At 44.1% G+C, this 71,825-nt stretch overlaps 1 protein-coding gene and 15 non-coding genes across 16 annotated transcripts in view; all 16 read right to left on the bottom strand.

Moving 5' to 3' along the window:
- ushbp1 (Usher syndrome 1C binding protein 1) overlaps positions 1 to 4,487 on the bottom strand; it is a 19,324-nt gene extending 14,837 nt beyond the window's left edge. The window contains exons 1-3 of the mRNA XM_073825551.1: positions 4,306 to 4,487; positions 528 to 646; positions 253 to 424 (exon numbers count right to left, since the gene is read on the bottom strand). Coding sequence (XP_073681652.1) covers positions 253 to 424; positions 528 to 646; positions 4,306 to 4,311 — 297 coding nt within the window. The 5' untranslated portion in view covers positions 4,312 to 4,487. The remainder of the gene's footprint in view (positions 1 to 252; positions 425 to 527; positions 647 to 4,305) is intronic.
- Positions 4,488 to 20,578: 16,091 nt separating this feature from the next.
- On the bottom strand, positions 20,579 to 20,650 carry trnaq-uug (transfer RNA glutamine (anticodon UUG)). Its single transcript has one exon. It is a non-coding gene; the product is annotated as a tRNA-Gln (tRNA).
- A 136-nt stretch (positions 20,651 to 20,786) lies between these two features.
- Positions 20,787 to 20,859, bottom strand: trnaf-gaa (transfer RNA phenylalanine (anticodon GAA)). The gene has a single exon. It is a non-coding gene; the product is annotated as a tRNA-Phe (tRNA).
- Positions 20,860 to 20,955: 96 nt separating this feature from the next.
- trnai-aau (transfer RNA isoleucine (anticodon AAU)) lies at positions 20,956 to 21,029 on the bottom strand. Its single transcript has one exon. It is a non-coding gene; the product is annotated as a tRNA-Ile (tRNA).
- A 97-nt stretch (positions 21,030 to 21,126) lies between these two features.
- Positions 21,127 to 21,198, bottom strand: trnap-ugg (transfer RNA proline (anticodon UGG)). Its single transcript has one exon. It is a non-coding gene; the product is annotated as a tRNA-Pro (tRNA).
- A 10,252-nt stretch (positions 21,199 to 31,450) lies between these two features.
- Positions 31,451 to 31,522, bottom strand: trnaq-cug (transfer RNA glutamine (anticodon CUG)). Its single transcript has one exon. It is a non-coding gene; the product is annotated as a tRNA-Gln (tRNA).
- A 114-nt stretch (positions 31,523 to 31,636) lies between these two features.
- Positions 31,637 to 31,708, bottom strand: trnaq-uug (transfer RNA glutamine (anticodon UUG)). The gene has a single exon. It is a non-coding gene; the product is annotated as a tRNA-Gln (tRNA).
- A 136-nt stretch (positions 31,709 to 31,844) lies between these two features.
- Positions 31,845 to 31,917, bottom strand: trnaf-gaa (transfer RNA phenylalanine (anticodon GAA)). The gene has a single exon. It is a non-coding gene; the product is annotated as a tRNA-Phe (tRNA).
- A 96-nt stretch (positions 31,918 to 32,013) lies between these two features.
- On the bottom strand, positions 32,014 to 32,087 carry trnai-aau (transfer RNA isoleucine (anticodon AAU)). The gene has a single exon. It is a non-coding gene; the product is annotated as a tRNA-Ile (tRNA).
- A 97-nt stretch (positions 32,088 to 32,184) lies between these two features.
- Positions 32,185 to 32,256, bottom strand: trnap-ugg (transfer RNA proline (anticodon UGG)). Its single transcript has one exon. It is a non-coding gene; the product is annotated as a tRNA-Pro (tRNA).
- A 10,271-nt stretch (positions 32,257 to 42,527) lies between these two features.
- On the bottom strand, positions 42,528 to 42,599 carry trnaq-cug (transfer RNA glutamine (anticodon CUG)). The gene has a single exon. It is a non-coding gene; the product is annotated as a tRNA-Gln (tRNA).
- A 114-nt stretch (positions 42,600 to 42,713) lies between these two features.
- Positions 42,714 to 42,785, bottom strand: trnaq-uug (transfer RNA glutamine (anticodon UUG)). The gene has a single exon. It is a non-coding gene; the product is annotated as a tRNA-Gln (tRNA).
- Positions 42,786 to 42,921: 136 nt separating this feature from the next.
- trnaf-gaa (transfer RNA phenylalanine (anticodon GAA)) lies at positions 42,922 to 42,994 on the bottom strand. Its single transcript has one exon. It is a non-coding gene; the product is annotated as a tRNA-Phe (tRNA).
- A 96-nt stretch (positions 42,995 to 43,090) lies between these two features.
- On the bottom strand, positions 43,091 to 43,164 carry trnai-aau (transfer RNA isoleucine (anticodon AAU)). Its single transcript has one exon. It is a non-coding gene; the product is annotated as a tRNA-Ile (tRNA).
- Positions 43,165 to 43,261: 97 nt separating this feature from the next.
- trnap-ugg (transfer RNA proline (anticodon UGG)) lies at positions 43,262 to 43,333 on the bottom strand. The gene has a single exon. It is a non-coding gene; the product is annotated as a tRNA-Pro (tRNA).
- Positions 43,334 to 53,682: 10,349 nt separating this feature from the next.
- trnaq-cug (transfer RNA glutamine (anticodon CUG)) lies at positions 53,683 to 53,751 on the bottom strand. Its single transcript has one exon. It is a non-coding gene; the product is annotated as a tRNA-Gln (tRNA).
- Between the last annotated feature and the right edge of the window lie 18,074 nt (positions 53,752 to 71,825).

Here is a 71,825-nt window from a genome sequence, read left to right as displayed (position 1 = left end):
ATATATATATATATATATATATTAGGGAAAGTGTAGTTTGCACAGTTGTTTTCCTTCAGACTAAAAAATTCATTAAATTTATCAGGAATCCTAATTTAGAAAAAAATTGCTTTCATGTGTAGGAAACATAAAATGTTCCCAGAGAAAATAATTTTAAAGTTTAATAAGTAGCTTTGCATTTGGAAAACAAAAGTCTGGCAGAACCAAATAGCGCAGTAAATAGCAGGCTGTCTGTTCTGACACAGCATTTACTGTGATTGACGATGAGGCATTGTATAAACACCACATGCCTTCTGAGTCCCTGCAGATGTTCTTGGTCTTGGACTCCACTGATGCTGTGCCAGCGTCCACCACCGTGAGGCTCGAGCCCTGCTGCGGGACGCACCCACTGACCCGAACTGGACTCTCAGGCGTTTTTATCTCTCTGTGAGAACACAGACATTTTCACATAGTGTACAGTATATATATATATATATATATATATATATATATATATATAGTTTGCAATTGTTTAAAGCGGGGATTACCGTGGTATTTGTAGGGAGTCCATCTTCTTGTTGAGGTCAGAAATGATCTTCAGTAAAGTGTTGACCTCCGTCTCACACTGCGCCAGTTCGGAGTCCGCTGACACCAGACTGTCCGATCTCTGCTGGAACATGTCACTTATGTGAAATATTGCAAGAAACTGTGCAAAACCAGCCTTCACTTGGAATAACACTCTACAGTGGCCTAAAAATGTATTTCAACATTTAATTAGATACAAAAGGCCCATCCAAAGGACTATTCACACTTGAAATAATTAACCCTGAGTCATTCTAAACTAGGGATGCACCGATACGAATCGGCCGATCATGCTTGCGCGTTTTGTCAGTAAAGCCGGTTCTGTAATCAGCGGTAAATGCCATCAGGTGCGTGATTTCACGTTGAGCCGTATATACTACACACAGCCGTTGTTCACCGACGAGCTGCGCAAATCAATGTTCATTATCAGTGTGAATGTGCGCAGCTCGTCAGTGAACAACGGCTGTGTGTAGTATATACGGCTCAACGTGAAATCACGCACCTGATGGCATTTACCGCTGATTACAGAATAGAGGATGGATATCCGAGCCGAGCCCGACGGTACCCGACGGAACCCGACGGGTCGGGCCGGGTTCGGACAGATATTTAGAAAGGATGCTCGGGTTCGGGTCGGGCTCGGTCACCTCAGCGCGATAGTGCGCCCGTGTTATAACGGCACTTTTTGCCCAGTGTGCACTGACGCTCTCATCTGTTGACATTTCCGAACGCTTTTTTTACAGTTGCTTAATAAAAGCGGGCTTTCCACACAAAAAAAGTGCATGTGTCATTAGTATGAGTGAAAAAAGAGATTTTAACTGTGTCGGGCTGGGATCGGGCTCGGACATAAATATCTGAATGCTTGTCGGGCTCGGGTCGGGTTCGGTTACTGCTCTGTCGGACTCGGGCCGGGCTCGGACAGAAAAATGCGGCCCGATCCGCACTCTATTACAGAACCGGCTTTACTGACAAAACGCGCAAGTGATCGGATGTGTTAAATTGATATAGAAAATTAAATTTCTATTTTGAATAGTGGTGGGCCGTTATCGGCGTTAACGTGCTGCGTTAACGTGAAACTCTTATCGCGCGATAAAAAAAATATCGCCGTTAATCTATTCTCAAATTTGGGTTGGGAGCTGGGTCTAAACTACGCAAGCTATGATGACTTTCACCTTGATAGTTTAACGCGGATGTATACCGAAGACTGTAGTAGAATATGGTCGCGCGTTTAAGTCTCCTCCGCCAAAACACAGACGGGATCGCGTCGTCCTCCATTCATAAAAACCGAATCTACTATAGCGAAATGCCACGTAAATTCGTCGTTTTTTGGATTCATAAATCAAATGTTGGTCAGTCACTTAATTCAAATCGCGATATGGACTAGTGTATGTGAAAACTGAAATGCAAAAAGACCGTTTTAATATGAATCCGATATGTTCCGTTTACCTAGCTGTATGTATGCATTGCGGAGACGCGCTTTTACTACACTCATACTGAAACACTCGTGACGCTCCCGGTAATTTTTGGCATTTGCATGCATCTCACATGAACAGATAAACTCAATCTCCCAAACTGCTGTGAGTGTCACTTTTACCGTTTCATTTGAGAAAACTAGCATCATATCATACTGTATGACACAGAAACTTCTCGGCAACCTGTCAAAATAAAAGTACGGTGTAACATGTAATGGGCTGGGTAGGTGTTGACGTTAAAAAAAACACAATCTAATAGGTAGAAAAAATAATTTCATTGTTAGTTAGTTAGTAACAAGTACATCTAATTGAACATAATTTATTTTCATCAACAAATTATCATAGAACAGCTTCATGAGCTTTATGATCCATTCTCAAAGACTTTAAGTCATTATTTGGGTAGCACACATATTCTGAATGCCTTCAGCAGAATTCAAATTAGCCATTTTAATCTAGATTAATCTAGATTAATTCCAAAATTTAATCTAGATTAATCTAGATTAAAAAAATTAATCTATGCCCACCCCTAATTTTGAATAAAAGCTGTTCTTTGCAATTTTCTATTCATCAAAAAGTATCACAGGTTCAAAAAATATTTTGCAGCACAACTGTTTCCAACATTGATAATAAATCAGCATATTAGAATGATTGAGGGGTCATGAGTCACTGAAGACTGAAGTAATCGCTAATGAAAATTCAGCTTTGCATCAAATAAATTATATTTTAAAGGGGTCATCGGATGCAAAACTAACTTTTACATGTTGTTTGAACATTAATGTGTGTTGGCAGTTTGGATGCAAAACTAACTTTTACATGTTGTTTGAACATTAATGTGTGTTGGCAGTTTGGATGCAAAACTAACTTTTACATGTTGTTTTGAACATTAATGTGTGTTGGCAGTTTGTTTGCACAACCACCATACAATGAGAAAAATCCACCCAGTGGTATTTTTTTAATCTTTAAAAGTAATATCCCCTTTTTAAAATCAGGTCATCCTCAGCTTCTTGTCGGTGTGACGAAACACAGTTGATTGACATGAGCATCTCACCTTAGATCCGCCCTCACCGAGCTGAAACAGTCCGAATACGATCACCATTGTGTGACTCAGGTGCAGAGGAAGACTCTAATTGAGCGATTGAGGTGTTCTGTTGTTGGATGTAATAATGAACATAGCAGTAGTCATTTACTCCTGACATCTGAGCCGCTGAAGATGCAGAGGACAACGTTACTTTCGTTTTTAAAAGGAAAGCGCCGATCCCAATCTACATATGCATCTATGTTTGTGTGAATCATTCGTGATGCAGCTTCACCCACAGCAGAAGTGAGTATAAGGGTTTTTATGCATCTTTGCAAATGGCCTTTCTTAATAATGTGCTTGTTGGCAAGTTTCGCTGATAAACGCGGCTAAATGCGGCTAAAGTAAACATTACAGCTTGTAATCCCTCAGCAGAGAGGGGCGGGGCAAGCAGAGCTCATTTGCATTTAAAGGGCCCATGCGATAAAATGAGCTGATTTTGACAAGGTAAAAGGGTGTTTTTTTTACACTACTATTGAGAATTTTTAACCAAAGTATATTAGAGACTTTTCATTAAGACCCTAAAGAATCATATGAACTTGTGGAAAATGGGCACCCGATGACCTCTTTAAAGTAAAACGCTTAAGTGACATATACAAACAAATGATGCTAGGGCTTTCTCAGAACTAAATGTATTTTTTGCAATGACATTTAAATGCCACATGATTTTTATGACATGTATGGACATGAATAAACACTTAACATGTTCCACTAACAACTACAAAGAAGCCAAATAGTATTTTGTCTTCATTTTGAACGTTGTTGAAGATGCCATTTAAAACAATGTGGGTGTTGTTGTTTTCTACATCACCCTTTTGTTCTGAGGGGAGGAAAAGGAGGAAACAGGCACATCCTGTAACTGCACTTCCTGCTGCATGATGTCGCTCAATGTGAGAAAAGAAACTCTTACTTGTTGTTCTCAGGATTCAGCTATAAAGTCATTTAACTACATGCTTTCAGGACCTTGCTTACTGTAGATGTGCTAGGAGCTGAGGTTGGTTTGAAAATGGTGACTGTTATAAATTCTCAGCACTGTTACAAATCACATTTGTGACTACATCTCTCTTGATTTCTGTTGAAATATCCTACTGAATATGTTCAGTTCTGTTAAACTGGTTTACACTATATAAAGTTTGTGTTTAAAACAAAGCTTAATTTTACTTTTTCTGCTTTAGATTCAGTATAAATCGCATCACTCACCTCCATGGTTCATCTGATCCTGGTTCAGGTATTGTCCTCCTCAGCAGATGAATGACAGTGCTTTGTAAGAGCGTTTCTAGTGCGATCCAGTGAGCTGTCAGAGAGTTTGTGTGTCTCCTCCTCTGTTGACTGGGCATGTGAAGGCAGTGCTGGGAGCTTCAGCACATCCAGATCAAACACTGGTCTTCTCCACGTTACTGCTAAACCTGCTCTCTGCTAAACACATCTCTTGATTGTCATCTCCACCCACTGTGTCTTCTTAGATCTTTTCCTGTTTGGTTTATTTTTTGGCTCTCTATTACTGAGGGCGATTGTTTGGTAAACATTACTGTTTATAAATAAATTATTTATAAATATTGCAATTTTAATGACCATTATGGTTTTAGAAAATATTCTTACAAACATAAAAATATGCTGTATTAAAATCATTTGTATCTACTTTGGAGAAGCTGTAGGTGAAAGTTAATGAAAAGTTATTCTGGATAAAATAAACAGTTCAGAGATGTTTTTCATATGATGAAGTACATATTAATATATAGAAAGTAAATTGTGTCATCAACACACACACACACACACACACACACACACACACAAAACACAATCATGGTAATACATACAATACTAAAATAATGCAATAAACATTCATTTAAGAACATATGTTAACATAGAACCAGAGGTTGCGTTAGACTTTAACATTGCCCGTCATTTTGATGGACAGGGTCGTAAAAATTCCGTCATAATCCAATATTACCTGTCATTTTAATTTTCATATTTTAATTTTAATACCACATTTAATTGCATTTATGTTTGTTCACATTTTCAGGACAATATAGTTTTATAATATAGGCATTCATTTTGAAGAGAACAGATAAACAGATGAGACTGCTTAACTTTTCATGTTCAACACTACACCCTGTCTCAAGTCTCAAATTTCAAATTATGTCGATTTCATTAGGAAATTCAAGCAATAAATACCGTTGCGGCGCTCTTTAATGTCAAAGTCCTTTTAAGACAAGTCATGTCACTCGGCGGCCATCTTTGAAACGCCTCTTGGGCATTCAAGTGCAGCTCCTATCTGTTTGAATGGGGAAATATCAAATTCTCCAAAACTGTTCACCAAACTTACGATTAAATTTCATATTTGAAATCTCCAAAGAAATCCAACAAGAACGGCCTCATAAATATAGTTCCTTGTGCTTTAATAGCGTTAAAACACCGCTTATTTTTCCGGCTAGATGAGCCAGTGCGCATGCGCAGTACTGAGAGCGCCGTCTTAACGGTGTGTTCACACTGGCACGTAGCGAGCGGGGCGAAGCGAGCGTTTTCAATTCATTCATGTGGAAGTTGAGCGTAAACGGTCGCGTGGTGCATTTTGGGATTGGAAGCGGCGCGGAGAAAGCGTTGAGAGCAGCTGACAGCGTCAAAAGGTTGGGCATTCCTCAACTTTATGCAAATTTCGAGCGCAAAACGCCGGCGACAACCAATCGGTGTGAGAAGTTGGCAAGGAAAGACTATGACGCGTGTTTCCGAAACTGGTGGATTACTGAGCTGAAATCACATATTATTGAAAAAGTCAAGCAAAAGTAAATGTACTTTGCATGTTTTCATTATATGCTACAGTTTAGTTTTCGAATCGCCGTTAAAAGAAGACAATGGAACATAAATAGGGTGTGAACATTGTTTTTCAGAGGTGTGCTCAGCCCTAAATTAGACACTTCCCAAAGCAGTGGCGTTGTAGCGTTGCTAGCGGCACTGAGCGTGGATTTTGCCGCTGTAGTGTGAACGCACCGTAAGGCCCTTTCACACGGGACGCGGCAGTCGCGAGTGTCTAGTTCATTTTCAATGGAAGACATGCGGCAAGCGGCAAACCGCGGGCTGTTGCGCTGGCGTCGCGGAGGCGGAGCGCAAGCGGTGCTCGTGCACCCAAAATCCTGCTGCTTCCACGGGCACGGCGCTTCGCGGCAAGCGCCGCCAAAGATAAAAATATTTTATCTTTTTGTGAGCGGCAGCGGCAGCCGCGTCGGCTTTAACCAATAAGTGAACAGATTATTAATAACCAATCATAAAATATTTAACTGAACTTATAATAGAGGAGAACTGTATGAATCATCTAAAATCTCATACTTTGGGTGAGCACACGAGTTAGTTTGCCAGGTAAAAATACAAATATGTACAAAGTGTCCAAACAATACATTTTTATGCGTGGTGTTATAATAAACTATGTCTTTCAAAAGTTTGAATAATATTAATGACAATAATTAATGACAGGATGACACAAACACAATTTTCCGTTTTATTTAGACTTTTAAGCAACTGTAACTATGGCAACATCTGCCCCCAGACCGCGTCGCGAACACCGCCTCAACTGCACAAAACGCTTCCACTACAAGAGAAGGCGGCAGCCGCGCGGCGATTTCACCGCTTGCCGCGTCCCGTGTGAAAGGGCCTTTAGACAAAGACTATAGAATACCCAAGACATGTCACTCGTGTAGTTTTGAATGGGGAAAAATGCAACGCTCGTTATGGCCGCGAAGCCCCGCATTCTTAGTGAAAGAGCCAATCGTTGATTAGAAAAGTCAGTGCGTCACTGCAGCTGCCGTTAGAAGTCCCGGTTGCTATAGAAACAATCGGCGCTCTAAGACGTGCACTCAGTACTGCGCATGCGCACTGGCTCATCTAGCCGGAAAAATAAGCGTTTTTTCACGCTATTGGAGCACAAGGAACCATATTTATGAGGCAGTTCTTGTTGGATTTCTTTGGAGATTTAAAATATGAAATTTAATCGTAAGCTTGGTGAACAGTTTTGGAGAATTTAATGTTTCCCCATTCAAACAGATAGGAGCTGCACTTGTATGCCCGAGAGGCGTTTCAAAGATGGCCGCCGAGTGACATGACTTGCCTTAAAGGGACTTTCCTTTAGAGCGCCGACTGTTTCTATAGCAACCGGACTTCTAACGGCAGCTGCAGTGACGCGCTGACTTTACTAATCAACGATTGGCTCTTTCACTAAGAAGGCGGAGCTTCACAGCCATGATGACCATTGCATTTTTCCCCATTCAAAACTACACGAGTGACATGTCTTTGGTATTCTATAGTCTTTGTTAATGTGGCGTGATAGATCGTTCTGTCAAACGGCTCTGGCTTCTGTGTAGTCGCCTGTATATAATCAAACTCATAGCAAAAGATTCGTGAGAGTTTCTTTTTTGTTCTGGATTCAGTGCTCTGCTGCCACACTGGAGCGCACTCGCCACCAACTGGACAGGAGTGGGAATTACAGCTACAAATTACAATAGATCATCCTCAATGTAATCTGTCAAAGTGACGGACGGGCTTCAGATTTTTCCGTCATTGCTAAAAAAAATACCGTCAATGACGGACAATTTTTGGTTAATGTGACCTCTGCATAGAACCCATAATATTGGCGTCACTGAACATAATGCCACTGAACCAAACTAAAATCACATATTTTGCTTACTATTGCTGCTGAAAATGATCAATTGTTGTCATGTTTTTGGCTGTACTAATCAGTCAGACTAGGAAAAACGTTTGGAGTACTACAGACTGCCAAAAGTTACAACAAATCAAGGAGAAGAGTGCTGTCTGAGGAACAAAAGGCATTTGTAGTTGGCCAAACTGAACCAGGATTTCCAGAGCAAGAATCTTGATAACAAGTGTTTGTTCTTATCAGTTCTGGTCAGATAGGTGAAATATTAGGCTAATATCTTAATTAATACTGCTTGTATGTATTTTTACCACCTATACTTCAGTTTGTCAAAATATTGTGTCCTTTCCTACTTACCTACTTTCCGTCCTTTGCCATATGATTTTGCTGCTTCCATGCATTTTTTTTCCATGGTTTAGACATAAATTAACACAACGTATTCAGTAGCACATTAACCATGCAATTCATACTGTTGTTTATGTGGCATAAGGGGTCAGGTTTACAGGGCTTACCAATAGAAAACCAATTTAACCATTGTCGACTACGCCACCCGTCACACACCGGGAATAACAACCCTATGCAAGGGCACACATGTTCGTTGCCAAAGACAGGGTGAGCATTGAGAAGTAAACAAATATAAACACAAATCACTTTATTTAACATACAATAAAAAAAGAGAATACAAATGTCACACAAGGTCTCAACTCAGATCACAAACACAATACCAGTAACATACAAATAGTACAATAGTACAAGAGTAAATTAAAGAAAGAGAGGTAGCTGAAAGAGACCTAAGATTTCTACCCCACACTCAACCATAACACACTTGTGAAAACCCAAACAAAAAAAAGTTAAACAGCACTCAATGTGGACACACCGGTACAGGTTACCATAGCCAACTCCTCTCACATTAAAGACCTACGTCCCACACAAAACCGATACAGAAATCAACTCGATAACAATTTACATAAAACAACAATACACAAACACAGCCACTGGCATCAAGGAGGGAAACATGGCCGAAAAGAGCCAGGGTACAGAACCTTAGCCTACCAGCTAACTTGTGCACAGACAGCGCAATCCTGGGCCAGTGCTTCAAACACAAAATAAAAACAAAATAATAATAAAATGGACCAAGTTGAGTTCCAGACAACACTTTTAAAACTGACAATAAGGACAAACAGAGCAGCAGTTCAGTCACGTTGCTTGATGTTTGTTAGACTTCAATTGAGATCATTGGAAACCCCTGGACGTGCAATCAAACCGAGAAAACTGTGAAATGCTGCAATGCACATGGTCGCTCACCACACCGGATTACAGCTAATTGCACATCCATGACTGAAAACTAGCCAACGGCTGGTGCACAACATTCAGGTGGATGACCCAACTGCTAGCCCTCAAAGCACCACATGTCACAAAGGGGCGGTACCCAGGACGATGCATCCCGAGCAGCCAAAAACTTCCCTCTTTTATATTCACAACATGGGCACCAATTGGTTCATGAAACGTACACAAATGACCAATCAAAATGAAATACAACCACTGATTGGTTAACTAATTTGAGTAACACCAGCCAATCATTCTGGGGCTATACCTCACTCTACTACATTTACATCCGAGTATCACGAGAATGGCCACGCATCTGGGTAAGTGACCAAATCGTGACATAAGTGCAAACCTATATACCAATAACATAAAGAAATATTTTTTTAAACAAAATACAATCAAATGTGAAGTGTCAGCTTAATGTTTTACTGTAAATTTAATAATGACGTGTTCAGTTTCTGTTCTGCCCATAGCATGGTCATGGTGTGTGGCTGACACCTACAGGCCATTTGTAGCATTGCGGTTATATAATTTTTCCATATATACGCAGTGTTTAATTTAGTTCGGCAACACGCAACGTGCAGCAACGGTTTCTGTTCAGCCCACAAACGGTCATTGCCTTGGAGAAACATATGCTTGTAAGTTATTGACTATTTTTAGTCAGTTTGTAAGAGAGTTATGTGCTAAGACAATGTATGTATATAATTGTATATAATGGTGGGAGCAAGTTTTTCTTCACATGTGCACATTTGTATGTATATCGAACAGATTAATGCACAATTTGTAATTTCATTTCTTGCTTATTGTATTTCAGTTTTACAAGTAAAAAGAAACGAGCACAGAAGTAAACATTCTGGAAAGAATCAACTGCTTCATGCGTATTTGTTAACTAGCTGTCTAGCTTCTTCAAAGCAACGTAGTTGCGAGGACAGTATAGTAAAAAAGCATCGAAGCAACAAGCAAGATTGCAAGAGCTGCATTCACAACCACACGCTGCACTAACCAGTGATCAAAATTTGAAGAATTCAGTTTGCCTGAAAGCAAGATGGATCCAGTCAAGGATGCTGAAACTTCCCAACAAGGGTTTGAGACGCGATCGCACGTATCCGGCTCCAGATATTCTTCACGCTCGAGTAGATCATCCGCCAGTTCAACAGCTATTCGTGCTAGAGCAAAAGCCGAAGCGGCACGTGCAGAGGTGTCTTATGCTGAAGAAGAGGCAAAAATGATGAAAGAGAAAGCAGAATTAGAAGCCGAAGCAGCGAGACGCAAAGCAGAATTAGAAGCTAATTTGCATGTGTTGCAAAAACAAAGGGCAGCAGTTGCAGCTTCGGCTGAAGCAGCAGTTTATGAAGCCGCAGTACAAACGGAGGAACTGCTTAAAGACTTACCAGAATTAGCTATTCAAGATGCAGCGCAAAGAACCAGTGAGTATGTAGAGACTCATTCTCTGATTCAAGATAACCAGGAACAGGTACACATGCAAGCTAAGTCTCAAGCATCACAGCAGCTTCCAGATTCTACATGGCCACAGTCCACTCTGGGAGTTTCTAGGTTTGTTCCTCTCCATCAAAGTAACACAGTTCAAGTCTCAACACCAAAGATGAGCGTGAGAGACAGCGGAGGTTATAGTGCTCCACAGCATCCCACGCACTATGCAAACTATCCTGAATCCTCTCTCAGAGACTATCCGATGAGACCTTTAGAGACTACTGACTTAACAAAACATCTGATACGAAGGGAGTTAGTGAGTAACGGATTACTGACGTTTGACGACTGCCCAGAAAATTATTGGGCGTGGAAGACCTCATTCCGAAGTGTGATAAGGGACTTCAATCTAACAGCTAGGGAGGAGATGGACCTGCTTGTAAAATGGCTCGGGCCAGAATCTTCACAACAGGCCAAGAGAATCAGGTCAGTGCATGTTCATAATCCAGCACTAGGTGTTCAGATGACATGGCAGAGGTTGGAAGAATGCTATGGTAGCTCTGAGGTCATTGAGGATGCTCTGTTGAGGAAGTTAGAGAACTTTCCTAAAATCTCTAACAAAGACAAGGTGAAGTTGAGAGAGCTAGGAGACCTTTTGTAGGAGATGGATGCAGCAAAGTCAGGAGGCCACTTGCCAGGATTGGCCTATTTAGATACTGCTCGTGGAGTTAAATCAATCATTGAAAAGCTGCCATACAATTTGCAAGATAAGTGGATTGCTCAAGGCTCCAAATACAAGGAAGATTATCATGTTTCCTTTCCGCCATTCAGTTTCTTCACCAGATTCATTGTCAGTCAAGCCAAGATCAAGAATGATCCAAGTTTCACATTCTCAATAAGCAATACCCAATCTTCTGCAAAGTCAGAACTGTGTGCAGCAAAGTACAGCAACCGATCATCTGTATCGGTCAGAAAGACAGACGTGTCAACTGCACGTACAGTCTTTCAAGGAAAAAGCCCTGAAAAGGAACCGATCGAACCAGATAGTCAGTGTCCAATTCATGACAAACCTCATCCGTTGACAAAGTGTCGTGAGTTCAGAAGTAGACACATCGATGATCGCAAAAGATACCTGAAAGAAAAGGACATTTGTTTTAGATGTTGTTCATCTACTCAGCATTTTGCCAATGACTGTAAAGTCAACATAAAGTGCAAAGAATGCAACAGTGAGAAACACACCACAGCACTGCATCTGGGTCCAGCTCCCTGGGTTACAGAACCGCCTGCAGGAGTGAGTCAGCAGGGCGGGGAGAAGAAAGATACTACGTTGACAGCTATTATATCCAAGTGCACAGAAATCTGTGGAAGCATGTTGAAGCCTAGGTCATGTTCTAAAATCTGCTTGGTGTCAGTATATCCTGTGGCAAACCTGCAAGTGCTGTGAAGATGTACGCAGTATTAGATGATCAAAGCAATCGATCATTAGCCAAATCGAAGTTCTTTGATGCCTTTGGCATCACGGGAGAGTCATTCTCATATACCTTTAAAACATGCTCAGGCACTATGGAGAAAACAGGAGGCAGAGCATCTGGCTTCACAGTTCAGTCCATCGATGGGAAAACTCAGGTAGAACTTCCTACACTCATTGAATGTGATATGATGCCTGATGACAGATCTGAAATTCCAACACCTGATGTCACACAATACTACCCTCATCTGAAATCTGTAGCAGACAAGATTCCAGAACACAATCCTGATGCATCAATACTTCTGCTGTTGGGTAGAGATATCTTGAGTGTTCATAAGGTACGTGAACAAATCAATGGGCCTCTTAACACGCCCTACGCCCAGAGACTGGATTTAGGTTGGGTTATAGTCGGAGAGGTGTGCTTAGGGGGAGTTCATAAGCCTATGGATGTAAGCACTTTCAAAACGAACGTGCTAATAAATGGACGACCATCTCTGTTCAGCCCTTGCACCAACTACATGAAGATAAAAGACACTCACAGCGCTCCTAAGCAAGAACATTGTATAGCTTCACTGTGTTACTTGGGCGTTCCTACGGAGGAAACAGAGAGTGTGTTCGCTAAAACTCCGAATGATGACAAACCTGCGCCGTCTATCGAAGATTGTGAGTTTCTTCAAATAATGGAAGAAGGTATGTATGTTGACGAAACGAACCACTGGGTGGCACCACTGCCATTTCGCTCAACCCGACGTCGACTACCAAATAACAGAGAGCTGGCACAAAAACGTCTCCTTTCTTTACAACGCTCCTTTCAGAAAAGTCCTGAAATGAAGAATCACTTTATTCAATTCATGCAAAAGATCTTTGATAATGATCAAGCAGAACCAGCACCTCCATTAAACCAAGATGAGGAGTGTTGGTATCTGCCGACCTTTGGCGTTTACCACCCACAAAAACCAGGGCAAATCAGAGTGGTTTTTGATTCAAGTGCGCCTTATCAAGGCATCTCTTTGAACGGTGTGCTGCTTAGCGGTCCTGATCTGAATAACACACTTTTGGGTGTGTTACTACGTTCCCTTCCGGGAACTCGAGCCGCGTCAGGAACGCTATGGGGAACGCCATTGGCGGGCCGCACTCTGAACTGTGACTAACAAACAATGAAATGACGGGAGTGATGTCACAGGCACGGTGACGTCATCGACCGGGAAGTATAAAGCACGTGCGTTTGAAACCCGCGGCAGCTTTTGTCATTCAGCGAGAGCGCTCTGTGTCTGTCTGTCTTTAAACATATTGCTGTTTTTTGTGCCAGTTTGCACACCTTTATTTTGAGCAATATGTCAACCATGGGGGAAAGAAAGTTAAGAAACTAAGGCGGTACAAGCAGCCACATAGATAGTGTGTTCCTCCCTGCCAATGCTTCATTGCTGGTGGGGATACACACAGTCTATGTGTAGTCTGCTTGAGTGTAGAGCACGCACAGTCAGCCCTCGAAAAGGCTGACTGTCCACAATGTGAGCGTAAAATCTCCACTGCGGGTGCTCCACGGAAGGCTCTCTTCGAGGAGGGAGCCTTCGCCAGCGTTTCTCGCGGGTCTGGCCCCGCTTCCGCCGAGGCGGAGCGGTAGCTGCACTCGTTGGGATCGCGGCTCGATCTATTAGAGGGACGGGAGACGGGTGTTTAAAAATACCCTATCTCCTCTCCTATCTGGTGGATCGGTAAACCTTTTTTCTGGATAAGGAAGCCTGCAATGCAGTTACTTCCCTCCAGGGAAGGTTTTCAACGCTTCCCATGTCTTCCTCCGAGGAGGTTGATGTGAAGAGCGTTGTCAAAAGTATTTAACCGCCCCCCCCCTGATCACCTCAGTATGATGAGCTGGTGGTTGTGCTGATTAATGCATTAGCTAAATAAGAATATGAGCCGCAGAAAAGCAAAAGCTATGCTTTATGCGGACTAAATCAGCACTTCCTAAACGGAGCTTTCTGCCCTTCCCCGATCTGCACAAAGAAATGTCTAGATCAAAGGGAAAGCTAGTAAGAAAGATGATGCCGCTGGTTGAACAGACGCTAGCCAGCTATCTGTCGCCCAGTCTGGCATCATCCTTGAAAGCTCCGTCTTTGCTCTCCAGGCCTAAATAAAACTTCAGGCTTGATGAGCAATGTACATGTGTCGGGGTTCCTGACGGGAAAAATGAACCCCAGCCGTGCACCAGCTCCTCACATAAGAGGCTCATAATAGGAGCAGTGCAGCCCGTTTCCCTCCGGTGATACCTAGAGGGCGGGACTAGCAACACTCCTGACCGGGGGCTTCAAAGACCAAGCCCGATCCGAGGGTCGTGCTTTGGTTTAAGAGGTCCTTGGCTAAACAGCCCCTCTCGAGGGGGCTTGCATTGTCAAGCCTTCTCGGGCTTTCAGGAGATCTGTCAGCTAACCCTGCCAGTGTTACAGGGCGCGGCAATCTCCCACGAACATCCTCTAGCTGTTCCGCCCAGAAACGTAGCGGCCCTGGAGAGTTCGCAACCCCTGCAGGGGTCCTCAGAGGAGCTAGCTCAGGAATGTCCTGCCAGTTCGCTGTTACAGGCCTCCGAGTTAGTTCCTCGGGGAAATCCAGACACCAGTCTCGAGAGGCTGGTACCCTTAGTAAACTTTCTGGCAGCGTGGAAACTACTGCCAAATGTTTCAAATGGGGTCCTGCGTACTGTAGAGAAAGGTTATGCTATTCAGTTCGGCGCCACGCCGCCACCTTTCAGCGGGGTATTTCCAACTCTAGTGAGCCCCGAGCAGGGTCTGGTAATGGAACAGGAAGTAGAAACTCTTCTGAGGAAGGAGGCCATCGAGGTGGTCCCTCCTCAAGACAGGGAATCCGGGTTCTACAGCCGATACTTCATTGTTCCGAAGAAGGATGGGGGGCTTCGGCCCATCTTAGATCTCAGGCTTCTAAACCGCTCAGTCAGAAAACTGAAGTTCAGAATGCTTACTGTCAAGCAGGTCGTGTCACAAATCAGGTCCGAGGACTGGTTTGTCACAATAGATCTAAAAGACGCATATTTTCACGTCTCCATCCTTCTTCAACACAGGAAGTTTCTCAGGTTCGCTTTCAGGGGCGAAGCTTACCAATACAGAGTACTTCCTTTTGGCCTAGCTAGCCAGCTCGGAGCAGTTAGTGGTTCAGCATCGAGGTGTTGTTCTCGCTCACATGAAAGAGTTGGGGTTGAGACTCAACGCCAAGAAAAGTGTGCTCTCTCCACTACAGAGGACCACTTACTTAGGCGTGGTGTGGGATTCGACTACCATGCAGCAATACGTGCTGGTCCGTACAGACAGCACCGCGGTAGTTTATTACATAAACCGTCCAGGAGATGTCCGCTCACGCCCCTTATTCAAGCTGGCGTACCGGATCCTCCTGTGGTCTTAAGGAAAACTCCTCTCCCTGAGAGCAGTCCACATTTTTGGACATCCGAATGTGGGAGCAGACGTCCTGTCGAGGCAGGGGCCGAGGCCCGGGGAATGGATACTTCACCCAGAGGGGGTGAAGCAGATCTGGAGAGTGTTCTGACCAGGCTCAGGTGGACCTTTCGCGACTCAAAAGACATCGCAATGTCCCCTCTGGTACTCTCTAGTGCCTCCAGCTCCTGCGGGACTGGATGCTATGGTACGGACGTGGCCGAGGCCTCGTCTGTACGCCCTTCCCCGATCGCTCTGCTCCCGGGAGTTCTGGAATAACTGTGACCCCTGAGGGGGCACATCTCATAGAGGCCAGTCTCTCAACTAAGGTTGCTGAGACCATCCCTCACTCTAGAGCTCCCCCTATGAGGAAACTCTATGACCTAAGAGGAAGTGGTCTACTGCATGGTGTACCAACACCAGGTCGACCCAGTTCACTGCCCGTTCGGTACAGTACTGGAGTCCCTGCAGTTTCACCATCCGTGGGGCTAACCCACTCCACCCTAAAGGTCTGCTAGTGGGTAGAGCCCCCTTGGTCATACGTTTTCTCCACGGTCGGGAAATCATGCTTCATCTGGAGTGATGAAGCGAGGAGAGTTCTTTTGGACCTCTTGCGACTCGAGAGACATCGCAATGTTCCCTCTGGCTCTCCTTAGTGCCTCCAGGTCCGCTCGGGCTGGACGCCATAGCACAGATGTGGCCGAGGCTTCGTCTGTGCGCATTTTCCCGATCGCTTTGCGCCAGGAGTTCTGGAAAGAGCACGCCGGTATCACCTGCGTACTGGCTGGTCCGAGTATGGTTCTTGGACTTCCCCTCTCACGTTGGGGGCGCGACCTGCTACCCCCACATGGAGAGGTGGAAAGTTATGGGTATGGCCCCTGGGGGGGGCGCAACTCATAGACTCTGGTCTCTCAACCAAGGTTGTTGAGACCCTGCTCCAATCCAGAGCTCCCTCTACGAGGAAACCTTAAGTGGAATCGGTCTGCTTCAGGGTGTCACGAACACCGTCTAGACCTAGTTACTGCCCGGTTGGTACAGTACTAGAGTCTCTGCAGACTTACCTCTCCACACGACCAGCTCACTCCACCCTGAGGGTGTTCGTGGCGGCTTACTGGCCTACCACGCCCCTTGTGGTGGCTCGTCGGTTTGGTTTCCTCAGTGGTGCACTCAGGTTGGGACCCCGAGGGGTCTCAAGCCTCTATTACCTCCATTCGTGGAGTGCGACCAATGGGAAGTATATCTGTCCAGTGTGAGCGCTGGGCACGTACGGCCACAAAAGGAAGCATGTGACACGATCACAGCTTCAGTAGATGGATCACGGATGCCATTTCTACTACTTCCAAGTCCTCTGGTCTCCCAGCTCCATGGGGAGTCAAGACTTTCCTACTGAGGCTGTCTGCCTCTAAAAAGCTCTGATGGCAGGTGTCTTTAGAAACCAGGACATCTGCAGTGCTGCGGGTTGGTCCTCGCCCCTGACGTTTGTCAGGTACTATGAATTCGACCTCAGAGCCGCTCCAGGCTCGGCTGTACTCTCGGCCTAGTGCGCTAGGCCTAGAGGGTTAGCCACCTCCCTAGCCAGGAGGAGACTTCTCAAGGCGCATTCTTTCTGCGGAAAGAAGAGAAGTCGTTATTCGCCACGACGCTCCTCGTGTGCCTGAGGGCCGAGGAGTGTCCCTGCATCCTCGTGAGCCCGAGGGCCGAGGATCAGACTGCCCTACTCTGTTCTCGGGTGCCCAAGGGCCGAGAACCATACAGCCCTCTTGTCCGCGGAATGCTATACAATGGCTTCATTCTCCTCGTGTTCTGGCGCGGATGCTACCAGACCGAGTGTATTTCGGTCCCTCTGGTTTCTGGCCCTTCCCAGACCAAGGACTAAGACTCCTCGTCTGCCTTCGAATAAGGCCGAGGAGTGCCTCATGCACTGGCTGGGCAACCAGGCAGAGGCCCACTACTATCCTCGTGCGCCTGAGGGCCGAGGATCTTACAGCCCTCTTGTCCGCGGAATGCTAGACAATGGCTTAATTCTCCTCGTGTTCTGGCGCAGGATGCTACCAGACCGAGTTATAACAGTGTCTTAGCAGGTAAGTATTCTAGACGCTGTCTCCTTCATGGTCTGGCAGGAAACCAGACGAAGGACTAGACTCCTCGTGTGCCCGAGGGCCGAGGGGTGCCTCTTGCACTGGCTGGCGAACCAGGCAAGAGGTCCACTGTTCTCATGTGCCTGAGGGCCGAGAACCATATACAGCCCTCTTGTCCGTGGAATGCTAGACAATGGCTTCATTCTCCTCGTGTTCTGGCGCGGATGCTACCAGACCGAGTGTATTTCGGTCCCTCTGGTTTCTGGCCCTTCCCAGACCAAGGACTAAGACTCCTCGTCTGCCTTCGAATAAGGCCGAGGAGTGCCTCATGCGCTGGTTGGCTACCAGGCAGAGGCCCCTACTGTCTTCCCCGTGAGTCCGAGGGCCGGGGATTGCAGTGCCCTCTTGTCCGCGTAATGCTAGACAATGGCTTATTCCCTCGCGTCCTGGCAGAGCTCCAGGCCGAGCCTTGGATCCCTCTTGTTCTGGCTGAACCCCCAGACAAAGGATCACCCCCTCCTCGTGTGCCTGCGGGCCGAGGAGCCTCCTGAGGTCGAGTTCACTGTCCCCGTGGGTCTACGGACCGAGGACTACCTACACCATCTGTCCGCCGAGTGCTAGACAGTGGTCATTCGGTCCCTCTTGTTCTGGCTAACTCCCAGACAAAGGACTAAGACTCTGCGTGTGCCTGAGGGCCGCAGAGTACCTCTCGCTCTGGCTGGCGACCAGACAGAGGAAGACTACCTTTCCTCGTGTGCCCGAGGGCCGAGGACTACGGGGCCTTCTTGTCCGCGGAATGCTAGACAAGGGCTCTCTCTTTCCGCCCTGGTTGAGCAGACACTCGCAGGGCTCGGAAATTATGGGGGCGTTGGTAGTCTCGTTCCCCATAGCGTTCCTGACGCGGCTCGAGTTCCCGGAAGGGAACGTCTCGGGTTACTATTGTAACCTTAGTTCCCTGAGGGAACGAGACGCCGCGTCTCGGACCATAATTCCCGCCCCTGCGGCGCTCGCTTCATTCCTAAAGAGCTGCCGCGGGTTTCAAACGCACGTGCTTTATACTTCCCGGTCGATGACGTCACCGCGCCTGTGACATCACTCCCGTCATTTCATTGGTTGTTAGACACAGTTCAGAGTGCGGCCCGCCAATGGTGTTCCCCATAGCGTTCCTGACGCGGCGTCTCGTTCCCTCAGGGAACTAAGGTTACAATAGTAACCCGAGACGTTTTCGCAAAGAACAGGTTGCGATTAGTGCTGATATACAGCAAATGTTTTATTCTTTTATAGTAAGAGAGGACCACCGAAACTACTTAAAATTTCTCTGGTACAAAGACAATGACACCAGCAAGGACGTTATGGAGTTCAGAATGAAAGTACACGTTTTCGGAAACAGTCCGTCTCCAGCAATAGCTATCTACGGCTTGAAATGAACAGCAGATCAAGGAGAGAAGGAGTATGGAGAAGACGCAAAACAGTTTGTCATTAGAAACTTTTATGTTGACGATGGACTCACCTCAGTGCCTTCTGAAGCTGAAGCAGTCAGTCTCTTGCAGAGGACTAGAGAAATGCTAGCGGAATCAAACCTCAAACTACATAAACTAGCATCAAACAGAAGTTCAGTTATGGAGGCATTTCCCGCAAAGGACAGAGCTAACAATCTAAAGGATCTAGTTCTAGGTGTTGACCCTTTACCCCTTCAGAGGAGTTTAGGAGTAAGCTGGAATCTACAGTCTGACAGTTTCACTTTCCAAGTGTCAAAAGAAGTGAGACCATTCACACGAAGAGGAATCTTAGCTATGGTGAACAGTCTGTATGATCCGCTAGGATTTGCAGCCCCCATAACCATACAAGGAAAAGCACTAATGCGAGAGATTTCTGTAGACCAATGTGATTGGGACGCCCCACTTTCAGCACACAGAGAAACTCAGTGGAGAGTATGGACTGATGATTTAGTTAATCTTGAAACACTTAGTGTTCCCCGACCTTATGTACCAGTGTCACTGACTTCTACTGTTCAGAAAGAGGTATGTGTGTTCTCTGATGCTTCTACTGTAGCAATAGCTGCTGTAGCATACCTCAGAGTTGTAGAGGATAATGGCCATTGTCATGTAGGCTTTATTATGGGCAAATCAAAGCTGGCTCCAAAACCAGCCCATACAGTACCGCGTTTGGAGTTATGCGCAGCTGTTTTAGCAGTCGAGCTAGCAGAATTGATAACCAGCGAAATTGACATTGATCTGCATTCAGTGAAATACTACACTGATAGCAAAATTGTACTGGGATACATTAACAATGCTTCTCGCAGGTTTTATGTTTATGTGTCCAACAGAGTTGTACGGATTCGAAAATCATCTACCCCGGAACAGTGGCATTACATTGCTACCAGTCAGAACCCAGCAGACAACGCTACCAGACCAGTGCCAGCTGCTGAACTACAGAACACAAACTGGTTCACAGGTCCAGCGTTTCTGCACCAAACTTGTGTAAGGGAAAACAACGGAACATGAAGATTTCAGTTTAATTGACCCAGAATCTGACAGTGAAATTCGGCCTGAAATAACAACCTTCACGACAAAGATCAATAAACGTCAGCTGGGATCCCACAGATTCAGTAGATTTTCCAATTGGAAATCCCTTGTGAGAGGGATAGCTGTTCTAACTCACATTGCGAAAGCGTATACCAGCAGCACACAAAAAAGTTCATGTACAGGATGGCATCGCTGCAAAATGGCACACTGTACAGTGAATTTTGCACAAGCAGAAACAACTATAATCAAATGTATCCAACAAGAGATCTTCCAAGCAGAGTTAAAGTCTTTGTACAATGGCGAAAAGATCTCTAGCCAAAGTTCTATAAGGAGTCTGAATCCCATCCTTGATGAGCAAGGGCTAATTAGAGTGGGAGGACGCTTGTCAAACGCAGAGATGACAAACGATGAGAAACATCCTCTGATCATCCCAGCTAATCATCACATAAGCACTCTCTTGATCAAACACTACCATGAGGAAAGCAAAGAGGAAGTCTCTTACGGCTCACCAGCAATACAAACAAAGTTGAGCCTTTTTTGTTTTTATCTGCCGCAAGAAGGCACGCAGGTTCCACCGAGATTTGAACTCGGATCGCTGGATTCAAAGTCCAGAGTGCTAACCGTTACACCATGGAACCACGAGCGCCTCTTTGACAGCTGACCTGGAGGTAGATAGTGTTGCGGCTATGGGGAACCAGTCAGAGCGAGGGGTTGTATCCCAGTGAGTTTTGGTCACTGGCCACCCTCGACCAAAAGACAAAAGAAAGCTGCATCTGCCGAAACCCGGGATTGAACCAGGGACCTTTAGATCTTCAGTCTAACGCTCTCCCAACTGAGCTATTTCGGCCACATCCCCCTAAGCTTTGGTCTGCAGGGGTTTACGTGACACCACCCGTCGCTTTGAGAGAAGAGCAGAGACGAGCTAACAGAGAACAAAAGACGCTGGCCCGTACGGGGATCGAACCCGCAACCTTGGCGTTATTAGCACCACGCTCTAACCAACTGAGCTAACCGGCCTGGCTCCGGCCAGACGTCTGCCCAATTTCCCCAAAATTTGCTGACTGCTCGAGGGCCCCTTAGCAGGCAGAAAAGCTTCAGGACCAAGCCTGACCACGGGCTCGTCCGGGATTTGAACCCGGGACCTCTCGCACCCAAAGCAAGAATCATACCCCTAGACCAACGAGCCACGCTCACGCAGCTGGCGCACCGCCGCCTGCCCTCGAGCGTCGCTCTTCACGTGGCTTTGAATGCAGGGAGCATCCGGAAGTCTGCGCTTGTGGCAAAAAGCACCTCGATTTCTGAGAAACTTGTTTCTGCCCTGCTCTACTCACCCTGTTACGGTCCTCAGGGGTGCAGACTTACTTGACCGCAACAGTCACTTCTGATACAGGATCACAATCTTGTGAAAGCCAAGTGGATCGTTTGTAATAAAGCAATAACAACAAGAAAGCCCAAAAAACAACATTAAAAACACTGAATGAAACAAGCAAGCATTAGAAGAAATGAGTCTAAAAACAAACAAGTTGGCGGCGATCATAATTACCAAAAGCAAAGAAGACAAATAGCAACAACAAAAGAAAGAAAAAATTAACTGCAATGGAAGAAATGACACACCTCGAGACAAGGTCAAAGGCAAAGGAATGAAAGTGGGCCTTTGAATGGATTCAGTAATGGTGGTGGACCTAACAGGGAGAAGATTCTGCCTTCTGCGGCCAGGGGAATTAGCTCAAATGTTAGAGCGCTCACTGCGCAAAAGAAGGAGCCCAATCTTTGAGCCCCCCCTCGCAAGCGAAAAAGACGCGAAAACGCAAGTGTGCCGACAAGTTTCCCCTGCAACAATATTCGGGCTATATTCCTGTGCGGTATGGATGAGTTTTAGTTACATGTGAAATACGTCACCCTCGGCGGGCTGGATTCGAACCCGCGGTCTGCGCGACTGAGTCGAAGTCCCGTTCTGAATCAAATGATTCGCGAATCGCGAAACTTGATCCGGTTGGACTGATTCGAAACAGTGAATCATCACGTTGACGCTTTACGTCGTATTAAAAACACGCCCCATCCCACCTTGTTTTAATTTTTATTTTATTTTTTACAAATCTCGCCCTAGACATAACATTATATTGATTGATATTTATTAATTTGTGTATGTTATTTTTAAAAGGCATATTACATGTTTATGTTTATGGTTAAATACGCGATCCGATTGGAGCGAATCGTCACGTTGACAGTTTCCGTCGTATTAAAACACGCCCCCATCCTCACCTGCTTTTTCCACAAATCGCGCCCTAGACATATCAATATGTTGATTGATATTTATTATTTTGTGAAAATAATTGTTTGGTAAATATGTATAAACATAAATGTATATGATATATGTTTATGGTTAAATAAAACGAATTAAAATGTTGATATGTTAAGTAGTTGATTTTATGTTTTATGTTAATTATGTTTATAATATTTTTAAAAGGCATATTACTTGTTTATGTTTAAATTAATGAATAAAATGTTTTCTCAAAGATTATTATTTTTTTTTTTTTGTATATGTGGGACATGATTTGATGGATATCATTTATCAGATTTAATTTATCTGATCAAAAGACACTTTAAATGTTCAAATGTAAAATATTTAATTTAAATGAACATAATATACATACACATAATGTATACAGAAAAGATATAATTTATTGAGGAGGATACAGTATTGAGGGGTATACAGGACAATATGAAAAAGTGGGCCCATGTAATATATATAAATATATACAAAAAAAAGACATTTATTATATTTATTGAGGGGTATACAGGACAATATGAAGGAGTGGGCCCATGTAATAAAAACAAAATATATACAGGAACGATATTATTTATTGAGGAACATACCAGAAAATATGAAAGAATGGGCCCATGTAATATAAACAAAATATATACAGTAAAAGATATTTATTAAGGAAGATACCGGAAAATGTGAAAGAGTGGGCCCGTGTACAATACAAAATATATACAGAAAATAAATTATTTATTGAGGAGGATACCGAACAGTATGAAAGAGTGGGCACATGTAAACAAAATATATTCAGAAAAGATTGTCTTTATTGAGGAGGTTTATGTAGCTGCCGCTGTTCTGCCAACCATTCATCGAAAGATTTTCCATTTGAGGCACTCGGGCAAAATGTGGCATTGCCATACCGACTATGGCCAAACTCTTTCGTTTTGGGCTGCCCACATTTGCTGCATTTGTTAAAAGTAACCCCTCGCACATACTTTCTCTTGTGTACTCCACTTTCCTCCTCCAGGGCCCGTCGACGCCTGTTCCTCTGGGTGTAACGGGACACAGGAGCATCAGACGCAGGAGCAGGTGGAGCTGGGCCTGCACTCAATGTTGAAGGACCAGAAGAGGGGATCACCACTGACACAGTCATGTCCGGGTTAAGGACTAGTGTGCCTAACAATGACCCAGGTGCTGAAATGGGCTGCACTACTTCTGATGCTGTGGGGGCAGGTGCAATGGGGCACTGTGTGGTGGTGGTAGCAGCGGGCCGTCGACCTGGCCGCAGGATCGGAGCCTGTCCTTCCCGATTTGGCAGAAGGATAAATGGATGTTTTGGCCCTGATGTTGATGGCGCTTCATCCAATTTTTCCCTCGGCAGAGGAAGCTGCGCATCGGCCACAGCAATTGGGTCAGGTGAAGTCAGTCCCTGAGCGAGGACACTCATTTCCTGATTCTTCTGCCGACGCTGAAACCTGACAATAAATTACTTGTATTATAAATATGTTTTAAGAAGTATTCATTTAATTTGAAGCAAATAATGTGCCTTGCTTACCACTGAATGAGTGTATTCTGGTTTAGCTCAAACAGCTGGATCATGGTTTCATCCATCAGCCTTGGACTGTTAAGCACCAGCTCTCGGATGTGGTGGTAATCGGTGAGGATTTTAGACCACCTGGGGGTGCAAACTCCAGCCTTCTTGGTCGGCGACTTGTGTAAAGCACACAGCTTTGTACAAATTGCCTCAACCAAGCGACTGGTGTTGGGCCACTGTGCTGGACCCCCAGGATGTCCAATCAGACACCGTTTAACACTCTCCACACCCGGTGTGACTCCGGTCCGCTTCGGTGCTTTAAAGCGCCCATGTGTCAGCTGAGGCTGATGTCGAGGCTGATAGTTGACCCGCTGTTTGTCAGAGTCAGGGAGAGCTGTCCACAGCTGGATGACCTCTGTCACCTGCAGGTCAGTGAGGTAAGGAGCCTCACGAAGACCCACTAGGTAACCAGCCAGGTCCTGGACCTTGTCCCACCCAGCGATGCCATCGGGTCCAATGACTGCTCCCTAGTAAATGCAGATTAAAATTAATATAAGTGGAATAAAATGGTATTGAAATTAAATAAAGCCCTTTTTTACCTGAAATAAAGTGTTTTACCTGAGCCTCGTTGGAGAGACTACTTCCAGTGTCGGATGGCTGTGACAGCACTGAAGGGGCAGGGGCAAGATGCTGTCCTTCTCCGCCGGATGATGTGGACGGCTCAGCCGGTGATGCCGGGGACTGAGGCAGAGGCAAAGATGAGGGGCTGTTTTTAAGATCACGGCAGGGGTCATCCTCATACAGCACTGGAACTGTGATGTCCTCCGTGATCTCTTCGTCAAACCCCTCATCTTGCAGGTCCTGGTCATCAACTGCCTCCACCAGCCTGTCTTCCTCCTCTGGGTTCTGGAGCACTGGAGTCAGTGTTTTGCCAGTCTGGCTGTAAAGGTACTCCATTCCCAGCAATTCACCTACAAGAATAAAATGGGAAAAAAGAAAGTGTTCTTAACATTTTGTCTAATACATTAAAGGCTAAATAGATAAAATAGTACAATATATGAATGTGATCTCCCTGTTCATCTATGAATTTTTTTGTTTTGCAAAAATAATTCAAATGATCTATAAAAAAACAAAAACATGAATTAATGAATTTCTTGCCTGTATATGCTCCAGGAGGGCGATAGCGCTCATCCCAGGGCTTCCCGAAGACAGCTTGGCTAAGCCGGTCCACAGCCTCCCTCATGGCACAGCCATATGTCCGGATGGAGGATGCTCCTTTTATGGCGTCTTCCATCCGGTCATCATTCCAACGCATCAAGCCCTCAAGGAGATACGCTTGAAAATGCGCATCACTGGCACTGGTTCCTAAAAATTAAATAAACAAAAAAGTTTTGTACTACACATGAGGTGCTATGAGGTAACTGGTTACATGTAATAGAGTTACATAATTACAATACAAACACATGCATGCATATATTTAAGAAAAATATATGTATATATATTAAATATATTTATATATAATATAAATTATATGAATAATAAATATATACATGTAATTATTTTCAAATGTGTGTCTTTATTTATACATAATAAATACATATATTACACATATATTATATAAACAACTTTTGAATGTGAGTAATCGCAATTTAAATTACATTAAAAATTATAGTTACTAGTGACTTGTCAGGCAATACAGCTTTGTTAATGCTTATGACATCAGAAAAGAACTGTAGTATTACTGTAGAGTGTGACATTTATTCATGTGACATTACTTTAAAGTAATGGAAGCAGTTATAGTGCTTATATTTTTGACAAAAAAAATTGTAATCCGTATGTATGTAATACCTGGAATAAAACGGTTTAGGTGGAGGTGGAAAGACTCCAAGGAGGTAGAGCCACGGGCACACCTGTAGCAGCACAGCTCCACACCGCCCTTCTTCAGTGTCCCCTTCTTCATGTACAGCGGAAAGTTCTCTGGGTCTTGGATACACGGAACGTGCTTCCGCTGTTCCTTCCATATCTGCTGGATCCGTTCGTGATTCAGCAGAGGAACTCCCAGAGTGTCCTTCCCGTCCGCACTGTCGAACAGATCAATCAGTGACCCGATCAATCTGGTGGTCTCCTCCACCCCCCTGGTCCTCCTCCGGCAGTGCAGTGCCAACTCTCTCCGGGTAATGCGAGCACTGACCGCCCTTTCTGAGATGTGGCCAGTCTTCTTTGCCGCCAGCTCACCCTCCTTTGCACTGCGAAGTGCAGCCACATCCTCTGGATCCCACTGAAAGATGCACGTGGACAGACGGGCCATGAAGATCCCGTAGAGTGGATGAGCCTCTGTCGTGACACCTGCAGCAAATCGCCGCATGAAATGCCAGATGTCGAGGCGCACTTCAAGCTCGACCCACTCCGAGAACATCATCTTCACCTGACACTGGCCATGCTGACTGCAGCAATCTCTGTCCACGTACATCACTTTTGGGGCTGCCTCTCCTGCGTCCCGGTAGCGCTTCATCAGGCCAGCTGCCATGTGGTCCAGTCCATGTCCCTCGGCGGCTGTAAGCACAGAGACGAGGACTTGGCCGTGTTCATTCCCCACATTTGTGCACCAGGCAGCTGTACCTGAAGCAGCACCTGCGAGTTTCTTTGTGACCTATTGGGAAAAATAAAAGGGTGACAAAACTGTATTCATTGTGTATGCACATATATCCATATCTGGCAAAATTCTGGATATAAACAGGACTGTAATACCTTTTTAGTGGAGTCCATCTTGAGAACAGAGCCGCGGACAGATGTTATTTTGGCTTTGACCTCATGCAGTCGCCACAGAACATCTCTGGCGTACACGGCTAAGAGCCACTTAGGCTTAGGCAGGGCAGGTAAAAGGGGAGGCTCAGCAAATACAGGAGGCTGCACAAGGGAGGACCTTGTGAACGGTTCGCAGGCAGTCAGGTACTGCAGAACACGCTGTGTCCATGCCTCACTGTGCTGTTCCGTCAGCTTCTTGTACAGCTGAGTCACACTGTTGCCCAGTGTCCTCTCCCTCATCATCCTCAGCACCCGGTTGTCACATGAGTATCTAAGGAAACAACAATATAATCATGCAAATGCTTTGGTTGTAGAAAAAAACACACAAGATAAAAGAGCCTAATAATGAATGATTGTCATTATGAATTACCTGTATGTCAGCAAAGCTGGAAACTGACTGCGGTGGCCCATATCCAGCTGCCCTAAGATGTCCTCGGACCAGGCAGGATACTTCTTTTTGCAGCCTTTGCACTCCAGATACTCAGTGGCAAGGTCATACCACCCGTCGATGTCCAAAACCTTGCGCACGGTGCGGTAAAGTCCTGCTGCTGTTAGCCTGTGCTTACCACAGTCTGGGCGAACACAGACAAGAGGAAATAACCACATCTTCAGCGGCATCCACAAGAAAAGGGGCCGACAGAAGAAGAGGTCTGGTGAGGCGGGTGGCTGACTGTTAATTAAAGGGGGCTGAGGAGGATACCACCAAAGCTTCAGCTGGGACACTAGTTCTGGCTTGCCGGTTCGTGGGTTGGCCTTAAATAGTGTGTTCCGGATCCACTCATGCTGGAAATGTGGAAGATGATCTTTCCAGTGGCCTGGGAGCTCAGCTGGTGGCTGATGATGTGGAGGATCTGGTGTTTTTGCTGTTTCCGCCAATGGAGACGGACCGGCACAGGACTCTGAGTAAACAGTAACAAAAACAATATAAGTATGACCGTTGGATTTGATAGTAATACGCCAGAAAAGCAGCCCACAAGCAGCCTACGAAGCAGTAATTTTGGAGGAGTGTTAATAATCGTTATGCTTATATTTAGGCATAACAGTGAAGAAAATGGTACTAGTGTTAAGAAGCAAAGAACACAGTGTACACTTTATTGATGTAAGAAAAATGGAATTAGTAAAGTTCTTTGAGAATGAGGATCAGATGTGATTGAGTAAGGAAAATGAGGTGTGATGAATTCAGTAATGGTGCGCACAGACATGAAGCATGCACACATATACAATAAGGAAAAACCGTCCTTATCATTAGATTAGAACAATGACTCTCCACCATCCTGTCTGCTCAGGGGGAGCTAAAGAGTGAGTGAGCGAGAAGAGCAAGCAGTGTGAGAAAGTTATCTAGTGATTGTTTAACAACGGGTAAGTTTAGAAACGCAAATAAATACACTGACACCTTTGGACATCCTTAACCTTTTGAAGAAGTGCACTCAAATCCCGCTTGAGGCATGATGTGACATAATTCTGTATTGTAAACAAAAAATATTTACAAATGTTGATTTTAGTTTTTTTAAATAATGGTTCACATTGTGTTTTCACAAAACATTCTTATAGCATTTGTATTGGTGTCATATGCCACACCTGTATTCAGCTGTGCTTCACATTGTGATGCAGCAAATACCAGCTCCTCATCATCATCTTCAGCAGTGGAAACGGAAGTGCCTGGAGCACAAATGTTAGAACTATTACTGTGAACAATACAGAGACAAGTGTATGTAAGGTGGTGCTTACTTACCTGTAGCGAAAAGCTGTCTTCGGGCCAAAGTTTCTGCTGCTGGAGAAGGTAAAGTAGACTGCACTAATGGATCTGGAAACAGCAAGTGGACAGGTTTGCCATAACAATAAATGAATACGTGTACAATTTCTGTAGGGAAAACGTAATATTCACACTCCTACTCACAGTGTTTAACTGGTGACACGAGTTTTTTCGCCAGCTGTGAAGGAGACAAATGTTTGCCATGCGCCAACAGCGCTTTCACAGTGGCGGTCCGCTGTACACCAGTTCGGATGGCTGCAGGTGGAGGTGCAGAGGCACTGGAGGCTGCGGCTGGAGGTACAGAGGCACTGGAGGTTGCAGGTGGACGTGCAGGACGTACACTGGTGCCCACAGCAGAAGCCTGCCTTTTCAGGACATATGTCTTGAAAATGGCCATGTTGGTGTTTGGCCTGGCATCGGCCTTAACCAGGTACCTGATGAGGGCTTGGGCCTCCTTGCTTTGGTCCTCATAAACTTCCTTCATGGACCGGCCCTGGAAGTCACCAAACTCCACCATCAAGCAGCCCTGGTCTCCAGATGCTCGGGCTTCTGCTTGCATTTCCTGCTTCCTCTCATACTTCTCCACTTCTTCAGCCATCTCTCTGATATGAGAAGTGTACTGTAGGAAGAGCTGTTTATTTTCGGACAGGGGGGTTGTCTGCGCTGTCTCCTTGGAAATGCTGAGCACCAAATACACTGCGTACCCCAGAGAGTTTTCCAGGAGCCATCTAAATCTCTGGCCCTGGTACTTCCCAAACTGAAGTTTGCAGTGAGCCAGTACTAAAAACTGGTCACTGGGGTCTCCACCGTTTGTGCTGACAAAAGAACGGGCCTCTGCCAGCACCTGCTCCTTGGGTTTGGCCCTTCCCGACTCCATATTTTCAAGGCGCTTCGCCTCCTCCGATGGCGCCATGAGGAGCCGGCACGATGTTGCCGATTGGCGGCGAAAAAAGGGGTAAGCGTACATTTTCTGTAATGAAGATCAGAAAGAGACTATTACCTCTAGCAAACTAAAAGATACCTGTATGTTAAGTGTGTAATGATAATTTAACAAGCTACATGTAAACCATATCACTGTGGTAATAAACATGGACAGGAATCTGATATATGTACAAACATATGTAAAGTCAAATATGAAGTCTGAAATTTCCTTCTAGTAATAATTCTAGGCTCGGAGGAGGTCACTAGTATTATTACCAAATATAAGTAATATATATAAGCAGAGCTGGGTAGTAACTGATTACATGTTATTTCATCTGAATTACATAATCAGAATCCAAAAATTAAGTACCTGTATTTAGATTAAAAAATATATATATTTTAAAATATTCCGAATCAGACTAAAGTTACTTTTTTTATGCATTATATGATTTTATTTTAATTTAAATTTAATTCTTTTTTTACACAATGACATTAAATTATTCCTAACTGATATATACTTCCTAATTCCTCTTTTTGATCTTTAAAATTTCTTTTCTAAAACAGCCTACTGCTTATATTCATAAAAAAAAGTCTTCCAGTTTTGTGGACACTCACACAAAGACCAGTCACTAGTCAGGTGGAGATACAGCATTTGACCACTGATTTACAAAAATCATTTCAGGTTTGCATAAAGTGTTTCAACATTGCATCAACTACTGATAAACACATTCATTTTTATTTGAAAGATCACACTGTAGATATTTTTAACCACCTTCAACAAAGGCTTTTGTCTTTCAAACACATTATCATGCACACATTTTAACTAATATATTTAATTAACATACTTAAATTGAATATTTTAATAATTATCACATTTTCATGTTCATTGGTCCTCTGATGAGGTTATGGTCACAAGACATGCAGGTAAACAAAAAGAATATATATCATTTTTGTGCATTTTTAATTGATTTTAAAATGATTTACTTTAATTTATTATTTTTATGGTTTAATTAATTAGTAGTTTTTTATTTAACTCCCTGCACTTATTTCACAAACATGTGTTAAATGCACTTAGTGTTGTTAATAACAACAAATACAATCTATTTTCTTATTCTTTTTTTCAAGATTACCCTGTTTAAATCAATGTGATAAACAAGTTAGGTCAAAAGTAATCTAAAAGTAACGTAAAAGTAGTCTGACTAACTTATATTACCTAAAATGTGTAATGTAACTGTTAATGGTTTAAATAACTAACTACAATTTGTCTTGTAACTTAATTAGTAACGAATTAACTTACAGTCATTACAGTTAACGTACAGTAAGTAAGTTACCCAGCTCTCTGCCTATCTACATATATAAGTAAATAAATATTTTAATATTAGTATTCTTTTCTTCGCACACAATACACACATAGTAATGTAGGCTAATTAGGACTGTCAATGATTTTAACCTATCTGATCAGTAGCGACATGTTTTGTTCTGTATTTATCATTTAAAAAGTTACAGGTTCGCAAATACTTCATAAAACGTGTGCTATACATGCATTGGCACGTTCTATTTTCCAAAAATACACACTACTTATGAACAAATAACGATATTAAATTATATTTAAAAATGAAGTACACCTTAGCCTTACCTATTGCAAAGATCGATGACAATAATAAACGGTCGCAGCGATTGGTCAAAAGTGAGCCACGGGAGAGTAACGCGATTGGTCAAAAGTGAGCCACGGGAGAGAAACGCGATTGATCAAAAGTAAGCCCCAGAGAGAAACGCGATTGGTCAAAAGTAAGCCCAGGAGAGAAACTTGATTGGTCAAAAGTAAGCCCAGGAGAGAAACGTGATTGGTCAAAAGTAAGCCCAGGAGAGAAACGTGATTGGTCAAAAGTAAGCCCAGGAAAGAAACGCGATTGGCTCATGTGGGCTTACTTTGGGCTTACTTTGGCTCAATCGGTGGGATGCAGTAGGCGCAAGCGAGAGGTAGCGGGATCGATGCCCGCATTCTCCAAAGGGCTCCTGCCCTTTTACGCGCACGTCCCCAAGGAGACAGACTGCGCTTTTTGCGGTGGGAAACGTACCCTCGCAGTTGCGTGAGCCTTTGGGGCCCACTGCTGTCAAAAGAATTTCTCAGAACGGGCCCTGCGCACATTCGTGGCAAAAGCAGGTCCCACCGAGATTCAAACTCGGATCGCTGGATTCAGAGTCCAGAGTGCTAACCATTACACCATGGAACCTTGACGAGAGAGGCCGCTGCTCAGAGGAAAGCAAAGAAGAAGTGGCTTACGGCTCACCAGCAACAAAAATAAAGTTGAGCCTTTTTTGTTTTTATCTGCCGCAAGAAGGCACGTAGGTTCCACCGAGATTTGAACTCGGATCGCTGGATTCAAAGTCCAGAGTGCTAACCGTTACACCATGGAACCACGAGCGCCTCTTCGACAGCTGACCTGGAGGTAGATAGTGTTGCGGCTAGGGGGAACCAGTCAGAGCGAGGGGTTGTATCCCAGTGAGTTTTGGTCACTGGCCACCCTCGACCAAAAGACAAAAGAAAGCTGCATCTGCCGAAACCAGGGATTGAACCAGGGACCTTTAGATCTTCAGTCTAACGCTCTCCCAACTGAGCTATTTCGGCCACATCCCCCAAGGGTTTGGTCTGCAGGGGTTTACGTGACACCACCCGTCGCTTTGAGAGAAGAGCAGAGACGAGCTAACAGAGAACAAAAGACGTTGGCCCGTACGGGGATCGAACCCGCGACCTTGGCGTTATTAGCACCACGCTCTAACCAACTGAGCTAACCGGCCTGGCTCCGGCTAGATGTCTGCCCAATTTCCCCAAAGTTTGCTGACTGCTCGTGGGCCCCTTAGCAGGCTGAAAAGCTTCAGGACCAAGCCTGACCATGGGCTCGTCCGGGATTTGAACCCGGGACCTCACGCACCCAAAGCGAGAATCATACCCCTAGACCAACGAGCCACGCTCACGCAGCTGGCGCACCGCCAACTGCCTTCGAGCGACGCTCTTCACGTGGCTTTGAATGCAGGGAGCATCCGGAAGTCTGCGCTTGTGGCAAAAAGCACCTCGATTTCTGAGAAACTTGTTTCTGCCCTGCTCTACTCACCCTGTTACGGTCCTCAGGGGTGCAGACTTACTTGACCGCAACAGTCACTTCTGATACAGGATCACAATCTTGTGAAAGCCAAGTGGATCGTTTGTAATAAAGCAACAACAACAAGAAAGCCCAAAAAACAACATTAAAAACACTGAATGAAACAAGCAAGCATTAGAAGAAATGAGTCTAAAAACAAACAAGTTGGCGGCGATCATAATAACCAAAAGCAAAGAAGACAAATAGCAACAACAAAAGAAAGAAAAAATTAACTGCAATGGAAGAAATGACACACCTCGAGACAAGGTCAAAGGCAAAGGAATGAAAGTGGGCCTTTGAATGGATTCAATAATGGTGGTGGACCTAACAGGGAGAAGATTCTGCCTTCTGCGGCCAGGGGAATTAGCTCAAATGGTAGAGCGCTCGCTGCGCAAAAGAAGGAGCCCAATCTTTGAGCCCCCCCTCGCAAGCGAAAAAGACGCGAAAACGCAAGTGTGCCGACAAGTTTCCCCTGCAACAATATTCGGGCTATATTCCTGTGCGGTATGGATGAGTTTTAGTTACATGTGAAATACGTCACCCTCGGCGGGCTGGATTCGAACCCGCGGTCTGCGCGACTGAGTCGAAGTCCCGTTCTGAATCAAATGATTCGCGAATCGCGAAACTTGATCCGGTTGGACTGATTCGAAACAGTGAATCATCACGTTGACGCTTTACGTCGTATTAAAAACACGCCCCATCCCACCTTGTTTTTATTTTTATTTTATTTTTTACAAATCTCGCCCTAGACATAACATTATATTGATTGATATTTATTAATTTGTGTATGTTATTTTTAAAAGGCATATTACATGTTTATGTTTATGGTTAAATACGCGATCCGATTGGAGCGAATCGTCACGTTGACCGTTTCCGTCGTATTAAAACACGCCCCCATCCTCACCTGCTTTTTCCACAAATCGCGCCCTAGACATATCAATATGTTGATTGATATTTATTATTTTGTGAAAATAATTGTTTGGTAAATATGTATAAACATAAATGTATATGATATATGTTTATGGTTAAATAAAACGAATTAAAATGTTGATATGTTAAGTAGTTGATTTTATGTTTTATGTTAATTATGTTTATAATATTTTTAAAAGGCATATTACTTGTTTATGTTTAAATTAATGAATAAAATGTTTTCTCAAAGATTATTATTATTTTTTTTGTATATGTGGGACATGATTTGATGGATATCATTTATCAGATTTAATTTATCTGATCAAAAGACACTTTAAATGTTCAAATGTAAAATGTTGAATTTAAATGAACATAATATACATACACATAATATATACAGAAAAGATATAATTTATTGAGGAGGATACAGTATTGAGGGGTATACAGGACAATATGAAAAAGTGGGCCCGTGTAATATATATAAATACAAAAAAAAAGACATTTATTATATTTATTGAGGGGTATACAGGACAATATGAAGGAGTGGGCCCATGTAATAAAAACAAAATATATACAGGAACGATATTATTTATTGAGGAACATACCAGAAAATATGAAAGAATGGGCCCATGTAATATAAATAAAATATATACAGTAAAATATATTTATTAAGGAAGATACCGGATAATGTGAAAGAGTGGGCCCGTGTAAAATACAAAATATATACAGAAAATAAATTATTTATTGAGGAGGATACCGAACAGTATGAAAGAGTGGGCACATGTAAACAAAATATATACAGAAAAAATTGTCTTTATTGAGGAGGTTTATGTAGCTGGCGCTGTTCTGCCAACCAGTCATCGAAAGACTTTCCATTTGAGGCACTCGGGCAAAATGTGGCATTGCCATATCGACTATGGCCGAACTCTTTCGTTTTGGGCTGCCCACATTTGCTGCATCTGTTAAAAGTAACCCCTCGCACATACTTTCTCTTTTGGACGCCGCTTTCCTCCTCCAGGGCCCGTCGGCGCCTGTTCCTCTGGGTGTAACGGGACACAGGAGCATCAGACGCAGGAGCAGGTGGAGCTGGGCCTGCACTCGATGTTGAAGCACCAGAAGAGGGGATCACCACTGACACAGTCATGTCCGGGTTAAGGACTAGTGTGCCTAACAATGACCCAGGTGCTGAAATGGGCTGCACAACTCCTGATGCTGTGGGGGCAGGTGCAATGGGGCACTGTGTGGTGGTGGTAGCAGCGGGCCGTCGACCTGGTCGCAGGATCGGAGCCTGTCCTTCCCGATTTGGCGGAAGGATAAATGGATGTTTTGGCCCTGATGTCGATGGTGCTTCATCCAATTTTTCCCTCGGCAGAGGAAGCTGCGTATCGGCCACAGCAATTGGGTCAGGTGAAGTCAGTCCCTGAGCGAGGACACTCATTTCCTGATTCTTCTGCCGACGCTGAAACCTGACAATAAATTACTTGTATTATAAATATGTTTTAAGAAGTATTCATTTAATTTGAAGCAAATAATGTGCCTTGCTTACCACTGAATGAGTGTCTTCTGGTTTAGCTCAAACAGCTGGATCATGGTTTCATCCATCAGCCTTCGACAGTTAAGCACCAGCTCTCGGATGTGGTGGTAATCGGTGAGGATTTTAGACCACCTGGGGGTGCAAACTCCAGCCTTCTTGGTCGGCGACTTGTGTAAAGCACACAGCTTGATACAAATTGCCTCAACCAAGCGACTGGTGTTGGGCCACTGTGCTGGACCCCCAGGATGTCCAATCAGACACCGTTTAACACTCTCCACACCCGGTGTGACTCCGGTCCGCTTCGGTGCTTTAAAGCGCCCATGTGTCAGCTGAGGCTGATGTCGAGGCTGATAGTTGACCCGCTGTTTGTCAGAGTCAGGGAGAGCTGTCCACAGCTGGATGACCTCTGTCACCTGCAGGTCAGTGAGGTAAGTAGCCTCACGAAGACCCACCAGGTAACCAGCCAGGTCCTGGACCTTGTCCCACCCAGCGATGCCATCGGGTCCAATGACTGCTCCCTAGTAAATGCAGATTAATATTAATATAAGTGAAATAAAATGGTATTGAAATTAAATAAAGCCCTTTTTTACCTGAAATAAAGTGTTTTACCTGAGCCTCGTTGGAGAGACTACTTCCAGTGTCAGATGGCTGTGACAGCACTGAAGGGGCAGGGGCAAGATGCTGTCCTTCTCCGCCAGATGATGTGGACGGCTCAGCCGGTGATGCCGGGGACTGAGGCAGAGGCAAAGATGAGGGGCTGTTTTTAAGATCACGGCAGGGGTCATCCTCATACAGCACTGGAACTGTGATGTCCTCCGTGATCTCTTCGTCAAACCCCTCATCTTGCAGGTCCTGGTCATCAACTGCCTCCACCAGCCTGTCTTCCTCCTCTGGGTTCTGGAGCACTGGAGTCAGTGTTTTGCCAGTCTGGCTGTAAAGGTACTCCATTCCCAGCAATTCACCTACAAGAATAAAATGGGAAAAAAGAAAGTGTTCTTAACATTTTGTCTAATACATTAAAGGCTAAATAGATAAAATAGTACAATATATGAATGTGATCTCCCTGTTCATCTATGAATTTTTTTGTTTTGCAAAAATAATTCAAATGATCTATAAAAAAACAAAAACATGAATTAATGAATTTCTTGCCTGTATATGCTCCAGGAGGGCGATAGCGCTCATCCCAGGGCTTCCCGAAGACAGCTTGGCTAAGCCGGTCCACAGCCTCCCTCATGGCACAGCCATATGTCCGGATGGAGGATGCTCCTTTTATGGCGTCTTCCATCCGGTCATCATTCCAACGCATCAAGCCCTCAAGGAGATACGCTTGAAAATGCGCATCACTGGCACTGGTTCCTAAAAATTAAATAAACAAAAAAGTTTTGTACTTCACATGAGGTGCTATGAGGTAACTGGTTACATGTAATAGAGTTACATAATTACAATACAATTACACAACACATGCATGTATATATTTAAGAAAAATATATGTATATATATTAAATATAATTATATATAATATAAATTATATGAATAATAAATATATACATGTAATTATTTTCAAAATATATACTGTATGTGTGTGTTTTTATTTATACATAATAAATACATATATTACACATATATTATATAAACAACTTTTGAATGTGAGTAATCGCAATTTAAATTACATTAAAAATTATAGCTACTAGTGACTTGTCAGGCAATACAGCTTTGTTAATGCTTATGACATCAGAAAAGAACTGTAGTATTACTGTAGAGTGTGACATTTATTCATGTGACATTACTTTAAAGTAATGGAAGCAGTTATAGTGCTTATATTTTATATTTTATTAACCTCCTCAATAAAGACAATCTTTTCTTTAAAAAAAATTGTAATCCGTATGTATGTAATACCTGGAATAAAACGGTTTAGGTGGAGGTGGAAAGACTCCAAGGAGGTAGAGCCACGGGCACACCTGTAGCAGCACAGCTCCACACCGCCCTTCTTCAGTGTCCCCTTCTTCATGTACAGCGGAAAGTTCTCTGGGTCTTGGATACACGGAACGTGCTTCCGCTGTTCCTTCCATATCTGCTGGATCCGTTCGTGATTCAGCAGAGGAACTCCCAGAGTGTCCTTCCCGTCCGCACTGTCGAACAGATCAATCAGTGACCCGATCAATCTGGTGGTCTCCTCCACCCCCCTGGTCCTCCTCCGGCAGTGCAGTGCCAACTCTCTCCGGGTAATGCGAGCACTGACCGCCCTTTCTGAGATGTGGCCAGTCTTCTTTGCCGCCAGCTCACCCTCCTTTGCACTGCGAAGTGCAGCCACATCCTCTGGATCCCACTGAAAGATGCACGTGGACAGACGGGCCATGAAGATCCCGTAGAGTGGATGAGCCTCTGTCGTGACACCTGCAGCAAATCGCCGCATGAAATGCCAGATGTCGAGGCGCACTTCAAGCTCGACCCACTCCGAGAACATCATCTTCACCTGACACTGGCCATGCTGACTGCAGCAATCTCTGTCCACGTACATCACTTTTGGGGCTGCCTCTCCTGCGTCCCGGTAGCGCTTCATCAGGCCAGCTGCCATGTGGTCCAGTCCATGTCCCTCGGCGGCTGTAAGCACAGAGACGAGGACTTGGCCGTGTTCATTCCCCACATTTGTACACCAGGCAGCTGTACCTGAAGCAGCACCTGCGAGTTTCTTTGTGACCTATTGGGAAAAATAAAAGGGTGACAAAACTGTATTCATTGTGAATGCACATATATCCATATCTGGCAAATTTCTGGATATAAACAGGACTGTGATACCTTTTTAGTGGAGTCCATCTTGAGAACAGAGCCAAAGACGGATGTTATTTTGGCTTTGACCTCATGCAGTCGCCACAGAACATCTCTGGCGTACACGGCTAAGAGCCACTTAGGCTTAGGTAGGGCAGGTAAAAGGGGAGGCTCAGCAAATACAGGAGGCTGCACAAGGGAGGACCTTGTGAACGGTTCGCAGGCAGTCAGGTACTGCAGAACACGCTGTGTCCATGCCTCACTGTGCTGTTCCGTCAGCTTCTTGTACAGCTGAGTCACACTGTTGCCCAGTGTCCTCTCCCTCATCATCCTCAGCACCCGGTTGTCACATGAGTATCTAAGGAAACAACAATATAATCATGCAAATGCTTTGGTTGTAGAAAAAAACACACAAGATAAAAGTGCCTAATAATGAATGATTGTCATTATGAATTACCTGTATGTCAGCAAAGCTGGAAACTGACTGCGGTGGCCCATATCCAGCTGCCCTAAGATGTCCTCGGACCAGGCAGGATACTTCTTTTTGCAGCCTTTGCACTCCAGATACTCAGTGGCAAGGTCATACCACCCGTCGATGTCCAAAACCTTGCGCACGGTGCGGTAAAGTCCTGCTGCTGTTAGCCTGTGCTTACCACAGTCTGGGCGAACACAGACAAGAGGAAATAACCACATCTTCAGCGGCATCCACAAGAAAAGGGGCCGACAGAAGAAGAGGTCTGGTGAGGCGGGTGGCTGACTGTTAATTAAAGGGGGCTGAGGAGGATACCACCAAAGCTTCAGCTGGGACACTAGTTCTGGCTTGCCGGTTCGTGGGTTGGCCTTAAATAGTGTGTTCCGGATCCACTCATGCTGGAAAGGTGGAAGATGATCTTTCCAGTGGCCTGGGAGCTCAGCTGGTGGCTGATGATGTGGAGGATCTGGTGTTTTTGCTGTTTCCGCCAATGGAGACGGACCGGCACAGGACTCTGAGTAAACAGTAACAAAAACAATATAAGTATGACCGTTGGATTTGATAGTACTACGCCAGAAAAGCAGCCCACAAGCAGCCTACGAAGCAGTAATTTTGGAGGAGTGTTAATAATCGTTATGCTTATATTTAGGCATAACAGTGAAGAAAATGGTACTAGTGTTAAGAAGCAAAGAACACAGTGTACACTTTATTGATGTAAGAAAAATGGAATTAGTAAAGTTCTTTGAGAATGAGGATCAGATGTGATTGAGTAAGGAAAATGAGGTGTGATGAATTCAGTAATGATGCGCACAGACATGAAGCATGCACACATATACAATAAGGAAAAACCGTCCTTATCATTAGATTAGAACAATGACTCTCCACCATCCTGTCTGCTCAGGGGGAGCTAAAGAGTGAGTGAGCGAGAAGAGCAAGCAGTGTGAGAAAGTTATCTAGTGATTGTTTAACAACGGGTAAGTTTAGAAACGCAAATAAATACACTGACACCTTTGGACATCCTTAACCTTTTGAAGAAATCCCACTTGAGGCATGATGTGACATAATTCTGTATTGTAAACAAAAATATTAAAAAAATTTTATTTTTATTTTTAATGCTTCCCATTGTATTTTCACAAAACATTCTTATAACATTTGTATTGGTGTCATATGCCACACCTGTATTCAGCTGTGCTTCACATTGTGATGCAGCAAATACCAGCTCCTCATCATCATCTTCAGCAGTGGAAACGGAAGTGCCTGGAGCACAAATGTTACAACTATTACTGTGACCAATACACAGAGACAAGTGTATGTAAGGTGGTGCTTACGTACCTGTAGCGAAAAGCTGTCTTCGGGCCAAAGTTTCTGCTGCTGGAGAAGGTAAAGTAGACTGCACTAATGGATCTGGAAACAGCAAGTGGACAGGTTTGCCATAACAATAAATGAATACGTGTACAATTTCTGTAGGGAAAATGTAATATTCACACTCCTACTCACAGTGTTTAACTGGTGACACGAGTTTTTTCGCCAGCTGTGAAGGAGACAAATGTTTGCCATGCGCCAACAGCGCTTTCACAGTGGCGGTCCGCTGTACACCAGTTCGGATGGCTGCAGGTGGAGGTGCAGAGGTACTGGAGGCTGCGGCTGGAGGTACAGAGGCACTGGAGGTTGCAGGTGGACGTGCAGGACGTACACTGGTGCCCACAGCAGAAGCCTGCCTTTTCAGGACATATGTCTTGAAAATGGCCATGTTGGTGTTTGGCCTGGCATCGGCCTTAACCAGGTACCTGATGAGGGCTTGGGCCTCCTTGCTTTGGTCCTCATAAACTTCCTTCATGGACCGGCCCTGGAAGTCACCAAACTCCACCATCAAGCAGCCCTGGTCTCCAGATGCTCGGGCTTCTGCTTGCATTTCCTGCTTCCTCTCATACTTCTCCACTTCTTCAGCCATCTCTCTGATATGAGAAGTGTACTGTAGGAAGAGCTGTTTATTTTCGGACAGGGGGGTTGTCTGCGCTGTCTCCTTGGAAATGCTGAGCACCAAATACACTGCGTACCCCAGAGAGTTTTCCAGGAGCCATCTAAATCTCTGGCCCTGGTACTTCCCAAACTGAAGTTTGCAGTGAGCCAGTACTAAAAACTGGTCACTGGGGTCTCCACCGTTTGTGCTGACAAAAGAACGGGACTCTGCCAGCACCTGCTCCTTGGGTTTGGCCCTTCCCGACTCCATATTTTCAAGGCGCTTCGCCTCCTCCGATGGCGCCATGAGGAGCCGGCACGATGTTGCCGATTGGCGGCGAAAAAAGGGGTAAGCGTACATTTTCTGTAATGAAGATCAGAAAGAGACTATTACCTCTAGCAAACTGAAAGATACCTGTATGTTAAGTGTGTAATGATAATTTAACAAGCTACATGTAAACCATATTACTGTGGTAATAAACATGGACAGGAATCTGATATATGTACAAACATATGTAAAGTCAAATATGAAGTCTGAAATTTCCTTCTAGTAATAATTCTAGGCTCGGAGGAGGTCACTAGTATTATTACCAAATATAAGTAATATATATAAGCAGAGCTGGGTAGTAACTGATTACATGTTATTTCATCTGAATTACATAATCAGAATCCAAAAATTAAGTACCTGTATTTAGATTAAAAAATATATATATTTTAAAATATTCCGAATCAGACTAAAGTTACTTTTTTTATGCATTATATGATTTTATTTTATTTTATTTACACAATGACATTAAATTATTCCTAACTGATATATACTTCCTAATTCCTCTTTTTGATCTTTTAAATTTCTTTTCTAAAACAGCCTACTGCTTATATTCATAAAAAAAAGTCTTCCAGTTTTGTGGACACTCACACAAAGACCAGTCACTAGTCAGGTGGAGATACAGCATTTGACCACTGATTTACAAAAATCATTTCAGGTTTGCATAAAGTGTTTCAACATTGCATCAACTACTGATAAACACATTCATTTTTATTTGAAATATCACACTGTAGATATTTTTAACCACCTTCAACAAAGGCTTTTGTCTTTCAAACACATTATCATGCACACATTTTAACTAATATATTTAATTAACATACTTAAATTGAATATTTTAATAATTATCACATTTTCATGTTCATTGGTCCTCTGATGAGGTTATGGTCACAAGACATGCAGGTAAACAAAAAGAATATATATCATTTTTGTGCATTTTTAATTGATTTTAAAATGATTTACTTTAATTTATTATTTTTATGGTTTAATTAATTAGTAGTTTTTTATTTAACTCCCTGCAGTTATTTCACAAACATGTGTTAAATGCACTTAGTGTTGTTAATAACAACAAATACAATCTATTTTCTTATTCTTTTTTTCAAGATTACCCTGTTTAAATCAATGTGATAAACAAGTTAGGTCAAAAGTAATCTAAAAGTAACGTAAAAGTAGTCTGACTAACTTATATTACCTAAAATGTGTAATGTAACTGTTAATGGTTTAAATAACTAACTACAATTTGTCTTGTAACTTGGAATTAGTAACGAATTAACTTACAGTCATTACAGTTACAGTAAGTAAGTTACCCAGCTCTCTGTCTCTCTACATATATAAGTAAATAAATATTTTAATATTAGTATTCTTTTCTTCGCACACAATACACACATAGTAATGTAGGCTAATTAGGACTGTCGATGATTTTAACCTATCTGATCAGTAGCGACATGTTTTGTTCTGTATTTATCATTTAAAAAGTTACAGGTTCGCAAATACTTCAGAAAACGTGTGATATACATGCATTGGCACGTTCTATTTTCCAAAAATACACACTATTTATGAACAAATAACGATATTAAATTATATTTAAAAATGAAGTACACCTTAGCCTTACCTATTGCAAAGATCGATGACAATAATAAACGGTCGCAGCGATTGGTCAAAAGTGAGCCACGGGAGAGAAACGCGATTGGTCAAAAGTAAGCCCCAGAGAGAAACCCGATTGATCAAAAGTAAGCCCCAGAGAGAAACGCGATTGGTCAAAAGTAAGCCCAGGAGAGAAACGTGATTGGTCAAAAGTAAGCCCAGGAGAGAAACGTGATTGGTCAAAAGTAAGCCCAGGAGAGAAACGTGATTGGTCAAAAGTAAGCCCAGGAAAGAAACGCGATTGGCTCATGTGGGCTTACTTTGGGCTTACTTTGGCTCAATCGGTGGGATGCAGTAGGCGCAAGCGAGAGGTAGCGGGATCGATGCCCGCATTCTCCAAAGGGCTCCTGCCCTTTTACGCGCACGTCCCCAAGGAGACAGACTGCGCTTTTTGCGGTGGGAAACGTACCCTCGCAGTTGCGTGAGCCTTTGGGGCCCACTGCTGTCAAAAGAATTTCTCAGAACGGGCCCTGCGCACATTCGTGGCAAAAGCAGGTCCCACCGAGATTCAAACTCGGATCGCTGGATTCAGAGTCCAGAGTGCTAACCATTACACCATGGAACCTTGACGAGAGAGGCCGCTGCTCAGAGGAAAGCAAAGAAGAAGTCGCTTACGGCTCACCAGCAACAAAAATAAAGTTGAGCCTTTTTTGTTTTTATCTGCCACAAGAAGGCACGTAGGTTCCACCGAGATTTGAACTCGGATCGCTGGATTCAAAGTCCAGAGTGCTAACCGTTACACCATGGAACCACGAGCGCCTCTTTGACAGCTGACCTGGAGGTAGATAGTGTTGCGGCTAGGGGGAACCAGTCAGAGCGAGGGGTTGTATCCCAGTGAGTTTTGGTCACTGGCCACCCTCGACCAAAAGACAAAAGAAAGCTGCATCTGCCGAAACCCGGGATTGAACCAGGGACCTTTAGATCTTCAGTCTAACGCTCTCCCAACTGAGCTATTTCGGCCACATCCCCCTAGGGTTTGGTCTGCAGGGGTTTACGTGACACCACCCGTCGCTTTGAGAGAAGAGCAGAGACGAGCTAACAGAGAACAAAAGACGTTGGCCCGTACGGGGATCGAACCCGCGACCTTGGCGTTATTAGCACCACGCTCTAACCAACTGAGCTAACCGGCCTGGCTCCGGCCAGACGTCTGCCCAATTTCCCCAAAGTTTGCTGACTGCTCGTGGGCCCCTTAGCAGGCAGAAAAGCTTCAGGACCAAGCCTGACCACGGGCTCGTCCGGGATTTGAACCCGGGACCTCTCGCACCCAAAGCGAGAATCATACCCCTAGACCAACGAGCCACGCTCACGCAGCTTGCGCACCGCCGCCTGCCCTCGAGCATCGCTCTTCACGTGGCTTTGAATGCAGGGAGCATCCGGAAGTCTGCGCTTGTGGCAAAAAGCACCTCGATTTCTGAGAAACTTGTTTCTGCCCTGCTCTACTCACCCTGTTACGGTCCTCAGGGGTGCAGACTTACTTGACCGCAACAGTCACTTCTGATACAGGATCACAATCTTGTGAAAGCCAAGTGGATCGTTTGTAATAAAGCAACAACAACAAGAAAGCCCAAAAAACAACATTAAAAACACTGAATGAAACAAGCAAGCATTAGAAGAAATGAGTCTAAAAACAAACAAGTTGGCGGCGATCATAATAACCAAAAGCAAAGAAGACAAATAGCAACAACAAAAGAAAGAAAAAATTAACTGCAATGGAAGAAATGACACACCTCGAGACAAGGTCAAAGGCAAAGGAATGAAAGTGGGCCTTTGAATGGATTCAATAATGGTGGTGGACCTAACAGGGAGAAGATTCTGCCTTCTGCGGCCAGGGGAATTAGCTCAAATGGTAGAGCGCTCGCTTAGCATAAGAAGGAGCCCAATCTTTGAGCCCCCCCTCGCAAGCGAAAAAGACGCGAAAACGCAAGTGTGCCGACAAGTTTCCCCTGCAACAATATTCGGGCTATATTCCTGTGCGGTATGGATGAGTTTTAGTTACATGTGAAATACGTCACCCTCGGCGGGCTGGATTCGAACCCGCGGTCTGCGCGACTGAGTCGAAGTCCCGTTCTGAATCAAATGATTCGCGAATCGCGAAACTTGATCCGGTTGGACTGATTCGAAACAGTGAATCATCACGTTGACGCTTTACGTCGTATTAAAAACACGCCCCATCCCACCTTGTTTTTATTTTTATTTTATTTTTTACAAATCTCGCCCTAGACATAACATTATGTTGATTGATATTTATTAATTTGTGTATGTTATTTTTAAAAGGCATATTACATGTTTATGTTTATGGTTAAATACGCGATCCGATTGGAGCGAATCGTCACGTTGACAGTTTCCGTCGTATTAAAACACGCCCCCATCCTCACCTGCTTTTTCCACAAATCGCGCCCTAGACATATCAATATGTTGATTGATATTTATTATTTTGTGAAAATAATTGTTTGGTAAATATGTATAAACATAAATGTATATGATATATGTTTATGGTTAAATAAAACGAATTAAAATGTTGATATGTTAAGTAGTTGATTTTATGTTTTATGTTAATTATGTTTATAATATTTTTAAAAGGCATATTACTTGTTTATGTTTAAATTAATGAATAAAATGTTTTCTCAAAGATTATTATTATTTTTTTTGTATATGTGGGACATGATTTGATGGATATCATTTATCAGATTTAATTTATCTGATCAAAAGACACTTTAAATGTTCAAATGTAAAATGTTTAATTTACATGAACATAATATACATACACATAATATATACAGAAAAGATATAATTTATTGAGGAGGATACAGTATTGAGGGGTATACAGGACAATATGAAAAAGTGGGCCCATGTAATATATTCAAAATATATACAAAAAAGACATATTTATTTTATTTATTGAGGGGTATACATGACAATATGAAGGAGTGGGCCCATGTAATAAAAACAAAATATATACAGGAACGATATTATTTATTGAGGAACATACCAGACAATATGAAAGAGAGGGCCCATGTAATATAAACAAAATATATACATTAAAAGATATTTATTAAGGAAGATTCCGGAAAATGGGAAAGAGTGGGCCCATGTAAAATACAAAATATATACAGAAAATACATTATTTATTGAGGAGGATACCGAACAATGTGAAAGAGTGGGCCCATGTAATATATACAAAATAGATACAGAAAACATTATTTTTTTGAGGAGAATACAGTATTGAGGATGATACTGAACAGTATAAAAGAGTGGGCACATGTAAACAAAATATATACAGAAAAGATTGTCTTTATTGAGCAGGTTTATGTAGCTGCCGCTGTTCTGCCAACCATTCATCGAAAGATTTGCCATTTGAGGCACTCGGGCAAAATGTGGCATTGCCATACCGACTATGGCCAAACTCTTTCGTTTTGGGCTGCCCACATTTGCTGCATTTGTTAAAAGTAACCCCTCGCACATACTTTCTCTTGTGTACTCCACTTTCCTCCTCCAGGGCCCGTCGACGCCTGTTCCTCTGGGTGTAACGGGACACAGGAGCATCAGACGCAGGAGCAGGTGGAGCTGGGCCTGCACTCAATGTTGAAGGACCAGAAGAGGGGATCACCACTGACACAGTCATGTCCGGGTTAAGGACTAGTGTGCCTAACAATGACCCAGGTGCTGAAATGGGCTGCACTACTTCTGATGCTGTGGGGGCAGGTGCAATGGGGCACTGTGTGGTGGTGGTAGCAGCGGGCCGTCGACCTGGCCGCAGGATCGGAGCCTGTCCTTCCCGATTTGGCAGAAGGATAAATGGATGTTTTGGCCCTGATGTTGATGGCGCTTCATCCAATTTTTCCCTTGGCAGAGGAAGCTGCGCATCGGCCACAGCAATTGGGTCAGGTGAAGTCAGTCCCTGAGCGAGGACACTCATTTCCTGATTCTTCTGCCGACGCTGAAACCTGACAATAAATTACTTGTATTATAAATATGTTTTAAGAAGTATTCATTTAATTTGAAGCAAATAATGTGCCTTGCTTACCACTGAATGAGTGTCTTCTGGTTTAGCTCAAACAGCTGGATCATGGTTTCATCCATCAGCCTTCGACAGTTAAGCACCAGCTCTCGGATGTGGTGGTAATCGGTGAGGATTTTAGACCACCTGGGGGTGCAAACTCCAGCCTTCTTGGTCGGCGACTTGTGTAAAGCACACAGCTTGATACAAATTGCCTCAACCAAGCGACTGGTGTTGGGCCACTGTGCTGGACCCCCAGGATGTCCAATCAGACACCGTTTAACACTCTCCACACCCGGTGTGACTCCGGTCCGCTTCGGTGCTTTAAAGCGCCCATGTGTCAGCTGAGGCTGATGTCGAGGCTGATAGTTGACCCGCTGTTTGTCAGAGTCAGGGAGAGCTGTCCACAGCTGGATGACCTCTGTCACCTGCAGGTCAGTGAGGTAAGGAGCCTCACGAAATCCCACTAGGTAACCAGCCAGGTCCTGGACCTTGTCCCACCCAGCGATGCCATCGGGTCCAATGACTGCTCCCTAGTAAATGCAGATTAATATTAATATAAGTGAAATAAAATGGTATTGAAATTAAATAAAGCCCTTTTTTACCTGAAATAAAGTGTTTTACCTGAGCCTCGTTGGAGAGACTACTTCCAGTGTCGGATGGCTGTGACAGCACTGAAGGGGCAGGGGCAAGATGCTGTCCTTCTCCGCCAGATGATGTGGACGGCTCAGCCGGTGATGCCGGGGACTGAGGCAGAGGCAAAGATGAGGGGCTGTTTTTAAGATCACGGCAGGGGTCATCCTCATACAGCACTGGAACTGTGATGTCCTCCGTGATCTCTTCGTCAAACCCCTCATCTTGCAGGTCCTGGTCATCAACTGCCTCCACCAGCCTGTCTTCCTCCTCTGGGTTCTGGAGCACTGGAGTCAGTGTTTTGCCAGTCTGGCTGTAAAGGTACTCCATTCCCAGCAATTCACCTACAAGAATAAAATGGGAAAAAAGAAAGTGTTCTTAACATTTTGTCTAATACATTAAAGGCTAAATAGATAAAATAGTACAATATATGAATGTGATCTCCCTGTTCATCCATGAATTTTTTTGTTTTGCAAAAATAATTCAAATGATCTATAAAAAAACAAAAACATGAATTAGTGAATTTCTTGCCTGTATATGCTCCAGGAGGGCGATAGCGCTCATCCCAGGGCTTCCCGAAGACAGCTTGGCTAAGCCGGTCCACAGCCTCCCTCATGGCACAGCCATATGTCCGGATGGAGGATGCTCCTTTTATGGCGTCTTCCATCCGGTCATCATTCCAACGCATCAAGCCCTCAAGGAGATACGCTTGAAAATGCGCATCACTGGCACTGGTTCCTAAAAATTAAATAAACAAAAAAGTTTTGTACTTCACATGAGGTGCTATGAGGTAACTGGTTACATGTAATAGAGTTACATAATTACAATACAATTACACAACACATGCATGTATATATTTAAGAAAAATATATGTATATATATTAAATATATTTATATATAATATAAATTATATGAATAATAAATATATACATGTAATTATTTTCAGATGTGTGTCTTTATTTATACATAATAAATACATATATTACACATATATTATATAAACAACTTTTGAATGTGAGTAATCGCAATTTAAATTACATTAAAAATTATAGCTACTAGTGACTTGTCAGGCAATACAGCTTTGTTAATGCTTATGACATCAGAAAAGAACTGTAGTATTACTGTAGAGTGTGACATTTATTCATGTGACATTACTTTAAAGTAATGGAAGCAGTTATAGTGCTTATATTTTTGACAAAAAAAATTGTAATCCGTATGTATGTAATACCTGGAATAAAACGGTTTAGGTGGAGGTGGAAAGACTCCAAGGAGGTAGAGCCACGGGCACACCTGTAGCAGCACAGCTCCACACCGCCCTTCTTCAGTGTCCCCTTCTTCATGTACAGCGGAAAGTTCTCTGGGTCTTGGATACACGGAACGTGCTTCCGCTGTTCCTTCCATATCTGCTGGATCCGTTCGTGATTCAGCAGAGGAACTCCCAGAGTGTCCTTCCCGTCCGCACTGTCGAACAGATCAATCAGTGACCCGATCAATCTGGTGGTCTCCTCCACCCCCCTGGTCCTCCTCCGGCAGTGCAGTGCCAACTCTCTCCGGGTAATGCGAGCACTGACCGCCCTTTCTGAGATGTGGCCAGTCTTCTTTGCCGCCAGCTCACCCTCCTTTGCACTGCGAAGTGCAGCCACATCCTCTGGATCCCACTGAAAGATGCACGTGGACAGACGGGCCATGAAGATCCCGTAGAGTGGATGAGCCTCTGTCGTGACACCTGCAGCAAATCGCCGCATGAAATGCCAGATGTCGAGGCGCACTTCAAGCTCGACCCACTCCGAGAACATCATCTTCACCTGACACTGGCCATGCTGACTGCAGCAATCTCTGTCCACGTACATCACTTTTGGGGCTGCCTCTCCTGCGTCCCGGTAGCGCTTCATCAGGCCAGCTGCCATGTGGTCCAGTCCATGTCCCTCGGCGGCTGTAAGCACAGATACGAGGACTTGGCCGTGTTCATTCCCCACATTTGTACACCAGGCAGCTGTACCTGAAGCAGCACCTGCGAGTTTCTTTGTGACCTATTGGGCAAAATAAAAGGGTGACAAAACTGTATTCATTGTGAATGCACATATATCCATATCTGGCAAATTTCTGGATATAAACAGGACTGTGATACCTTTTTAGTGGAGTCCATCTTGAGAACAGAGCCAAAGACGGATGTTATTTTGGCTTTGACCTCATGCAGTCGCCACAGAACATCTCTGGCGTACACGGCTAAGAGCCACTTAGGCTTAGGCAGGGCAGGTAAAAGGGGAGGCTCAGCAAATACAGGAGGCTGCACAAGGGAGGACCTTGTGAACGGTTCGCAGGCAGTCAGGTACTGCAGAACACGCTGTGTCCATGCCTCACTGTGCTGTTCCGTCAGCTTCTTGTACAGCTGAGTCACACTGTTGCCCAGTGTCCTCTCCCTCATCATCCTCAGCACCCGGTTGTCACATGAGTATCTAAGGAAACAACAATATAATCATGAAAATGCTTTGGTTGTAGAAATAAAACACAGATAAAAGTGCCTAATAATGAATGATTGTCATGAATTACCTGTATGTCAGCAAAGCTGGAAACTGACTGCGGTGGCCCATATCCAGCTGCCCTAAGATGTCCTCGGACCAGGCAGGATACTTCTTTTTGCAGCCTTTGCACTCCAGATACTCAGTGGCAAGGTCATACCACCCGTCGATGTCCAAAACCTTGCGCACGGTGCGGTAAAGTCCTGCTGCAGTTAGCCTGTGCTTACCACAGTCTGGGCGAACACAGACAAGAGGAAATAACCACATCTTCAGCGGCATCCACAAGAAAAGGGGCCGACAGAAGAAGAGGTCTGGTGAGGCGGGTGGCTGACTGTTAATTAAAGGGGGCTGAGGAGGATACCACCAAAGCTTCAGCTGGGACACTAGTTCTGGCTTGCCGGTTCGTGGGTTGGCCTTAAATAGTGTGTTCCGGATCCACTCATGCTGGAAAGGTGGAAGATGATCTTTCCAGTGGCCTGGGAGCTCAGCTGGTGGCTGATGATGTGGAGGATCTGGTGTTTTTGCTGTTTCCGCCAATGGAGACGGACCGGCACAGGCCTCTGAGTAAACAGTAACAAAAACAAAATAAGGATGGTATAAGGTTGGATTTGATAGAACTACGCCATAAATGCAGCCCACAAACAGCCTGCGAAGCAGTAATTTTGGAGGAGTGTTAATAATCGTTTTGAATATATTAAGGCATAACAGTGAAGAAAATGGTACTAGTGTTAAGAAGCAAAGAACACAGCGTACACTTTATTGATGTAAGAAAAATGGAATTAGTACAGTTCTTTGAGGATGAGAATCTGTTGTGATTAAGTAAGGAAAATGAGGTGTGATGAATTCAGTAATGATGCGCACAGACATGAAGCATGCACACATATACAATAAGGAAAAACTGTTCTTCTCATCATAAGAACAATGACTCTCCACCATCCTGTCTGCTCAGGGGGAGCTAAAGAGTGAGTGAGTGAGAATAGCAAGCAGTGTGAGAAAGTTATCTAGTGATTGTTTAACAACGGGTAAGTTTAGAAACGCAAATAAATACACTGACACCTTTGGACATCCTTAACCTTTTGAAGAAATCCCACTTGAGGCATGATGTGACATAATTCTGTATTGTAAACAAAAATATTAAAAAATTTTGATTTTTATTTTTAATGCTTCCCATTGTGTTTTCACAAAACATTCTTATAACATTTGTATTGGTGTCATATGCCACACCTGTATTCAGCTGTGCTTCACATTGTGATGCAGCAAATACCAGCTCCTCATCATCATCTTCAGCAGTGGAAACGGAAGTGCCTGGAGCACAAATGTTACAACTATTACTGTGACCAATACACAGAGACAAGTGTATGTAAGGTGGTGCTTACGTACCTGTAGCGAAAAGCTGTCTTCGGGCCAAAGTTTCTGCTGCTGGAGAAGGTAAAGTAGACTGCACTAATGGATCTGGAAACAGCAAGTGGACAGGTTTGCCATAACAATAAATGAATACGTGTACAATTTCTGTAGGGAAAATGTAATATTCACACTCCTACTCACAGTGTTTAACTGGTGACACGAGTTTTTTCGCCAGCTGTGAAGGAGACAAATGTTTGCCATGCGCCAACAGCGCTTTCACAGTGGCGGTCCGCTGTACACCAGTTCGGATGGCTGCAGGTGGAGGTGCAGAGGTACTGGAGGCTGCGGCTGGAGGTACAGAGGCACTGGAGGTTGCAGGTGGACATGCAGGACGTACACTGGTGCCCACAGCAGAAGCCTGCCTTTTCAGGACATATGTCTTGAAAATGGCCATGTTGGTGTTTGGCCTGGCATCGGCCTTAACCAGGTACCTGATGAGGGCTTGGGCCTCCTTGCTTTGGTCCTCATAAACTTCCTTCATGGACCGGCCCTGGAAGTCACCAAACTCCACCATCAAGCAGCCCTGGTCTCCAGATGCTCGGGCTTCTGCTTGCATTTCCTGCTTCCTCTCATACTTCTCCACTTCTTCAGCCATCTCTCTGATATGAGAAGTGTACTGTAGGAAGAGCTGTTTATTTTCGGACAGGGGGGTTGTCTGCGCTGTCTCCTTGGAAATGCTGAGCACCAAATACACTGCGTACCCCAGAGAGTTTTCCAGGAGCCATCTAAATCTCTGGCCCTGGTACTTCCCAAACTGAAGTTTGCAGTGAGCCAGTACTAAAAACTGGTCACTGGGGTCTCCACCGTTTGTGCTGACAAAAGAACGGGACTCTGCCAGCACCTGCTCCTTGGGTTTGGCCCTTCCCGACTCCATATTTTCAAGGCGCTTCGCCTCCTCCGATGGCGCCATGAGGAGCCGGCACGATGTTGCCGATTGGCGGCGAAAAAAGGGGTAAGCGTACATTTTCTGTAATGAAGATCAGAAAGAGACTATTACCTCTAGCAAACTGAAAGATACCTGTATGCTAAGTGTGTAATGATAATTTAACAAGCTACATGTAAACCATATTACTGTGGTAATAAACATGGACAGGAATCTGATATATGTACAAACATATGTAAAGTCAAATATGAAGTCTGAAATTTCCTTCTAGTAATAATTCTAGGCTCGGAGGAGGTCACTAGTATTATTACCAAATATAAGTAATATATATAAGCAGAGCTGGGTAGTAACTGATTACATGTTATTTCATCTGAATTACATAATCAGAATCCAAAAATTAAGTACCTGTATTTAGATTAAAAAATATATATATTTTAAAATATTCCGAATCAGACTAAAGTTACTTTTTTTATGCATTATATGATTTTATTTTATTTTATTTACACAATGACATTAAATTATTCCTAACTGATATATACTTCCTAATTCCTCTTTTTGATCTTTTAAATTTCTTTTCTAAAACAGCCTACTGCTTATATTCATAAAAAAAGTCTTCCAGTTTTGTGGACACTCACACAAAGACCAGTCACTAGTCAGGTGGAGATACAGCATTTGACCACTGATTTACAAAAATCATTTCAGGTTTGCATAAAGTGTTTCAACATTGCATCAACTACTGATAAACACATTCATTTTTATTTGAAAGATCACACTGTAGATATTTTTAACCACCTTCAACAAAGGCTTTTGTCTTTCAAACACATTATCATGCACACATTTTAACTAATATATTTAATTAACATACTTAAATTGAATATTTTAATAATTATCACATTTTCATGTTCATTGGTCCTCTGATGAGGTTATGGTCACAAGACATGCAGGTAAACAAAAAGAATATATATCATTTTTGTGCATTTTTAATTGATTTTAAAATGATTTACTTTAATTTATTATTTTTATGGTTTAATTAATTAGTAGTTTTTTATTTAACTCCCTGCAGTTATTTCACAAACATGTGTTAAATGCACTTAGTGTTATTAATAACAACAAATACAATCTATTTTCTTATTCTTTTTTTCAAGATTACCCTGTTTAAATCAATGTGATAAACAAGTTAGGTCAAAAGTAATCTAAAAGTAACGTAAAAGTAGTCTGACTAACTTATATTACCTAAAATGTGTAATGTAACTGTTAATGGTTTAAATAACTAACTACAATTTGTCTTGTAACTTGGAATTAGTAACGAATTAACTTACAGTAATTACAGTTACAGTAAGTAAGTTACCCAGCTCTCTGTCTCTCTACATATATAAGTAAATAAATATTTTAATATTAGTATTCTTTTCTTCGCACACAATACACACATAGTAATGTAGGCTAATTAGGACTGTCGATGATTTTAACCTATCTGATCAGTAGCGACATGTTTTGTTCTGTATTTATCATTTAAAAAGTTACAGGTTCGCAAATACTTCAGAAAACGTGTGCTATACATGCATTGGCACGTTCTATTTTCCAAAAATACACACTATTTATGAACAAATAACGATATTAAATTATATTTAAAAATGAAGTACACCTTAGCCTTACCTATTGCAAAGATCGATGACAATAATAAACGGTCGCAGCGATTGGTCAAAAGTGAGCCACGGGAGAGTAACGCGATTGGTCAAAAGTGAGCCACGGGAGAGAAACGCGATTGGTCAAAAGTAAGCCCCAGAGAGAAACCCGATTGATCAAAAGTAAGCCCCAGAGAGAAACGCGATTGGTCAAAAGTAAGCCCAGGAGAGAAACGTGATTGGTCAAAAGTAAGCCCAGGAGAGAAACGTGATTGGTCAAAAGTAAGCCCAGGAGAGAAACGTGATTGGTCAAAAGTAAGCCCAGGAAAGAAACGCGATTGGCTCATGTGGGCTTACTTTGGGCTTACTTTGGCTCAATCGGTGGGATGCAGTAGGCGCAAGCGAGAGGTAGCGGGATCGATGCCCGCATTCTCCAAAGGGCTCCTACCCTTTTACGCGCACGTCCCCAAGGAGACAGACTGCGCTTTTTGCGGTGCGAAACGTACCCTCGCAGTTGCGTGAGCCTTTGGGGCCCACTGCTGTCAAAAGAATTTCTCAGAACGGGCCCTGCGCACATTCGTGGCAAAAGCAGGTCCCACCGAGATTTGAACTCGGATCGCTGGATTCAGAGTCCAGAGTGCTAACCATTACACCATGACGAGAGAGGCCGCTGCTCAGAGGTAGTACATTATATGGGTTCGTGGAAATTTCCCCATTCATTTAAATTGCCATTGGGCAAATAGTGGTTCGGTGGGACCGTAGTGTGGATTTGGATCCCGTTTGCAGATTATTTAACTGGCCAACGGGACGTTTCGACTTACTTTTTTTTCCGTTGGGGTAGTCGGGACCAATAGGGCTGCGGACGCCTCTAGGGGGCGATGAGCCCCCACTGGCCTACCCCCCACTGCCCCAGCCCTCCCCCCCCACTGTCCTTGAACCTATTATTCGTCCATTTTCCATTGCTTTGCAAGGCAAAGTGGGGAATTTGCTCCCACGAACCTACTATTTGTCCATTTCTCATTTGAGTGAATGACTGCGGTGGGGGTCTTCGTCCCAGCGACCCTCTATTTGTCCACAGCCCTACCGGTTTGATGGGGGGACCCCCGTCCCACGAACCCACTATTTGTCCATTTGCCCATTATTGTTACGGAACGGCCGCGGAACCCCCCGGGACCCCCTCCCCGGCCACTAGCCCCGCCCCCAAGGTCCCACGAACCCACTATTTGTCCATTTGCCCATTATTTTTACGGAACGTCCCCGGAACCCCCCGGGACCCCCTCCCCGGCCACGAGCCCCGCCCCCGAGGTCCCACGAACCTACTATTTGTCCATTTCTTATTTGAGTGAATGACTCCGGTGGGGGTCTTCGTCCCAGCGACCCTCTATTTGTCCACAGCCCTACCGGTTTGATGGGGGGACCCCCGTCCCACGAACCCACTATTTGTCCATTTGCCCATTATTGTTACGGAACGTCCCCGGAACCCCCCGGGACCCCCTCCCCGGCCACGAGCCCCGCCCCCAAGGTCCCACGAACCCACTATTTGTCCATTTGCCCATTATTGTTACGGAACGTCCCCGGAACCCCCCGGGACCCCCTCCCCGGCCACTAGCCCCGCCCCCAAGGTCCCACGAACCCACTATTTGTCCATTTGCCCATTATTGTTACGGAACGTCCCCGGAACCCCCCGGGACCCCCTCCCCGGCCACGAGCCCCGCCCCCCAGGTCCCACGAACCCACTATTTGTCCATTTGCCCATTACTGTTACGGAACGCCCGCGGAACCCCACGGAACCTCCTCCCCGGCCACGAGCCCCGCCCCCCTGGTCCCACGAACCCACTATTTGTCCATTTGCAGCTATTTTTGTAGTTCCAAGACGAAAGGTCATAGGGACCCAGGATTTGAGATTTGAGCATCTCGGGGACCCCACGCTCAGGCCCCCGAAGCACGAGCCCATAGCACCACGGGAAAAAAAGTGCGTCATCCTAGGGCCCCGCGCTTTCGGGGGCACGCTCGGGGAGGCCCCGGGAGCCGCCGTGCCGAGTTTCGTGCTCCTGGGACGTTTCTGAAAAAATCCCACCTGCAATTTATTTGAATGGGTTCGGCCTAGCGGGTTCGTGGACACGCTTCCGAAAGGGCCGATCGAGCTGAAATCGAAACCGTTGGCTCGAGGGGACCCCCTCGACCGGTCGCCAAAGTCTCGCGAACGTACGACCTTCTTTAGGGGTCAAAAGGTCAAAAAAGGGAGCGCGCGTCCACCAAACCTCTACGCGTTTAAATGGGAAGCGGGACGTCCCCAGTTCTGAGACGATGGGTGGTAGGAACCCGAGATTTGAGATTCTGGCATCTCGGGGGCCCCTCGCTCAGGCCCCCGAAGCAGGAGCCCATCGGACCGCGGGAAAAAAAGCGCGTCGTCCTAGGGCCACGCGCTTTCGGAGCCTCGCTTGGGGGGCCCCCGAGAGCCACCGTGCCGAATTTCGGGTCCCTGGGACGTTTCTGAAAAAATCCCACCTGCCATTTATTTGAATGGGTTCGGCCTAGCGGGTTCGTGGACGTCTCCCGTTCGGACACGCTGGGTCGTAGGGCCACGAGATTCGAGATCTGCGCATCTCTGGGGCCCCTCGATCGCACCCCCGAAGCACGAAGCCCTAGGACCTCGGGAAAAAAAATACCCCTTTGACACTTTGAAATCACTCGAAAGGCTCTGACTGTGTAAGAGTCTAAGAAGACTGAGGGAGATATTTTGTGCAGGAGGCTCTCGATTTTTCCTTCGTCCTAGGGCCTGGCGCTTTTGGCGCCTCGCTCTGGGATGGCCCTGGAGCCACCGTGCCGAATTTCGGGCCCCTGGGACGTTTCTGAAAAAATCCCACCTGCAATTTATTTGAATGGGTTCGGCCTAGCGGGTTCGTGGACACGCTTCCGAAAGGGACGATTGAGCTGAATTCGAAACCTTCGGCTCGAGGGGACCTCCTCGACCGGTCGGAAAAGTCCTGTGACCGTACGGCCTTTTTTAGGGGTCAAAAGGTCAAAAAAGGGAGCGCGCGTCCACCAAACCTGTACGCGTATAAATTGGAAGTGGGACGTCCCCCGTTCTGAGACGATGGGTGGTAGGGACCCGAGATTTGAGATTCTGGCATCTCGGGGGCCCCTCGCTCAGGCCCCCGAAGCACGAAACCATCGGACCGCGGGAAAAAAAACGTGTCGTCCTAGGGCTCCGCGCTTTCGGCGCCTAGCTCGGGGGGCCCCCGAGAGCCACCGTGCCGAGTTTCGTGATCCTGGGACGTTTCTAAAAAAATCCCACCTGCAATTTATTTGAATGGGTTCGGCCTAGCGGGTTCGTGGACACGCTTCCGAAAGGGACGATTGAGCTGAATTCGAAACCTTCGGCTCGAGGGGACCTCCTCGACCGGCCGGAAAAGTCCTGTGACCGTACGGCCTTTTTTAGGGGTCAAAAGGTCAAAAAAGGGAGCGCGCGTCCACCTGCCATTTATTTGAATGGGTTCGGCCTAGCGGGTTCGTGGACGTCTCCCGTTCGGAGACGCTGGGTCGTAGGGCCACGAGATTCGAGATTTGCGCATCTCTGGGGCCCCTCGATCGCACCCCCGAAGCACGAAGCCCTAGGACCTCGGGAAAAAAATACCCCTTTGACACTTTGAAATCAGTCGAAAGCCTCTGACTGTGTAAGAGTCTAAGAAGACTGAGGGAGATATTTTGTTCAGGAGGCTCTCGATTTTTCCTTCGTCCTAGGGCCTGGCGCTTTTGGCGCCTCGCTCTGGGATGGCCCTGGAGCCACCGTGCCGAATTTCGGGCCCCTGGGACGTTTCTGAAAAAATCCCACCTGCAATTTATTTGAATGGGTTCGGCCTAGCGGGTTCGTGGACACGCTTCCGAAAGGGACGATTGAGCTGAATTCGAAACCTTCGGCTCGAGGGGACCTCCTCGACCGGTCGGAAAAGTCCTGTGACCGTACGGCCTTTTTTAGGGGTCAAAAGGTCAAAAAAGGGAGCGCGCGTCCACCAAATCTGTACGCGTTTAAATGGGAAGCGGGACGTCCCCAGTTCTGAGACGATGGGTGGTAGGAACTCGAGATTTGAGATTCTGGCATCTCGGGGGCCCCTCGCTCAGTCCCCCGAAGCACGAGCCCATCGGACCGCGGGAAAAAAAGCGCGTCGTCCTAGGGCCACGCGCTTTCGGAGCCTCGATTGGGGGGCCCCCGAGAGCCACCGTGCCGAATTTCGGGTCCCTGGGACGTTTCTAAAAAAATCCCACCTGCCATTTATTTGAATGGGTTCGGCCTAGCGGGTTCGTGGACGTCTCCCGTTCGGAGACGCTGGGTCGTAGGGCCACGAGATTCGAGATTTGCGCATCTCTGGGGCCCCTCGGTCGCACCCCCGAAGCACGAAGCCCTAGGACCTTGGGAAAAAAAATACCCCTTTGACACTTTGAAATCATTCGAAAGCCTCTGACTGTGTAAGAGTCTAAGAAGACTGAGGGAGATATTTTGTTCAGGAGGCTCTCGATTTTTCCTTCGTCCTAGGGCCTGGCGCTTTTGGCGCCTCGCTCTGGGATGGCCCTGGAGCCACCGTGCCGAATTTCGGGCCCCTGGGACGTTTCTGAAAAAATCCCACCTGCAATTTATTTGAATGGGTTCGGCCTAGCGGGTTCGTGGACACGCTTCCGAAAGGGACGATTGAGCTGAAATCGAAACCTTCGGCTCGAGGGGACCTCCTCGACCGGTCGGAAAAGTCCTGTGACCGTACGGCCTTTTTTAGGGGTCAAAAGGTCAAAAAAGGGAGCGCGCGTCCACCAAACCTGTACGCGTATAAATTGGAAGTGGGACGTCCCCCGTTCTGAGACGATGGGTGGTAGGGACCCGAGATTTGAGATTCTGGCATCTCGGGGGCCCCTCGCTCAGGCCCCCGAAGCACGAAACCATCGGACCGCGGGAAAAAAAACGTGTCGTCCTAGGGCTCCGCGCTTTCGGCGCCTAGCTCAGGGGGCCCCCGAGAGCCACCGTGCCGAGTTTCGTGATCCTGGGACGTTTCTAAAAAAATCCCACCTGCAATTTTTTTGAATGGGTTCGGCCTAGCGGGTTCGTGGACACGCTTCCGAAAGGGACGATTGAGCTGAATTCGAAACCTTCGGCTCGAGGGGACCTCCTCGACCGGTCGGAAAAGTCCTGTGACCGTACGGCCTTTTTTAGGGGTCAAAAGGTCAAAAAAGGGAGCGCGCGTCCACCTGCCATTTATTTGAATGGGTTCGGCCTAGCGGGTTCGTGGACGTCTCCCGTTCGGAGACGCTGGGTCGTAGGGCCACGAGATTTGAGATTTGCGCATCTCTGGGGCCCCTCGATCGCACCCCCGAAGCACGAAGCCCTAGGACCTCGGGGAAAAAAATACCCCTTTGACACTTTGAAATCTCTCGAAAGGCTCTGACGGTTTAAGAGTCTAAGAGGACTGAGGGAGATATTTTGTGCAGGAGGCTCTCGATTTTTCCTTCGTCCTAGGGCCTGGCGCTTTTGGCGCCTCGCTCTGGGATGGCCCTGGAGCCACCGTGCCGAATTTCGGGCCCCTGGGACGTTTCTGAAAAAATCCCACCTGCAATTTATTTGAATGGGTTCGGCCTAGCGGGTTCGTGGACACGCTTTCGAAAGGGCCGATCGAGCTGAAATCGAAACCTTTGGCTCGAGGGGACCCCCTCAGCCAGTAGCCAAAGTCCTGCGACCGTACGTCCTTCTTTAGGGGTCAAAAGGTCAAAAAAGGGAGCGCGCGTCCACCAAACCTGTACGCGTTTAAATGGGAAGTGGGACGTCCCCCGTTCTGAGACGATGGGCGGTAGGAACTCGAGATTTGAGATTCTGGCATCTCGGGGGCCCCTCGCTCAGGCCCCCAAAGCACGAAACCATCGGACCTCGGGAAAAAAAGCGCATCGTCCTAGGGCCCCGCGCTTTCGGCGCCTCGCTCGGGGGGCCCCCGAGAGCTGCCGTGCCGAGTTTCGTGCTCCTGGGACGTTTCTGAAAAAATCCCACCTGCAATTTATTTGAATGGGTTCGGCCTAGCGGGTTCGTGGACGTCCCCCGTTTGGAGACGCTGGATCGTGGGGCAACGAGATTCGAGATTCTCGCATCTCTGGGGCCCCTCACTGGCGCCCCCAAAGCACAAAGCCCTAGGACCTTGTGTTTTTATCAGCAATACTGGGATGTTTATATACATGACGAAATGTCCATTTCCAATTTATTCAGCGGGCCCTTCATAATGCTCCCGTGGACATTCATTTTTATGCAAATTCTACAGTATTTTGAGACAAAACTTACATAAATGGATTCCACTGAGTGTGCTGAGTACAGTAGAGGTGTTTTCATCAACAAAATTGCACATACTTATTAAAAAATACACTTTATTGAAGTGTCCACGGAAGCAGTATGTCAGGCCCGTCAAATAAGTTCAGCGTGGACAAAAAAATTGGGTGTCCGTATCTCCGGCCCCCGGGGGGGTAGGGACTTGGGGCAGGTGGCATCGGAAAGAGGTCCACGTGGTCTAATAATACCCTGAGATTGGTGGAGTTTGCCCCCGTTTTGGGTGAGTTACAGCCGGTCAAATTTTGGTACTTTTTGTCTTTGGGGATCCGTATCTCAGGCCCCCGGGGGCCTATCGACTCGGGAGTGGTGGCGTCAAACATGGCCCCTCGAGGGCTACAAACGAGCCGAGTTTCAAGTCTCTGGGACATGTCCTTCCGTTTGACCCCCTTAACTCTGGGGGGCCGTATCTCCGGCCCCCGGGGGCCAATCGACTCCGGACAAGTGGCGTTCGGTAGGCCTAGGGACGGTTCAACTTTGACCCAAATTTCTTTAAGATTGCCCCCGTATTGGGTGAGTTATGGCCGGTCAAAATTTGGGACTTTTCACATAAGGAAACGTCCATTTCCAATTTATTCAGCGGGCCCTCCATAATGCTCCCGTGGACATTAATTTCTATGCAAATTCTACAGTATTTTGAGATAAAACTTACATAAATGGATTCCACTGAGTGTGCTGAGTACAGTAGATGTGTTTTTATCAACAATATTGGTGATGTTTATGTACATGACGAAATGTCCATTTCCAATTTATTCAGGCCCGTCAAATAAATTGGAAATGGACATGCACCATATGTGGTGAAATACTCGAAAACTCAACGTGAAATCCCCAATTTTGTTCATTTGTATGCAAATTCTACAGTATTATGACATGAAACTCACATAAACGGATTCCAATGAGTGTACTGAGTACAGTAGATGTGTTTTTATCAACAATATTGGTGATGTTTATGTACCTGACGAAATGTCCATTTCCAATTTATTCAGCGGGCCCTCCATAATGCTCCCGTGGACATTCATTTCTATGCAAATTCTACAGTATTATGACATGAAACTCACATAAACGGATTCCAATGAGTGTACTGAGTACAGTAGATGTGTTTTTATCAACAATATTGGTGATGTTTATGTACATGACAAAATGTCCATTTCCAATTTATTCAGCCCCGTCAAATAAGTTGTGGGTGGACATGCACCATATGTGGTGAAATACTCGAAAACTCAACGTGAAATCCCCAATTTTCTTCATTTGTATGCAAATTATACAGTATTATGACATGAAACTCACATAAACGGATTCCAATGAGTGTGCTGAGTACAGTAGATGTGTTTTTATCAACAATATTGGTGATGTTTATGTACATGACAAAATGTCCATTTCCAATTTATTCAGCCCACGTCAAATAAATTGGAAATGGACATGCACCATATGTGGTGAAATTACCGAAAATCAACAATTTGAAATCCACAATTTTGTTCATTTGTATGCAAATTATACAGTATTATGACATGAAACTCACATAAACGGATTCCAATGAGTGTACTGAGTACAGTAGATGTGTTTTTATCAACAATATTGGTGATGTTTATGTACATGACAAAATGTCCATTTCCAATTTATTCAGCCCCGTCAAATAAGTTGTGGGTGGACATGCACCATATGTGGTGAAATACTCGAAAACTCAACGTGAAATCCCCAATTTTCTTCATTTGTATGCAAATTATACAGTATTATGACATGAAACTAACATAAACGGATTCCAATGAGTGTACTGAGTACAGTAGATGTGTTTTTATCAACAATATTGGTGATGTTTATGTACATGACAAAATGTCCATTTCCAATTTATTCAGCCCCGTCAAATAAGTTGTGGGTGGACATGCACCATATGTGGTGAAATACTCGAAAACTCAACGTGAAATCCACAATTTTGTTCATTTGTATGCAAATTGTACAGTATTATGACATGAAACTTTCATCATTGGATTCCACTGAGTGTGCTGAGTACAGTAGAGGTGTTTTTTTTTTTTTCAACAATATTGGGATGTTAATTGACATGACAAAATGTCCATTTCCAATTTATTCAGCGGGCCCTTCATAATGCTCCCGTGGACATTCATTTTTATGCAAATTCTACAGTATTTTGAGACAAAACTTACATAAATGGATTCCACTGAGTGTGCTGAGTACAGTAGAGGTGTTTTCATCAACAAAATTGCACACACTTATTAAAAAATACACTTTATTGAAGTGTCCACGGAAGCAGTATGTCAGGCCCGTCAAATAAGTTCAGCGTGGACAAAAAAATTGGGTGTCCGTATCTCCGGCCCCCGGGGGGGTAGGGACTTGGGGCAGGTGGCATCGGAAAGAGGTCCACGTGGTCTAATAATACCCTGAGATTGGTGGAGTTTGCCCCCGTTTTGGGTGAGTTACAGCCGGTCAAATTTTGGTACTTTTTGTCTTTGGGGATCCGTATCTCAGGCCCCCGGGGGCCTATCGACTCGGGAGTGGTGGCGTCAAACATGGCCCCTCGAGGGCTACAAACGAGCCGTGTTTCAAGTCTCTGGGACATGTCCTTCCGTTTGACCCCCTTAACTCTGGGGGGCCGTATCTCCGGCCCCCGGGGGCCAATCGACTCCGGACAAGTGGCGTTCGGTAGGCCTAGGGACGGTTCAACTTTGACCCAAATTTCTTTAAGATTGCCCCCGTATTGGGTGAGTTATGGCCGGTCAAAATTTGGGACTTTTCACATAAGGAAACGTCCATTTCCAATTTATTCAGCGGGCCCTCCATAATGCTCCCGTGGACATTAATTTCTATGCAAATTCTACAGTATTTTGAGATAAAACTTACATAAATGGATTCCACTGAGTGTGCTGAGTACAGTAGATGTGTTTTTATCAACAATATTGGTGATGTTTATGTACATGACGAAATGTCCATTTCCAATTTATTCAGGCCCGTCAAATAAATTGGAAATGGACATGCACCATATGTGGTGAAATACTCGAAAACTCAACGTGAAATCCCCAATTTTCTTCATTTGTATGCAAATTATACAGTATTATGACATGAAACTCACATAAACGGATTCCAATGAGTGTACTGAGTACAGTAGATGTGTTTTTATCAACAATATTGGTGATGTTTATGTACCTGACGAAATGTCCATTTCCAATTTATTCAGCGGGCCCTCCATAATGCTCCCGTGGACATTCATTTCTATGCAAATTCTACAGTATTATGACATGAAACTCACATAAACGGATTCCAATGAGTGTACTGAGTACAGTAGATGTGTTTTTATCAACAATATTGGTGATGTTTATGTACATGACAAAATGTCCATTTCCAATTTATTCAGCCCCGTCAAATAAGTTGTGGGTGGACATGCACCATATGTGGTGAAATACTCGAAAACTCAACGTGAAATCCCCAATTTTCTTCATTTGTATGCAAATTATACAGTATTATGACATGAAACTCACATAAACGGATTCCAATGAGTGTGCTGAGTACAGTAGATGTGTTTTTATCAACAATATTGGTGATGTTTATGTACATGACAAAATGTCCATTTCCAATTTATTCAGCCCACGTCAAATAAATTGGAAATGGACATGCACCATATGTGGTGAAATTACCGAAAATCCACAATTTGAAATCCACAATTTTGTTCATTTGTATGCAAATTATACAGTATTATGACATGAAACTCACATAAACGGATTCCAATGAGTGTACTGAGTACAGTAGATGTGTTTTTATCAACAATATTGGTGATGTTTATGTACATGACAAAATGTCCATTTCCAATTTATTCAGCCCCGTCAAATAAGTTGTGGGTGGACATGCACCATATGTGGTGAAATACTCGAAAACTCAACGTGAAATCCCCAATTTTCTTCATTTGTATGCAAATTATACAGTATTATGACATGAAACTAACATAAACGGATTCCAATGAGTGTACTGAGTACAGTAGATGTGTTTTTATCAACAATATTGGTGATGTTTATGTACATGACAAAATGTCCATTTCCAATTTATTCAGCCCCGTCAAATAAGTTGTGGGTGGACATGCACCATATGTGGTGAAATACTCGAAAACTCAACGTGAAATCCACAATTTTGTTCATTTGTATGCAAATTGTACAGTATTATGACATGAAACTTTCATCATTGGATTCCACTGAGTGTGCTGAGTACAGTAGAGGTGTTTTTTTTTTTTCAACAATATTGGGATGTTAATTGACATGACAAAATGTCCATTTCCAATTTATTCAGCGGGCCCTTCATAATGCTCCCGTGGACATTCATTTCTATGCAAATTCTACAGTATTATGACATGAAACTCACATAAACGGATTCCAATGAGTGTACTGAGTACAGTAGATGTGTTTTTATCAACAATATTGGTGATGTTTATGTACATGACAAAATGTCCATTTCCAATTTATTCAGCCCCGTCAAATAAGTTGTGGGTGGACATGCACCATATGTGGTGAAATACTCGAAAACTCAACGTGAAATCCCCAATTTTCTTCATTTGTATGCAAATTATACAGTATTATGACATGAAACTCACATAAACGGATTCCAATGAGTGTGCTGAGTACAGTAGATGTGTTTTTATCAACAATATTGGTGATGTTTATGTACATGACAAAATGTCCATTTCCAATTTATTCAGCCCACGTCAAATAAATTGGAAATGGACATGCACCATATGTGGTGAAATTACCGAAAATCCACAATTTGAAATCCACAATTTTGTTCATTTGTATGCAAATTATACAGTATTATGACATGAAACTCACATAAACGGATTCCAATGAGTGTACTGAGTACAGTAGATGTGTTTTTATCAACAATATTGGTGATGTTTATGTACATGACAAAATGTCCATTTCCAATTTATTCAGCCCCGTCAAATAAGTTGTGGGTGGACATGCACCATATGTGGTGAAATACTCGAAAACTCAACGTGAAATCCCCAATTTTCTTCATTTGTATGCAAATTATACAGTATTATGACATGAAACTAACATAAACGGATTCCAATGAGTGTACTGAGTACAGTAGATGTGTTTTTATCAACAATATTGGTGATGTTTATGTACATGACAAAATGTCCATTTCCAATTTATTCAGCCCCGTCAAATAAGTTGTGGGTGGACATGCACCATATGTGGTGAAATACTCGAAAACTCAACGTGAAATCCACAATTTTGTTCATTTGTATGCAAATTGTACAGTATTATGACATGAAACTTTCATCATTGGATTCCACTGAGTGTGCTGAGTACAGTAGAGGTGTTTTTTTTTTTTTCAACAATATTGGGATGTTAATTGACATGACAAAATGTCCATTTCCAATTTATTCAGCGGGCCCTTCATAATGCTCCCGTGGACATTCATTTTTATGCAAATTCTACAGTATTTTGAGACAAAACTTACATAAATGGATTCCACTGAGTGTGCTGAGTACAGTAGAGGTGTTTTCATCAACAAAATTGCACATACTTATTAAAAAATACACTTTATTGAAGTGTCCACAGAAGCAGTATGTCAGGCCCGTCAAATAAGTTGAGCGTGGACATAAAATTTGGGGGTCCGTATCTCCGGCCCCCGGGGGGGTAGGGACTTGGGGCAGGTGGCATCGGAAAGAGGTCCACGTGGTCTAATAATACCCTGAGTTTGGTGGAGTTTGCCCCCGTTTTGGGTGTGTTACAGCCGGTCAAATTTTGGTACTTTTTGTCTTTGGGGATCCGTATCTCAGGCCCCCGGGGGCCTACCGACTCGGGAGTGGTGGCTTCAAACATGGCCCCTCGAGGGCTACAAACGAGCCGAGTTTCAAGTCTCTGGGACATGTCCTTCCGTTTGACCCCCTTAACTCTGGGGGGCCATATCTCCGGCCCCCGGGGGCCTATCGACTCGGGACAGGTGGCGTTCGGTAGGCCTAGGGACGGTTCAACTTTGACCCAAATTTCTTTAAGATTGCCCCCGTTTTGGGTGAGTTATGGCCGGTCAAATTTTGGGACTTTTCACATGACGAAACGTCCATTTCCAATTTATTCAGCGGGCCCTCCATAATGCTCCCGTGGACATTCATTTCTATGCAAATTCTACAGTATTATGACATGAAACTTACATCATTGGATTCCACTGAGTGTGCTGAGTACAGTAGATGTTTTTTTATCCAAAATATTGGGATGTATATTGACATGACAAAATGTCCATTTCCAATGTATTCAGGCCTGTCAAATAAATTGGAAATGGACATGCACCATATGTGGTGAAATACTCGAAAACTCAACGTGAAATCCCCAATTTTGTTCATTTGTATGCAAATTCTACAGTATTATGACATGAAACTCACATAAACGGATTCCAATGAGTGTACTGAGTACAGTAGATGTGTTTTTATCAACAATATTGGTGATGTTTATGTACCTGACGAAATGTCCATTTCCAATTTATTCAGCCCCGTCAAATAAATTGGAAATGGACATGCACCATATGTGGTGAAATTACCGAAAATCCACAATTTGAAATCCACAATTTTGTTCATTTGTATGCAAATTCTACAGTATTATGAGATAAAACTTACATTAATGGATTCCACTGAGTGTGCTGAGTACAGTAGATGTGTTTTTCTCAACAATATTGGTGATGTTTATGTCCATGACAAAATGTCCATTTCCAATTTATTCAGCCCCGTCAAATAAGTTGTGGGTGGACATGCACCATATGTGGTGAAATACTCGAAAACTCAACATGAAATCCACAATTTTGTTCATTTGTATGCAAATTCTACAGTATTATGAGATAATACTTACATAAATGGATTCCATTGAGTGTGCTGAGTACAGTAGATGTGTTTTTATCAACAATATTGGTGATGCTTATGTACATGACAAAATGTCCATTTCCAATTTATTGAGCCCCGTCAAATAAGTTGTGGGTGGACATGCACCATATGTGGTGAAATACTCGAAAACTCAACGTGAAATCTCCAATTTTCTTCATTTGTATGCAAATTCTACAGTATTATGACATGAAACTCACATAAACGGATTACAATGAGTGTACTGAGTACAGTAGATGTGTTTTTATCAACAATATTGGTGATGTTTATGTACATGACAAAATGTCCATTTCCAATTTATTCAGCCCCGTCAAATAAGTTGTGGGTGGACATGCACCATATGTGGTGAAATACTCGAAAACTCAACGTGAAATCCCCAATTTTGTTCATTTGTATGCAAATTGTACAGTATTATGACATGAAACTTTCATCATTGGATTCCACTGAGTGTGCTGAGTACAGTAGAGGTGTTTTTTTTTTTTCAACAATATTGGGATGTTAATTGACATGACAAAATGTCCATTTCCAATTTATTCAGCGGGCCCTTCATAATGCTCCCGTGGACATTCATTTTTATGCAAATTCTACAGTATTATGAGATAAAACTTACATAAATGGATTCCACTGAGTGTGCTGAGTACAGTAGAGGTGTTTTTATCAACAATATTGGGATGGTTATTGACATGACGAAATGTCCATTTCCAATTTATTCAGCGGGCCCTTCATAATGCTCCCGCGGACATTCATTTTTATGCAAATTCTACAGTATTTTGAGATAAAACTTACATAAATGGATTCCACTGAGTGTGCTGAGTACAGTAGATGTGTTTTTATCAACAATATTGGTGATGTTTATGTACATGAAAAAATGTCCATTTCCAATTTATTCAGCCCCGTCAAATAAGTTGTGGGTGGACATGCACCATATGTGGTGAAATACTCGAAAACTCAACGTGAAATCCCCAATTTTGTTCATTTGTATGCAAATTCTACAGTATTATGAGCTAAAACATACATAAATGGATTCCACTGAGTGTACTGAGTACAGTAGATGTGTTTTTATCAACAATATTGGTGATGTTTATGTACCTGACGAAATGTCCATTTCCAATTTATTCAGCCCACGTCAAATAAATTGGAAATGGACATGCACCATATGTGGTGAAATTACCGAAAATCCACAATTTGAAATCCACAATTTTGTTCATTTGTATGCAAATTCTACAGTTTTATGAGATAAAACTTACATAAATGGATTCCACTGAGTGTGCTGAGTACAGTAGATGTGTTTTTATCAACAATATTGGTGATGTTTATGTACATGACAAAATGTCCATTTCCAATTTATTCAGGCCCGTCAAATAAGTTGTGGGTGGACATGCACCATATGTGGTGAAATACTCGAAAACTCAACGTGAAATCCCCAATTTTGTTCATTTGTATGCAAATTCTACAGTATTATGAGATAAAACTTACATAAATGGATTCCACTGAGTGTGCTGAGTACAGTAGAGGTGTTTTTTTTTCAACAATATTGGTGATGTTTATGTACATGACAAAATGTCCATTTCCAATTTATTCAGCGGGCCCTTCATAATGCTCCCGTGGACATTCATTTTTATGCAAATTCTACAGTATTATGAGATAAAACTTACATAAATGGATTCCACTGAGTGTGCTGAGTACAGTAGAGGTGTTTTTATCAACAATATTGGGATGGTTATTGACATGACGAAATGTCCATTTCCAATTTATTCAGCGGGCCTTTCATAATGCTCCCGTGGACATTCATTTTTATGCAAATTCTACAGTATTTTGAGATAAAACTTACATAAATGGATTCCACTGAGTGTGCTGAGTACAGTAGAGGTGTTTTCATCAACAATATTGCACATACTTATTAAAAAATACACTTTATTGAAGTGTCCACGGAAGCAGTATGTCAGGCCCGTCAAATAAGTTGAGCGTGGATATAAAATGTGGGGGTCCGTATCTCCGGCCCCCGGGGGGGTAGGGACTTGGGGCAGGTGGCATCGGAAAGAGGTCCACGTGGTCTAATAATACCCTGAGTTTGGTGGAGTTTGCCCCCGTTTTGGGTGTGTTACAGCCGGTCAAATTTTGGTACTTTTTGTCTTTGGGGATCCGTATCTCAGGCCCCCGGGGGCCTATCGACTCGGGAGTGGTGGCGTCAAACACGGCCCCTCGAGGGCTACAAACGAGCCGAGTTTCAAGTCTCTGGGACATGTCCTTCCGTTTGACCCCCTTAACTCTGGGGGGCCGTATCTCCGGCCCCCGGGGGCCAATCGACTCCGGACAAGTGGCGTTCGGTAGGCCTAGGGACGGTTCAACTTTGACCCAAATTTCTTTAAGATTGCCCCCGTTTTGGGTGAGATATGGCCGGTCAAAATTTGGGACTTTTCACATAAGGAAACGTCCATTTCCAATTTATTCAGCGGGCCCTCCATAATGCTCCCGTGGACATTAATTTCTATGCAAATTCTACAGTATTTTGAGATAAAACTTACATAAATGGATTCCACTGAGTGTGCTGAGTACAGTAGATGTGTTTTTATCAACAATATTGGTGATGTTTATGTACATGACAAAATGTCCATTTCCAATTTATTCAGCCCCGTCAAATAAGTTGTGGGTGGACATGCACCATATGTGGTGAAATACTCGAAAACTCAACGTGAAATCCACAATTTTGTTCATTTGTATGCAAATTGCACAGTATTATGACATGAAACTTTCATCATTGGATTCCACTGAGTGTGCTGAGTACAGTAGAGGTGTTTGTTTGTTTTTTCAACAATATTGGGATGTTAATTGACATGACAAAATGTCCATTTCCAATTTATTCAGCGGGCCCTTCATAATGCTCCCGTGGACATTCATTTTTATGCAAATTCTACAGTATTATGAGATAAAACTTACATAAATGGATTCCACTGAGTGTGCTGAGTACAGTAGAGGTGTATTTATCAACAATATTGGGATGGTTATTGACATGACGAAATGTCCATTTCCAATTTATTCAGCGGGCCCTTCATAATGCTCCCGTGGACATTCATTTTTATGCAAATTCTACAGTATTTTGAGATAAAACTTACATAAATGGATTCCACTGAGTGTGCTGAGTACAGTAGAGGTGTTTTCATCAACAAAATTGCACATACTTATTAAAAAATACACTTTATTGAAGTGTCCACAGAAGCAGTATGTCAGGCCCGTCAAATAAGTTGAGCGTGGACATAAAATTTGGGGGTCCGTATCTCCGGCCCCCGGGGGGGTAGGGACTTGGGGCAGGTGGCATCGGAAAGAGGTCCACGTGGTCTAATAATACCCTGAGTTTGGTGGAGTTTGCCCCCGTTTTGGGTGTGTTACAGCCGGTCAAATTTTGGTACTTTTTGTCTTTGGGGATCCGTATCTCAGGCCCCCGGGGGCCTATCGACTCGGGAGTGGTGGCGTCAAACACGGCCCCTCGAGGGCTACAAACGAGCCGAGTTTCAAGTCTCTGGGACATGTCCTTCCGTTTGACCCCCTTAACTCTGGGGGGCCGTATCTCCGGCCCCCGGGGGCCAATCGACTCCGGACAAGTGGCGTTCGGTAGGCCTAGGGACGGTTCAACTTTGACCCAAATTTCTTTAAGATTGCCCCCGTTTTGGGTGAGATATGGCCGGTCAAAATTTGGGACTTTTCACATAAGGAAACGTCCATTTCCAATTTATTCAGCGGGCCCTCCATAATGCTCCCGTGGACATTAATTTCTATGCAAATTCTACAGTATTTTGAGATAAAACTTACATAAATGGATTCCACTGAGTGTGCTGAGTACAGTAGATGTGTTTTTATCAACAATATTGGTGATGTTTATGTACATGACAAAATGTCCATTTCCAATTTATTCAGCCCCGTCAAATAAGTTGTGGGTGGACATGCACCATATGTGGTGAAATACTCGAAAACTCAACGTGAAATCCACAATTTTGTTCATTTGTATGCAAATTGTACAGTATTATGACATGAAACTTTCATCATTGGATTCCACTGAGTGTGCTGAGTACAGTAGAGGTGTTTGTTTTTTTTTTCAACAATATTGGGATGTTAATTGACATGACAAAATGTCCATTTCCAATTTATTCAGCGGGCCCTTCATAATGCTCCCGTGGACATTCATTTTTATGCAAATTCTACAGTATTATGAGATAAAACTTACATAAATGGATTCCACTGAGTGTGCTGAGTACAGTAGAGGTGTATTTATCAACAATATTGGGATGGTTATTGACATGACGAAATGTCCATTTCCAATTTATTCAGCGGGCCCTTCATAATGCTCCCGTGGACATTCATTTTTATGCAAATTCTACAGTATTTTGAGATAAAACTTACATAAATGGATTCCACTGAGTGTGCTGAGTACAGTAGAGGTGTTTTCATCAACAAAATTGCACATACTTATTAAAAAATACACTTTATTGAAGTGTCCACAGAAGCAGTATGTCAGGCCCGTCAAATAAGTTGAGCGTGGACATAAAATTCGGGGGTCCGTATCTCCGGCCCCCGGGGGGGTAGGGACTTGGGGCAGGTGGCATCGGAAAGAGGTCCACGTGGTCTAATAATACCCTGAGTTTGGTGGAGTTTGCCCCCGTTTTGGGTGTGTTACAGCCGGTCAAATTTTGGTACTTTTTGTCTTTGGGGATCCGTATCTCAGGCCCCCGGGGGCCTATCGACTCGGGAGTGGTGGCGTCAAACATGGCCCCTCGAGGGCTACAAACGAGCCGAGTTTCAAGTCTCTGGGACATGTCCTTCCGTTTGACCCCCTTAACTCTGGGGGGCCGTATCTCCGGCCCCCGGGGGCCAATCGACTCCGGACAAGTGGCGTTCGGTAGGCCTAGGGACGGTTCAACTTTGACCCAAATTTCTTTAAGATTGCCCCCGTTTTGGGTGAGATATGACCGGTCAAAATTTGGGACTTTTCACATAAGGAAACGTCCATTTCCAATTTATTCAGCGGGCCCTCCATAATGCTCCCGTGGACATTAATTTCTATGCAAATTCTACAGTATTTTGAGATAAAACTTACATAAATGGATTCCACTGAGTGTGCTGAGTACAGTAGATGTGTTTTTATCAACAATATTGGTGATGTTTATGTACATGACAAAATGTCCATTTCCAATTTATTCAGCCCCGTCAAATAAGTTGTGGGTGGACATGCACCATATGTGGTGAAATACTCGAAAACTCAACGTGAAATCCCCAATTTTGTTCATTTGTATGCAAATTGTACAGTATTATAACATGAAACTTTCATCATTGGATTCCACTGAGTGTGCTGAGTACAGTAGAGGTGTTTTTTTTTTTTTCAACAATATTGGGATGTTAATTGACATGACAAAATGTCCATTTCCAATTTATTCAGCGGGCCCTTCATAATGCTCCCGTGGACATTCATTTTTATGCAAATTCTACAGTATTTTGAGACAAAACTTACATAAATGGAT

The sequence above is a fragment of the Garra rufa genome, chromosome 20, assembly GCF_049309525.1.
Source record: "Garra rufa chromosome 20, GarRuf1.0, whole genome shotgun sequence".
Taxonomy (NCBI): domain Eukaryota; kingdom Metazoa; phylum Chordata; class Actinopteri; order Cypriniformes; family Cyprinidae; genus Garra; species Garra rufa.
This window is presented reverse-complemented; position numbering and strand designations above follow the sequence as displayed.